General features: G+C 43.2%; 1 long non-coding RNA gene across 1 annotated transcript; it reads left to right on the top strand.

Annotated features, from left to right (window-relative positions):
- The first annotated feature begins 20,812 nt into the window (after positions 1–20,812).
- LOC131280043 (uncharacterized) lies at positions 20,813–27,718 on the top strand. The gene is made up of 2 exons (XR_009187605.1): positions 20,813–23,414; positions 24,097–27,718. It is a non-coding gene; the product is annotated as an uncharacterized lncRNA (long non-coding RNA).
- Positions 27,719–72,089: the final 44,371 nt, after the last annotated feature.

The following is a 72,089-nucleotide window of genomic DNA, read 5'->3' as shown; positions in this document are numbered from 1 at the left end:
ATCAGTCCTTTAGGAGCTCCAAGGATGGTAGCTCTGAGATGTCAGTTAACAAAAATGAACTGTTCTTGGTGTTGGGGATCCAGGGATGAGCAAGAAAGAGTCCGTCTCCTCAAGGAATTCATGTTCTAGTGGAAGGAGGCAGAGCATCAGTGTCCTTAGAATAACATTATTAGAAACATATTTAATAATTCAATATTTATTACTTGTTACTAATATATAATTGAGAAATAAATGAGATATTTTCTGCAGCCGATGAGAGCAATGAAGAAGCCATGATTAGATGAAGTGGTGGAAGTGAGTAGAGCCGAGTGGAGGCAGGGAGGCAGAGGGGTGGTCAGGAAAGGCCTCTCCAAGGAGCAGATGTCGAGTGAGAAATCCTGAGAAAGTGGCAGTGTGTGGAGAGTTGGGAAAAGCATGTGAAGGACCAGCAAGCTTTGAATGGGATGGAGATGGTTTGTTTGAAGGACAGAATACAGAAGGCCAGAGCAGCCAGAGAAAGGTTAGAAGAGGGATGGGAGTGGGCAGAAGGGGGCTGGGGAGAAGTCGGACCCTGTAAACAGGACCGTGAGGCGGGGGGGGGGGGGGGAGACCTATGGCGGCGTGTCTTAGAAGAGGAGGGTCATAATTTCATTTATGTGTTGTTTTTTTTTCAAATCGCTGCGACTGCTGTGTGGTAGTGTACCCCAGGGGACAGGTGTAGAGAACACCCGTGAGGGGCTACTGCGGTGGCCCAAGCTGTGTTCTTCTCTCTGAGGGAGCACGGGCCGGCTGGCCAGGTAGGGCGGAGCATGCGCAGAGCCGGCAGCTGGCAAGGCACGTGGAGAAACTCGAGGCAGCCAGTCTAGCAGCGATGGGCGTGGCGGCGGCGTGGCGGCGGCGTGGCGGCGGCGTGGCGGCGGCGTGGCGGCGGCGTGGCGGCGGCGTGGCGGCGGCGTGGCGGCGGCGTGGCGGCGGCGTGGCGGCGGCGTCCGTTTGCTGATTTGGTAAAGAGCTCTCCTCCCTGGTGTAAGTTTAACACGAGGCTTGTGAAGACCAGGGATTTCCGTGGGAGAGTACACCGAATGGCAGGCGCGAGGGAGCCCCCGAGGGGCTTTCACAGCTGAGGAACCGAGCGGCCTGCCTGAGGGCGTGCGGTGTGAGGGCAGGCAGGGCGGCGCCCGCTCAGGGAGGCGCCCTCTGTGGGCGGGGGGCTGTAGCACGGAGCTCTCCAGGGTAAGGCTCACCAGTCTCCTCACTTGACAGGAGCAAACGGAAGTCTGGGGAGACTTTCGAAGGCAACACAGTGGCCAAACCAAGCTAAACCGAGATCTTTCTGACTCCATCGTTAGTGTTCTTAACCAGTACAACACAGTCTCTGTGCTGGGTCCGCTCTTTTTCTGCCTGTGGGTTTTCTGCCTATACTTTTGTCCCTTTCTGACCCTTCTCCTTCCTCCTCATCAGGTTCACAGCCAATGATGAGTTAAATAATGTTTTTAACCTGTCTGGGATCTTGAATCTTAAATCTGCCCTTAAAATATTACTATGAATTAATATTAAATTATCCTTGGGGTACATCTATCCTCCGGTAGGGAAGATGCCTTGTGTCACACAACCACCATGGATCAGGCCCTCAGTTTTACGCATATGAGCTCATTATCCTCACAAGATTGGGAGGGACCTCCATTTTGGAGGGAGTTTGAGCGACTTGCCTGATGTCACACAGGTAAGGGGTAAGAATTATTCTAAGTTCCATTTCAATTTCTCTCTTTTTTTTTGCCTTTCCTGAGCAATCTATTCTGCTTTGAGTCCTTTCTCAAGATATATCCTTTTCCTTGTTGTCTTACTATTTTAACACTGGCTATGAAACCTAACCCTTCCTGCCTTACTATCATTTGAGTCATGCCTCTGTGACATGTCTCTGGCACTGCTGTCCCTACAGCTGAGGGTGGGAAACTTTGTGGGTTCTGGTACCTTCCTACCTCTCGTATGCTCAGGCCTTAGTGTCTCTGGCAAAGGATAAACCATTGGATTCAACAGTTTTTTCCTTGGCAGTGATGGAGGCTCTATTTTATAATCTGCGAATTGCAGAAAATCTTTTGTTATTGGTGACTGGTTCCTTGAGTCGTTACTTGCTGTGCCTTTAGTTTCTTCAGCTGTGCAGACAAGCATATTGCATTGAAAACAAATAATTACATGGTCAAACAAACTAGTCCAGGTATTTAGTGTTGCATTGCTAACAGTCCCAAAGTGAATTGTCTGAAAAAAAAGCCGTGTTATTAGGCTCATGGATTCTTTGGTCAGGAATTTGGACAAGGCTTAGTAGGGAAGACTTGTCTCTGTTCCATGATTGTCAGGAGCCTTATCTGGGAAGACTTGAATGGTCAAAGGTAACTTGAATGGCTGGGGACTGGGATCATCTAAGAGCTTTCTTCATTTACATGCCTGCTGGGGTGTCTTATGTGTGGCCACTTCATGTGGTTTACATGTGGCTACTCCATGTGGCTTGGTGTTCCTCACAGCATGACTTCAGCGTAGTCAGATATCTTTTTATATGTGGATTCATGGCTCCAAAAGTAAATGTTCTTGTGAAGTAGATGGAAGCTATATGGCCTTTTGTGACATAGGCTTGAAAATCCCACAGCATCACTTCTGACATACTCTGTTGTTGAAAACAAGCACAAATTATTCAAGTAGAAGTGACATAGACTCCACATCTCGGTAGAAGGAGTGTCAAAGAGTTTGTAGATATGTTTTAAACCCAGGATATAAATAAAAAATCTTGGGAGCAGATGTGGCTCAAGTGGTTGGGCACCCATCTCCCACATGGGAGGTCCTGGGTTTGGTTCTCTGTACCTCCTAAAGAAGACAAGGAACAAGTGGACAATGAGCAAAAACAAACAAACAACAAAAAAACAATGAGCAAACAACAAGCAGACAACAAGCAAAAACAAAACGAAGAGGTAGCTGATGTGGCTCAAACAGTTGAGTGCCCACCTACACATGGGAGTACTGGGTTTGGTTCCCAGTGCCTCCTAAACAAAAAACCAACAGACAACTAGAAGAAAACAACAAGAATCAGATAATGAGCACAAACAATGGGCAAAACCAATGAGCAAGCAAACAAGGGAGCCATCTGGCAGGGTGGAGGGGGGGATCTTTTTTAAAAACACAACAAACTCTTTAATATTAACTCTTCAGAAACATTTCCAAACCCTGGAATAGCAGTTCCTAATAGGCTCCCCTACTTAAAAATGAAACAAATCCCTAAAACAAAATTATTTTCATAAAAATAGCACACACTCATTGCAAATAATTAAATGCAGCTAAATACAAAGAATTCTGTATAGTACAAATTATGTGGAATATTCCTGAAATCTTGCCTAGAGATAACTTCTCTTAACTTTTGAGTTCTATCCTTTCAGCTATTTCTCTATGTACATACACATAAAAATATGTGAATAGCTTTACATAAATAGGACCATATATTCAATTTCTTTGAAATGTGTTTTTTCCCCTACTAAATATTATGTTATAGCCATTTGTCCATGTTGCAGCAGGAACTGTTGATTGCTTATCTAGAAGCTATTGGCCCCTTCTTCCTTTCTAACAGAAACCCTGTTTATTCAGGTATCCATACTCCTTTGAGAGGCTACTTGTTTCTGGGAAGGCAGACCCCATCTCCAACCCCAGGCGTCCATTCTCCTCCCAGTGACTGGGGTAGCAATGGGACTGTGATATAATTCTGGCTGTGGTGAAATGAGGGCAAGACTGATGGCAGGTTTAGGGAAAGGGTTTATTTGATAATGAAGAGATACTCTGGAGCAAACACCTTGTCTTTTTCCTATCACATACTGTCATTCCTGCACATGATGGCTAGAATGAGAGCAACTTTGGGTATATGTGAATTTTAAAAAATAATGAATGACTTATTGTTCAATTTAAATGGGTTGAATTGGGGTTTTCTTATGTTACTTATAGCCAGAAATATTCTGTTACATGTCCACAAATAAACTTACACAAAATTACTTTTTAATTAAATAAATAATTTTTTATTTCAAAATTAGTTTTGATGGCTGCCTAGTATTCTGTTGTATGGACATACCACAGTAACTCAGTAACATTTGCTATTGTTTGATATTTAGGCTATTTCCTAAAATTTTTGTCATAATTAATGATTCTGATGAATATCAGTACTTTTATTCATTCAATTTTCAGGCAGTACTTGGTGAGTTCATAGATCCTCCACTCTGATAAGAAGTCTGTAGAACAAAATTCTGTGGAACCCACAGAATTGGCCCCACCAAGGCAGTTTCTTAAATCTGACTCTTTGTGGAAGATGAAAACTTGCAGCCTCCAGCTAGCCCCATTTCCCCACCTCCCCTCCACTGCAAAGAATATGGACTTTGGAATGAGACAGAAATTGCTAGAAACCCTCTGCCACTTCCCAGCTGGAGAACCACATGAGTCTCAGTCTCTATCCTCTGGAGTTTTTTTTTTTAAAGATTTATTTATTTATATTTATTTCTCTCCCCTTTCCCCCCTACGCCCGTTGTCTGCTCTCTGTGTCCATTCGCTTGTTCTTCTGTATCCGCTTGCATTCTTGTCAGTGGCACCACTGTCTCTTTTTGTTGCGGGATCTTACTGCGTCAGCTCTCTGTGTGTGCAGTGCCACTCCCGGGCAGGCTGTGCTTTTTTTTTGCACGTGGCGGCTCTCCTTGCGGGGCACATTCCTTGCACATGGGGCTCCCCTACGCGGGGGACACCCCTGCGTGGCACGGCACTCCTTGTGTGCATCAGTGCTGTGCCTGGGCCAGCTCCACACGGGTCAGGAGGCCCTGGGTTTGAACCCTGGACCTCCTATATGGAAGGCGGATGCTCTATCTGTTGAGTCAAATCTGCTTCCTTCCATTCTCTGTTTAATGAGAATAGAAATACCTGTCTTTCAGAATGGGTTCTTGTCAGGATTAAAAGAGATGATGGATGGTAAGCACCTAGTCTTATACCTCATCCATAGTAAGGGCTATAATGGTAATTATTTTTACTTTTTATTATGTGCCACCTGTGTGGAAGAACAGGAGTAGGGACTATGCTGTTTGCTTTCCTTTCAGAAGCACCAAGACTTTGTAGTACATTAAAAAAAAAGACTTTTAAATTTGAAATAATTCTAGATGTAGGGTAGAATTACAAAGATAGCATAGAGAGTTCCAGTAACCTTTACCCAGCTTCCCCTAAATGTTAACATATATATAACCAAGGCACTCTTTATCAATACTAAGAACAGACTTTATTTGGGTTTAACCAGTTTTCCCACTAATGTCTTCTTTTCTTTTCCAGGATACAATCCAGGATACCATGCTGGATTAGGACCTGCTGGTTGTTTTTTTAGGAGGTGTTGGGGATCGAACCAGGGACCTCATACATGGGAAGCAGGCACTCAACCACTTGAGCTACATCTGCTCTCCCCTGCTGGTCCTTCCCCCCTACCCGAGATGGTTCCCTCATGTTTGCTTGTTTTTTTTTTTTTTACAACCTGGGACCTCCCATGTAGGAGGCAGGCACCCAACCGCCCAAGCCACATCCTCTCCCTCCCCTGCTGTTGTTTTTTTTTTTTAAGATTTATTTTATCCCCCCCGCACCTTCCCCTCTTTCTGCCCTGCTCTTTTTGCTGTCTGTGTTGTCTTCTTTTCTCATTTTCCCTCCTCAAGTACTCACTGGGATTCGATCCTGGAGACCTCTGATGGTGAGAGAGGCTCCCTGTCAATTGTGCCACCTCAGTTCCTAGTTTCTGCTGTGCTTCATCTTGACTCTCCCATGTCTCTCTTTTGCTGTATCACCATCCTGCTGCCTGACTCACTTGCAAGGGGTACTAGCTCACCACGCAGGCACTCACACAGGCACTGGCTTGCCATGCAGGCACGCTTTCTCTTCTTTTTCACCAGGAGGCCCCAGGAATCGAACCCAGGTCCTCCCATGTGGTAAGCAGAAGCACTATCCCTTGAGCCACATCTGCTTCCCTCCCTGCTGGTTTTTAATGGACTCAAAGCCATTTCTTTGGAGGACTGAACTGAACATGCCTGCTGGAAGAAATATCCAGTGCTAACCATTCATTGGATGTCACTGATTTGCCATCCTCACAATCCTTTGGCTGTAAGATTTCTGTCCTTGTTTTACAGATGGGGAAATTGAGCCCCAGAGAGATTGAGAGGCCACCCAGAGGCAGAGCTGGATTCAGAGCCAGGCAGCTTGGTTCATGCTTAGCTGCCTTTCATGGAGGATGCACTCGCCAAGCCCTTGCAGAGAACCAGTCCTCTGCATGTGACCAGGAGGGGAGAGGGGGCCTTGGGGCATAGACTCCTTACCTGTGGGAAGAACAATTTTGGCCTAAATTGGGCACCTTCTGCCTACCTCTTCCCTCCCCGTGCCCCTTTATTCCCACCCCCTCCCTATCAACTCTGCCTCTTAGGGAAGCTGCCTCCTGTCAATCTTCTTGCTGTGCACTTGGCCACAAAGCAAAGGCGCCTCCTGGTGTTTACATTTGAATAGGGACCCAAGTCTGAAATCAAACAATGAATGTGGGCAGGGTCCATTCCTGCAGCCCCTCCTACACCACTGTGAAGGCACTTTGCTTCTTTGCTTGCTTCCCCTCTCCATCTCCTTTCCAGCTCTACTCATTTCCTGGGACTGCCTCTGCTCCTGGGGACAGGAAAGGGACACCCTTTTACCAGGGCTCCATCAGTACAACCTCAGGTCTCCCCACTTTCCCACCCAGAAATGCGTTCACTGCCAAGTAGAGAAGCAGCAGGCAGCCAGATCGTCAGCTTGCTCTTTGAGCTCCCAGCTCTGTCATCACCTCTACCTCCTCTGCGGGGCTCTAATGACAGCTTATCTAGTACCAGGCATGGGGCCCCTGCAGCATCTGAAACCTTACAACAATGCAGCCAGCCAGGAGGTACACAGATTACTTTATTCAATAAGGAAACAGGCACTGAGTGATCAAGCACTTTGCCACTAGCAGGTAAATGGCATAGCATGGACTTGAACTTCGGCCTGCCTGGCTCCTTCCACTACACCAAATGTCGTCATGATGATTGTTTTGGGTCGTTGCCAAAATCAACCTTGGCTTCCTGTGGATGGGAGGGCCTAGAGCTGTCCTGGGCTGCGGGGCATCAGGATCCCAGCTTCTGGGGGACCAGGCTAGTGACAAAGCCCTTTCTAAGGCCCCTCCTGAAGACGGAAATGGGCTCTTTGGCTGGCAAGCATGAGGGCCATGGTGAGGGCCTGCAACCTGTCAGGGCACAGGCATTTCCTCATTCGAGTGGCAGAGCTTAAGGAATGCTGTAGTGAATTGCATCTCTTATTTATCCAGGCAGACTTAGCCTGGCCAGGGTGTAACCTGGGGCCTTAATCCTTTTGTTGACGTAAAGAGTGTTCAGTGAAACTAGCACTACGGTAAGCTGGAACTGCATTTCAGCCGCATGTCTTCTCTCGGCTCTGACAGAAACCACCATTTGGGGGGAATAATAACATTCAGAGCTGCAACCTGGGGTGACTCATCTGAGTCACTGACATGTCATCTTGCACCCTTCTTGCTCATGGGTGGCTTTGGGTCATTGGATCAAAGCTGGGAGTCTTTACTAAATAGCATGAGTGAGAACAGCTAACATGGATTGAGCTCTTCTTACCATGCATTAAGCACTTAACATGTATTAACTTGGTTAATCCTCATTGCAATGTTGAGGTAGGCAAAATTACCATCTCCACTTTACAGATGAAGCAATGGAGGCACAGAGAGGTTAAGGATCTTGCTTAAGGTTACACAGCCAGCAAAGGGCAGAGCTGGGAATTGAAGTAGGGCACCCTGACCCAGGAGTCCATTATTCTGTATGCAAGTAGGCGCCTAAGCAGAGGTTCAGAAGGGTTTGTGCTGACTGTCTACAGCTGATTTTGTTCTTTTTTTCTCTTCATGTTTTGTCTTATTTTCTACAATATATGTTTTGTTGGGAGCAAAACAATGATAGGATTTAGAATAGAAAAAAGAGGCGGTCCTTATGAGTGCATATTGCATGGGGCACTGGACAGAGCTCTGTCTGGAGGGTGTACTCAGAAAGCCGGTTTGGAGAGAGCAAAGTGGCTCTGGTGAACAAATGCAGACAAATCATTGATGCAACATAAGGGAATTGCTTCTTCACTCATTCATGTATTCATTTGATTATTCATTCCTTCAAAAAAGATGGAGTTCCTACTCTAGGCACTGTCGTAGGTGCTGGGGCTACAACTATGCCTAAGAGGAGGTCCCTACCCTCTAGGTGATCACAGTGTAGGGGGAAATTATGCTTTCATTAAAGCCCCCAGGAACACATATTGGCACGTAATGGTTTGCAAGTCTGTCTCCTCTACCAGATTTTGAATCCTTGAGGGCGGGAACTAAATCATGTCCACCTCGGTTTCTCCAGTGCCTGGTACAATTAGCTGACATGCATTTCAACCTTTTAGTCATTCACACACTCATGCGTGCATTTATGTACTTTTGCATTGCTATGTGGTGGTTGAGTACACAGGGTGCGGTGGAGGAACAGCTCGAGTGGTCATTTCCTCATACTGAAAGAGGCAAGGAAGAGGGTGGTTGGAAAAATCTCCACAGAAACTTAAGAATTGAGTTAAGAGTTGAATTCAGAGTTAGGAAAGTTTTCACCAGATGGGAGAAGGTAATTCCAGGGAAAAGGGAAGAGCATATGAAAAATGATGGTGGTGTGACATTGCCTTGTGCATTTGAGGCACTGCTGGTAATTCACTGTGGCTGGGTCATGGGGGCATGTGGGTGGGAAAGAGGTGTGGAGCCAGAGAGGGATGGGGGAAGAAGGATGTGCTGGGGCCACATCCTGGAAACCTTTGTCATGCTAAGGAGCTGGAACTAGAATGTGGTCAAATTATGAGAGAGAATCAAAGGATGGAGTGAAGGTGTTCTGTGTAGATGGGGGCTAGGGCACATGAAAGTCACGTTTTCCACCTCCTTCTTTGTCCCTTCCTCTTCCTCCTTCCCCTTCTCTTCCTTCTTCTTCCCCCGCCCCTCCCCCTTTCTGGCCATACTTTTGAAAAAGCCCTCTCCACACCTCCTCCTTGTTCTTTTTAGTGAACCATCCACTTGCCTCTGGGGAAGAAATGGAAGGGTCAGAAACTTAACATCTTTAAGCACCTACTGCATGCTGAGCCCTGTTGAGAGTGCTTTGCATACATTGCTACCTTTAATCTTTCCTCTGGTGCATATGCCAGCCCCACTTACCAGATGAGGGAACTGAGGCTCGGAGTGGTTAAGTGACTTGCCCAAACAGCCAGAAAGCAGCAGAGCTGACTTCTGGACTGAAGTGCATCCAGTTCCAGAAGCCATCCTATTTTCTCTAGGCCAGACAGAACAATGGAATCATGCTTCTATCCTTGCTAATTGCTTTCATGTCCCTAGGCGCATTCAATTCTTACCATGACACTAAGTGGTAAATTGTGTATCATCACCCCCGTTTTACAGGAGGAAAACTGAGTCACGGGAAGATTTAGTGGCTACGTTGAGAGTGATTGGAGGGTTTCAGGATTATATGCATCCAAAGTACAAAACATACTCAAGTGAAAGCCTCTCGTGGAAACTAAAGTAAACCCCGAGTTAGTTTCTCAGTTGCAAGTGGCGGCCATGGACATTGGCCATATGTGGGTAGGAGGACATTTTCGCATGGAATAGCCGAGGGGCGAATCCAAGTGACTGAGCTAATCCCTTCCTCTGCCTTCTGCCTGCTTCCTTTCCTCGCCTTCAGGCTTGCCCCCTGAGGGGACATCTGCAGATTCTCCACGGAATCCCTCATTTAGCTCCCAAGACCCAGCAAAAGCCTGAGTGCAGAATGTTGGTGCAATTTTGACAAGATGCTCACAGAGGTTCAGTGACTAGTTTTAATTAGGCCATCTTTGTTTACGTTTGATGTTTATCAGCTAATTGGCATGGCAAGGTGTGAGTCACACAGCTTTCCCCTGGCATGGAATCAGTTTGTCAGAGAAAAAACCAGGAGAACAAATGATCCCAATTATGAGAGAACCCACCGGGCTAATTATCATCCCACCAAGGATGGAACCTCACCCCTCCTGCTGCTGCTGCTGTGCTGCTGCTGCTCCAAGTGCCCAGGGACCGCCCCCCACCTTAGCCCCAGAAATCCAGAAGCCCAGGATTGGGTTCCAGCTGGCTCCCTGGAAATTTAGATTCTCAAATTCAAAACTCACAGGTCCCCTCACCTCAGATACTTCCCGTCAACATTTCCCCTGTAGTCCAAGACCATTCTCCCCTTTAACCCCTTCCACTGGCAATCACTCATGTAAATTGTAACTTTCCTGCATGCCAGGACTGCCAGAAGCACTTTACAATAATTTCCCCCCCAATAACAGGTCCCATTATCTCCATTTTACAGATGAAGAAACGGAGATATGCAGAGATTTGATAAGTTGCTCAAGGTCACCTAAAGTACAGATGACAGAACTGGGCTTTGAACCTACAGGATCTGTCTCTGTGACATTGCTCTTGACCCTCAGACAACTCCTAGAGACTCAGAGAGCCCTAAAATCAATCAGGTCTTCTCAGATTTCTGGAAACCACACTCTTTAACTATGGAAGCTCACCTGCCTTCTAGGTCAGGGCTGTCTAGAACTTTTGGAGTGATGGAAATGTTTGCACTGTCCAATGCAGTGGCTGTATGTAGCTACTGAGCACTTGATGAGTGTGGCTAGTGGGAAAGAGGAACTGCATTACTAAATTATTTAATTTTTAATTAAGTTGAAATAGCTGCCTGTGGCTGGTGGCTCTGGTGTTGGACGGCATAGTTCCAGCTTGTCAGCCCTTACTCTTCAAACCACAGCTATTCCCTAATCAGCCTCGTATTTGTGTCTTTTCCTTCCTTTCCTCCAGCCACAGCTTCCTGGCCTCCTGGTGGACTTTCTCTGTGTGGTTCTACATGATAAGGGTCTCTTCATTTTCAGTATTCCCCTCCTTGTTCTCCCAGGCCCCTCTAGGCTGAGGGGCTCCTGCGGAGGAATGTGGTTTGGCTGCCCTTGAGTTGAATGATGATCCTGGACCTTTGGAATGTCCACAAAGCCCCGCTCTCTCCATCTCCCTTGTCTCTCTCCTTCGCCGGGGTAACAGATGGCCCCGGCTTTCACCAGCCGGGCCTGAGCACATTGTCACTCCCAGCTGAAAGTGAAATATTCAGTGGCATTTAAATTAAATAGACTCTAATGCTTCAGTAATATTAATTACGTTTTCATTCATCCCTGGCCTAATAAATCAATGCGTAAAGAGGGGATGCTCGGGAGGCTGGCAGCCGAGTGGGGCCACTGGGCCTTTGTGTGAGCCCGCACACAATGCCCCCATTCTTACTGGCCACGGTTGCCCCTGCAAACATCTGTGCTCAGCCCCACTTGAGGAGGAGCCAAAGTGGTAACATTTACACTCTGCTCGTCCAATTTGTCCCTGTACCAGGGCCTGAGTCAATGGGAAATGGGAAGGCCACACTGAAAACCACATTCAGAGCTGGGGTGTGTTCGTGTGTATGTTTGGAGCTGGGGAGTTTGCAAACTTTCTGGGGCAGAGGGTTGAGGACTGATGGAGAGGGAAGTCTTTTAGTCTGTAAGCACAGGGACCGGGACTAAGTCAGAGCAGCTTTAACCTGTAAGTGGGAGGAAAGAACGGAAAGAAGGAAGGGATGAAGGAAAGAGGGAAAGGGAGGGAGAAAGTATAAGCAGCTATCTTTAAACGATTGCTTCCTCTATGCCGGGCCCAGTGCTAAACATTTCACAGGCAAATTTTTATTTATTTCTTGCACAATCTGTGATATGAAATAGCAACTATTATTGGCCAGTTTTAAAGGTGAGGAACTTATTTATAGTTCAGAGGCATTAAGTAATTTGCCCAGGGTTCCTACCCATATCTGCCTGACTCCTAAGTCCATGTTTTTCATCTCTAAGAGGAAAAAAAAGGAAGGGATCTCTTAAAAGTATGGTCTAAGAGGGGCCCAAGGGGGCAATGTTTGAGAAATTTCCAACATTCCCCTTGGTTTCTGAGGTTTTTGGCTTTTGGGGAGGTCTGAGCAGAGCCTCGCACCTACCCTGCTCTGGAGCTATACATATGTAAAAGACGCCAATAAAGCAGTCCTAGAGAGAGCCTGCCCTCCTAAATCTTCCCAGCACAAAACCTCCCACTTGTGATGCTTCAAAGCTGCCCAGAGCTACCAGTTTACCCCCAGAAGTCCCGACTCAATGCCTCTGATTGGAAAATAAATAGCCTTGCACATAAAAACCACAGGCTGATTGTTAGCCCAGGAATGGGAAAGTGCTGTGTGCACATCACTGTAAGTCCACCCAGAGCTGGACTCCTCCAATGATGTAGCCTCTCCTTAAGGAGATGGCACAGGAGTTGAGGTGTGTGTGTGTGTGAGAAACAGAGAGAGAAAACATAGAAGGAAATGAGGATTTCAAAAATGGTTCCCTAGAAGATTTTTAAAAACCAGATTTAAAAAAAAAAAGTTAAATTCAACAAGAAACTACATGTTAAGCGTAGAAGGTTAAAAATTACAATCAAAGGGAAGGGAAAATATCACCTAGTTCTTCCAGCCAGGTTTAGCACTTGGTATTTTTTCTTCCAGAGATCTCTTTTCCTCTACTAGCAGAAACTGGATCTGGATCATTAGATGCAAACTGTTTTGTAACCTGCTTTTTTCCCACTTAATATGGCTCAAAACCTTTTCCATGGCATTAAATATTTATCTCCAACATTATTTTGTGAATGACTAATTTTGCAGTATGATTTATTTTACCAGTCCCCAATTTTTGGACATTGGATTATTTCTATTTTTACCCTTTCACAACAATTCTCTAATGCAGGAGTTCTTAACCAGGGGTCCATGAGCTTGAATTGAAATTCAAAGAAACATTCTTTTGGGGACATGCTGGTGCAGGTGAGGTGTATTTATTAAATAATACACAATATAGTGTGAACTTAGTAAGGGGTCTGTGGTTTTCACCTGACTGGCAAAGGGGTAGTGGAACAAAAAAGGTTAATAACCCCTGCTATAATGAATTTCCTTGTGGCTAAATTGTGATGCATGCACATTCCTGCTTATTCCCTTTGAATAAGTTGTCAAAGAGAAATTGCTAAGTCAAAGAGAATAAACATGTATTTTTTTTGGCAGAAATCCTGAGTGTCCTTTAGGATTTTTAATAGGCTGTATTTTTAGAGTAGGTTTAGGTTTACAAAAAAAGTTATGCAGAAGGTATAGAGAATTTCCACTATGATTTAAAAAATATGATTTGGAAAGTGAAGTCTCAACCCTTCACCCAATTCCTATCCAATGTAAATGGTCTCACCCTCCTCACCTAAGAACAATACTTGAGCTGCTTTGATTGTGCAAACGCAAGATTTGGGGTTTCTGGTCATCCTGCTGGTTGATTCTGGCTCAGCAGCTGCAGCTACAGGGTGAGGCAACAGCAGGACTCGTAACTCAGGAAAGGGCTGACCCTATTAGTGTCCCACAGGGGCACTCCATAGAGTTCCCAGCCTGTGGTCTAAGTCATTGGATTTCTTTGAAGATTAAATGTGTGTAAGACATTGAGCTGTGTGCCTACTACATGGTAAAGGTTCAGTAAAAATTTGTTTCTCTACTGTTATTACGTTGACCCACTAATGTCTTATTCAGCCAATTTCTTAGCTATTGAAGTTTTTTTTTCCTCAGAGGCAGCAAGACAGACCATGAATTGCATCTTACTCATGAGCCCTACTTTGTGTTCTGCACTGTGGGATGAATGTGCCTCCAGGATCCCATCGTCTAGTGCAGAAGCTGGAAACATGCATCAATAACTCAGGTTCTAAGTTATATGCAATGACAGGTCTGAAAAATGTGTATGGACTGAGGCATCTCCAGAGGCATCCTACCAGAGGATGAATTTGAATTAGAGCTCAGGGGAGTCCAGTAACTTGTCTGAAGTCTTAGAGTTACTAAGATGTGGAACATGATTAAACTCGAGGTCTGTCTGATTAATAAGCAAATACGAGGGTAAAGTCACTTTAGAGTTGACTAGGGCTGCACAGTAGAACTTGCCACAATAAAGGAAATGTTCTATGTCTATACTGTCCAATACAGTGGCCACTAGCCACATGTGAATACTGGATACCTGAAATGTGGTTAATGAGATTGAGGAACAGAATTTTAAATTTTATTTAAATGTGTCTAGTGGCTACCTCGTTGGACTGTGCAGATCTAGAGAGAAGAAACTGACTTAAAGAGTAGAGACCATGTTGAAGATCAGAGCTTTCAATGACTAAGAAAGTAAGGGGCTTTTTAAAAATAAAAAGTCAACAGGAAGGCAGACTCTTAACTTGAGAGCAACTGTTAATAATAATTAAAAAACTGTTTTCATGGAGGCCAAATATTTCTTCACCCTTGGAGCAACACATCCATTTGGTTGATTTGCTCTGACCATGCCATCTTTGTGGCTCTTTGTCAAATAGTTTGGGGCCAAGCCAAAACCCATGGGGAGGGCTCCCTTTGGCAAATGAATCCCCCCTTCTTCTGTTTTGCATTTGGCATTAAACTGAGTAACTGTCTCATGCTGAAATCACCACACATATCTAATTCCCATTTTGTTCTCTGTCAGATTCAGGCAGAGAGCTGATAGAATAGTTGACACTTTAAGGTCAGAGAAAACTTCCTATCTATACTTCTTAATGTTTGGAGCTGTGTGAAGGCACCCTAGGCAACCTCAGGCAGAGGCAAATATTCCATCAGGAGAAGTGTTCAAACACTAGCAGAACAATTAGGGGTATGTTGTGTCAAGATTGTGGTTGTCACATGGGAGATAGTTGGATTAAAAAACTCTCTAACCCCCCAATTAGGGTCTTTTAAAAGCAGGCATCTTTGCTCCATAAAAATCCTTAATGGTCAATGCTGGACCAGGAACTCTCTTAGGGCTGTGTCATCTTCATCCCTGTATTATGGGGTCTTGCACAGCACTTAGCACATGGAAGGCATTCCGAAGTGTTGGCTGGTGTAGTTGAGAGATTGCTCAGATTTTAATGCCTTAACCTAAATATAAAATGGTAGTCTTCATTTGTTTCAATGTGCATGGATACACTGAGTAAATTCAATGCAAATGTGGGTTGATTTCCATAATGATTGATCATCCAAATATATGTATGATGTGTGCCCATCCCTGTGAAATGGAAGGGTGGAGGGGAGTCATGATTGATTACCAAATGTCTACTTGTGCTGTGTGCTCTGATAGGTGCACTCGCATACCTTTTGTAGTATAGTTCCCACCACCATCTTGGAAGTAAAATTAATATCCCAGTGTTATAAACAAGTAAGCTGAGGCTTGATGCTGGAAACAATCTAAAATCACAAAGACAGTAAGTGGCTGAGAAAACAGTCCACAGCTGTTAGTCCTAGCCTTGGACTAGTTTATGGAGCAGATGGATTGAAATTTATATAGGTGTGCTTACTGTTGGTAAGGACAGGAGATTGGGGAATGCCTTGGGCAATTTTATGGACATCTCCATGTTGGAGAGGTGGGAGATGCCTTCTGCCTCTTTCCCAGGGAAACTGCCATGATCTGGTGGGTCAGAATGATTTAGGACCACAGTAGAGAGCATCATTTCCTCATCTCACCTATCCTTCCCAACTCTTAATTTTTTAAGTTCTCTTACTTGTCAGTGGGAACCCATAGATTGGTTTCTTTAAACTTCTAAAGCATTACCTTAAATGCAACACCTTATTTTCAATTCTATCCCACTGGCTAATTTTCAAAGCCCACTGAAAATGTGTGTTTTAGTCTGCTAGAACTGCCAAAAGCAATGTACCAGAAAGGCGGTGGCTTTTACAATGGGGATTTATTCCTTTACCAGCTTACAGTTTTGAGGTTGAGAAAAATATCCAAATCTAGGCATCCTCAGGAGAATACTCCCTCCCTGAAGACCAGCTGCTGGTGATTCCTGGACTCCTTTGTCACATGGCAGAGCCCATGGTGGCTACTGCTGGGTTTTTCCTTCTCTCCCAGGTATTTTTATTTTTTTTTTGCCTTCAGGCTCCTGCTTCCTTAGCTTTCTCTTTTTGTCTGAATTTCATTCTCTTATAAAGGACTCCAGTAAGAGGATTAAGAACCTCCCTGGGCTACACCTTAACTGAAGCAGCCTAATCAAAAGGTCCTACTTACAATGGGCTTACACCCTAGGAATGGATTAGCCTTAAGAACACATTTTTCTGGGGGGCACATACAGTTCCAAACCATCATAATGTGTTCACCAAGATTCTTTCTGTTGCAAGTGGCAGAAACCCAATTTAAGGGCCTTGTGGGGCTGAAAAGACCAGATTTGGGGATGGCTGGATATAGGTACTCAAGGGATGGTATGAGGAATGCCCTTCATGATCTTTTGGCTCTGCTTTCCTCTATTTTGTTCCCATTATCAGGGAAGGCCACCAGCAGCTCCAGGCTTGCTTCTTACAAGCTTAACCTCTTTGGCGGAAGCAATGCACTCTTTTCCCAATAATTCTAGCTTTGAAAGAGATGTAGCACAGTAAATAACGTTGAAACTGTGAGCTACCACAAGCTAGAGGTTCATGCTGGGGCTTACAGATGTCAGGTACTGTGTGTTTCGCTTGAAGATTCAAAATATCCTGAGGCAGCTTTTTTGTACAGTTTGGAGACTATGGTTCTAAGAATTCCATAAATAACAAAAGCTAATGTGTTCCCCATTTGGGACATATTCAATAGGGATCAGGACCTGAAGCTCTAGGGATATGTGGAGAAAGAGGGCTGCTGGGTCACCTCCTTCCCATCTGATGCTTCTCTCTTTCCTGATTCCTAGCTTCAACCTCCTTTTTTTTTTTTTTTTTTTTTTTTGTAGAGTAGTAGCATTTGGAATTCCATCCTCAGCTTTTATTGGTGTATCAACTTTACCATGTTACTTATTCCTTCTAAACCTCAGTTTCATCATCAGCAAAAGGTGTTATGGTATCTACTTTATATGGCTACTGTAAGAATTCTGTATTTTAATGTGCTGTGCACAGTGCTTGGAACATAATTGGGGTTCAAAGTTGTAGCAATTGTTTTATTTATTTTTATTATTAATATTACCATTACTAATCAAGGCAGGTATATTAGTCAGCGTTAGGCTCATCTGGTAGAGATAGAAATACCAAATTAAGTGGTCTAAATAAAAAAGAAGTTTATTTTTCTCTCATGTGGAAACCCAGGAAGGTGGTCCAGAGCTGATGTGATTAATCTAGTGCCAGGATCCAGGCTCTTTCTAGCTTGTTTATCTACTATGCCCCATTTCCAAGGCCCCATCATGGTCCAAGAGGGCTGCTCTAGCACCAGCCATCATGACCCATTCCAGTCAGAAGGAAAAAGGAAAGGTGAGGAGGTAACTGTTTTTTCCTTTCAGGTAGTTACACAACCCACTCCCGTACAAATCTCAATGTCAGCACTTAAGCTACCTGTAGCTGAAGGGGAAATGTGGAAATGTAATGCTATGCAGATGCCTATGGTGCTCAGCTAAAATTTCCGTTACTGTGGAGGAAGTGTAGACTCTGCAAAGAAGGGCATTGGGAAAGGGCCCTGGAAGCTGGGCTCACTCTGGATAGTAGATCTCAGAGAAAACCATGCTCTGCTTAAAGGGAAATAACTGCATCTTCGGCCACACAGAAATTGACTCCAGAATTTTTAAGAAAGCTGGAAAGTAAAACCCGAGTCTGAAGCTCTCATCCCTGAGCCAAGGAACTTCTAGCTCAGTCTTTTTCCCTTGACTACCAGCCTGGGCTGTTGAGAGGCAGAGCCCTGGCCCCAGGCAAACTTGGTTTGGGGCCAAATTCCACGACTCTTGGGGCTGACTGGCAGCCACTCTGTCTGAGCAACCTGGGGGATCCTGAGAAAAGAATGAACATCCGAATCCCAGAACAAAATCAGCAGCGATGATGCTCCGGCTGGGAAGCCACGCAGTGGGGAGGATGAGGTCATGGTGACAAATGAGAGAAGGGGGAGTGCTCTGGAGTGTCGCACGTCTGCCCAGGAGCCCAAGCCGGCGGCCCAGAGGAGAGCCAGGCATCCTGGGCTCAATCCCGTGTTCTGCCACCATGCTGCTGTGTGATCACAGGGAAATCCCAACGTTTTTGGACTCCACTCTATCCAACCATGATATGGGAAACACATCCACTGTTTTCTCTGCTTTAGAAGGCTTCTGCCAGCAACAGCCAGGCTTAGGAATGCCCAGAAAGTGAATAGAGTTCTTCAAAGAACAAGGAGTTGACGACCTCAGAGGTAATCCTGCCAACTCAGGGCTCAATAAAGAGTTACTGAACAGCTATGTAAAAATCAGCCATATATTTATCACAAGGTCCAAAAGGCAACTAAAAGGCTAGAAAGATAAGTCATCAGATACTAGAAAAATAGTGATTATTTATCAAGGTAAATGTAATGAAACAGATTAAGGAGACCCCAAACATCCATGTAACGTAAAGCAGCTCACATCTTGATGTTGGGTGGCCGCTCTCATGGGGAGGGTAGTTTCATCTGGAACTTGGAGGTAGATAAAAATGTGGTTGCCACGTTCTCTTCATCTTACTGGTATGTCTTTAAAAGGTTATTTCACGATGCTTGCCTTTCAGTCTCTAGGTGGTACAGTGACCTTTTGCTGATTCGCAGGGACTCTTGCTCAGCATTTAGTCTTCCATGCGCTGAAGATCAGCATTATAATGTCCTGAATGTACAGTGTCCTGAAGAAAATGCAAGAAGGGCTCCTTGTGCCTGGCGGCCTCCTGGATAAAATGCATGTGGTGAGCCTAGAGTATCTTTGTCCCATGAACTGCCTGTGATAATGAAACTGTTCTCATCTGCACTGCCTAGTAGGTAGCCACTAGCCACATAGGGCCACTGGGCACATGAAGGGTGGCTACTGCAAATTAGGAACTGAAATTCTGTTTTTTTGTTTAGGGACTAATGTTTTGTGGAACACACTTGGGCAAATGCTGATCTTGAGGTGGTTGAAGTAGAGTTAGGGGACACGGCTGTCTCCCCAACTTCGGCCTTCCTCTGCCTCTCATGCTGGGTGTGGAGGGATAGGGTTCTGAGTTCAGCAAAGGGCCGCATGGTGCCTTTTCCACACAGGTGCAGCCCTGCATGGCCCCAGCTCTCCAGGTGCCCCGCACAGCCTGTTTTGTGCTGGGGCCATGGAAATTGCAAATTCCTCCTGCAGCTCAAGTTCATGGACCTGGAACACACTCCCGCTGGGGGGACAATGTGGACTTCAGCAGTGGCACAACCTCTGGGAACTGGCAGCACCTCACAGGGGACAGAGTTTGACTCTGCGCTTGTACAATGGTTGTAAATTCTGCTGAGCTCTATGGATCCATCTGGATGAAAAGGTCTGTATAAATGCGAGATCATTATCATTATCAGCTGTCCCAGTTGGAGCCCAGCGATTTGCAAGCCCACAATCAATGAGGCCTTTCCAACAATCCCATTCTACACGGCTTGAAAAAGGTGTAATTACATGGAGCTGCATGTCCTCTGGAGAGACAGCGCCATTCGAGTCTGCTCCAAGAGTGGTGGAGAGAGGAGTCTCCGGGGCCCTCATTAAGCATATGGAGAGAGGTGCCCTCCAGGCCCTGTACAGGCTAGGGAAAAGTAGGAGAGTGTGTCTTGGGTGGATCCAGGGCTTTAGCCCAGTTGACATGAAGGAACAGCAATGCCTCTGCACCTCTGCAACTCAGACCCTCTAGGGAGGCTGCATGGGTCCTTCCCATTTTTTTTTCTTTTCCTGTTTTCATCTAGAGTTAAGAAAAGAACTCATAGATTCTCCTTTTCTGGAAGCGGACTTGGCCCAGTGGTTAGGGCGTCCGTCTACCACATGGGAGGTCCGAGGTTCAAACCCTGGGCCTCCTTGACCCGTGTGCAGCTGGCCCATGTGCAGTGCTGATGTGCGCAAGGAGTGCCTGCCATGCAGGGGTGTCCCCTGTGTAGGGGAGCCCCACGCGCAAGGAGTACACCCCATAAGGAGAGCCACCCAGCATGAAAGAAAGTGCATCCTGCCCAAGAGTGGTGACACGCACACGGAGAGCTGACACAGCAAGATGACGCAACAAAAAGAAACACAGATTCCCAGCGCTGCTGATAAGGATAGAAGCAGTCACAGAAGAACATGAAGCAAATGGACACAGAGAGCAGACAACTGGGGGGGGGGGGCAGGGAAAGAGGAGAGAAATAAATCTTTAAAAAAAAAAAGATTTTCCTTTTCTGAAGTTGCCTGCACACAGAGAGAGGCTAAGAGAGGCTCCCTACTTGGGCAGCCTGAGCGAGAGAATATAAGCAACTACTCCCATAAATCTCTGGCACTTCTAGCTCTGTGACCTTGGGGAAGTTCCTTAACCTCTCTGTTTTCTGAAACAGGAATGGCAGCTCTTACCTGCCTGAGAAAAGAGAGCCAGGACCAAATGGTATTTTGAAGCCCTTTTCCCATTAGGATTTAAGACCTAATTTATTCTAACTCAAGGACCTTTTGGTGTTATAAGAAAGAAGAGTCAAACTTCTTATTTAAAGTGATTCCTTTGGCTTCTTATATTCAAAACATAAGACAGTAGAAGTCAATCAGGGGGCATGAAGGCCAGCTCATAGTCCTGGTGCCTTAGTAAGAGTCAGGCAAGGCCAACTTTTTCACTTCGTAATACAGGGCAGTAGCCTCCTGTTTGTCTCTGGGGCCTGTGGCCCCACAAGTCGGGGAGGGGAATGGGCAGGGTCCTCGAAGGAGCTTGCCTTGCCCAGAGCTCTGGTGTCCCGGTCTCTAATGAGGCAAGAGGCATCCCCCTGCCTCCTGTCTCCAGGTGTGCCTCAAGCACAATGGATCCTGTCATTACCCTCACCACCCGACCTCCCCAATCCTCTTGAGAAAATGACCAGGCAGCTGCTTGGAGGAGAGCAGATAGAAGGGAAACTAAAGGGGAAAAAAGAGTGCTTACCCTGCCAGTGCGAGAGACTCGGCTCCAGGCCACCCTCACTCCCCAAACAGTCAATTCTTGATCCTCCCCCTGGGGACTGTCCCAGGACAAGTTCATTTTTAACTGTTACAAATGTTTTCCGTCACCCAACAGTGTGACTTTGGCCTTTTGTTATGGGGGAAACAGCCATCTGAGGACAAACATTCTCCTCCGTGACCATGGGCCACCTCTCTGACACATAGACTGATGGGGTGAGGAGTCCAGCTTGCTAACCTTCCAGTGGCCAGAGTCTGGATTGGACCAGGGCTGATGAGACATTCCAGTGCAGCAAGAATCTGTTTGGGACCAAACCTGGGGCCTCCCATGTGGGAAGCAGTTGCTCAACCACTCGAGCCCTATCTGCTCCCCAGGAATTCCCTATATTTTGATGTAAAAAAATCAGTCGAGGGAAACGGACTTTGGCCCAGTGGTTAGGGCGTCCGTCTACCACATGGGAGGTCCGCGGTTCAAGCCCCGGGCCTCCCTGACCCGTGTGGAGCTGGCCTAAGCGCAGTGCTGATGTGCGCAAGGAGTGCCGTGCTACACAGGGGTGTCCCCCGCGTAGGGGAGCCCCACGCGCAAGGAGTGCACCCATAAGGAGAGCCGCCCAGCGCGAAGGAGGGAGCAGCCTGCCCAGGAATGGCGCCGCCCACACTTCCCATGCCGCTGACGACAACAGAAGCGGACAGAGAAACAAGACGCAGCAAAAAGACACAGAAAACAGACAACCGGGGTAGGGGAGGGGAATTAAATAAATAAAAATAAATCTTTAAAAAAAAAAAAATCAGTCGAGGGGAGCAGATGTGGTTAAGTGGTTGAGCGCCTACTTCCCATGTATGAGGTCCTGGGTTCAATCCCTGGTACCACCTTTTAAAAAATTCTGTTTACCATAGAGGTCAGGGCCTACTTCTGAACTTTCAATTCAATTCTATTGATCGATGTGTCTATCTTTGTGTCACTTCCAGGCTGTTTTGAACACTGTAGTCATCCAACTTCCCTCTTCTTTTTCAGGATGTTTCTGGCTATTCATGACATCTTTCCTTTTCAAATGGATTTTGTAATTGCCTTTTATACTTCTGTAAAAAAAGTCACAAAGCAAAACAAAAAAGAACCTGCTTTCCTGTGTCTGGGTGAGCAGAACCCAGGCAAGCTCAAAGAGCGCATCAGAGATCTGGTCTGAACTGTCTACTGTGCTGTGCCGAGGACACCTACTGGCCCCTTGCTCTGCAGCTGCAAGTATTCCCCAAAGCACCTCTCAATTTAGAACAATGAGAACTAATGTGACCTCTTGTTTATGACTAAGACTGAGGGTTCTTACAGCTTCCCTGCAGTAAAAGAACACATCTTGGTGGGAATTGCTAATTTATCAGTGCACAGGGCCAAGTTTATGAAGTACTCATAGTTAGTGCTTTACAAGTCTAATAATAAAAAATTAAGACTCTACTTTCTATCATTCTTAAATACGAGCCTAATTTACCCTGTTCATTAGATCTTTATGTCTCTGTCTGGGACAGGGATGTCACATCTTAAGCCTAAGGAAAATTTCGAGTATGAAGGAGAATGTAAATAATGTCCAAGACTGCACCCCCCAATCATAAATAAATAAAAAGGCTGCCCCAGGTTTATAAGCACACATTTTACAAGACATGCTTAGCAAATACAATTCTCGTGAGCACAGCCTTTTATTTGGCAGTAAACTCTCCTTGATTCTGTTTGTAAACTCAGTTCTTAGACCGTGAAGGATCATGTTAGCTACATTAGCTGAGGAGGGCCCACCTGGGGCGCTGACTTTAATTCACATCCCAGAATTAACCTAATGCACATAGGTTAGAGAAATGTAGAGAAAGGAACTAAAGATGTTTTTAAAGCGTGGTAGGTACTGGGTGAGATGTCTATCTGTTCTTCTGCTGAAGCCTTACAACCAGTCCAGGAAGTAGATTTTATTATACTGGTCTTGCAGAGGAGGAAACCAAGGTTTGGGGGGATTAGGTGAAGTATCTATGGTTCCATAGCCTTGGAACTGGGATTAACTTGAGGTGTTGGGGTTAATGCCAGGACATTTAGCTCTTCATTCTCTGTTCTTCTGATTATACCACACTATTTCTCTTTCCCTTATTGGCTATTCCTGGTGCTACCAATGGCTAACCTTGTCACCTGGATTAGAGTTATTTACTTTCTGCAAACCCTGGTATTCTGACCTGTGTGAATAGTGTGATGACTGATTTCATCTGTCAGCTTGGCTAGGTTATGGTGTCCAGGTGTTTGGCTAAGCAAACGCTTTTTCATTTATTATTCCCATCCCCTCATTGTTTATACTCTCTTTGTCCCTTCTTTTTTGTTTCTTTAGGAGGCACCAGGAACTGAACCCCAGATCTCCAATGTTGGAGGGAGGTACTTAATCGCCTGAGCCACCTCCATTCCCTGCTCTGTTGTGTCTTTCATTATGCTCTTTCTTATTGTGTCTCTTGTTGCATTATCTTGTTGTATCAGCTTGCCACGCTTGCCCATTGTGCCAACTCACTGTCTTCTTTAGGAGGCACTGGGAACGGAACCACAGACCTCCCATGAGGTAGGTGAGAGCCCAATTGGTTGGGCCACCATCCTCTTCCCTGTAAGGGTATTTTGTAGATGGAGTTGCATCCATAATCAGCTGATTCCATTTATAGCTGTTTGCATCTACAACCAACAAAAGGATTGCCCTCAGCAATGAGGGGAGTCTCCTTATCCAATCTAAAAAGCCAGAACTGAGGGTTTCAGAATCAGAAAGAGGAATTTCTGCCTCAATAACAATCAGCCAGCTCAATAAAAATCTTGTGGAATTTGGACTCACTTTTATCAGAGTTCCCAGCTTGCAGCCTGCCCTACAGAATTCATACTTGCCAGCCTCCATGGTCATGTGAGCCAATTCTTTATAATAAATCTCTTCGCATCTTTCTATCTGTCTGTATCCTGTTGATTCTGTTTCTCTGTGGAACCCTGAATTATACAAATAGAAATAATATTTGTCCCATTGCACTTCCTGGGTTACTGTGTGGACAAAATGTGATCGAATTTTCTCCATCTTCCCTTTAAGGTTTCTGGCCAGCCCAATCCAGTCAAGGAAATGAGAATTGCTCTAGGAGTGTGCAGAGAATAATATGGATGAGACTTGATTCTAGAGTAATAAACTGTCTTTTTATACTCTACTCAAGCACATCTCTTGGTAAAGGAGTTAAAGAAAAAAAAAACCCACAACAAACTCACACCTTAAGATGAAATTCTGTTCCATTGAGACCCTGCAGAGAAGAAAATAATAGGTATCAACCACCTTTCCTCAAAGCTTCCTGAGTCTGGTGCATAAAAGTGACATGGCTAAAGGGAGACCGGAGACATACAATGAAGGGTTAGAGGGTGTTACACAGAAACACCCCAATCTGCAGCAGCCACAGGCACTGCTAAATTGTGACATATAAGATAAGTTATTGGGTTGAATTTTGTTCCTCCAGAAGACATATTCAAGCCCTAATCCTTAGTCCTGTGAGCATGACCTAATTTGGTTATAGGGTCTTTGAAGATGTGATTTAGTTAAGGTGAAGCAAATGGACTAGGGGTGGCCTTAATCCAATATGACTGGTGTCCTTATAAGAAGGTGACAAGACACAGCTGGACACTGGGGAGAAGGCCACATGAAGGTGGAAGAGGCAGAGGTTGGAGTGATGCAGCTACAAGCCCAGGAATGCCAAAGATTGGCAGCAAATACCAGAAGTGAGAAAGGGTAAGGAAGGATTCTCTCCTGTGTGTTTCAGACAGAGCACGGACCAGCTGACCCCTTAATCGTGGACTTCCAGCCTCCAGAACCGTGAGAGAATGCATTTCTGTTGTTGCCAGCCACCCAGGTTGTGGCACTTTGTTATGGCAGCCCTAGGAAACTAACGCAAGATTTTTGAGAGTCCATATGGAACTGAACCTCAGTTAGGAAGAAGCTCAACTAGCCAAGAAGAGGGAGATAACAAGGGACAGAGTCACAGTCCAACCTAAGACGGGAATAGCATGCCAAGGCACACCATGTACAGATTAGAGGGAAACAGAAAGGCACAGCGCCAAGTCAGTGCGAGAGAAGCCATTTGCAGGAGGACTGAGGGACAGATAGTGGGCATTTACAAAGGATAGTGAAGAGAGAGGATCTCCTTAGCATTAGTTTTGGCAAAGCCCATGTAATAGTTTAAAAATTTTTTGTTTTGGGACAATTTTAAATACAACCAAAAAGTTGCAAATGTATACAAAAAATGACCATATACCCTTTATCCCGATTCACCAATTGTTAACATTTTGCCACATTTGCTTTGTCGTCCTCTCTCTCTATATGCACATTGTTTTTTCCTGAACTGTTTGACAGCAAGTTGCAGGCATGATTCCCTTTGACTTCTAAATACTTTAGTGTGGATTTCCCAAGAACAAGGTCATTTGCTTATAAAACCTCAGTACAATTATTAACTTTAGGAAATTTAACAATACTTTCCATCTAAATCTAGGGACAAACTTTTTTCTGTAAAAGACATTTTCAGCTTAGGGGCCATATAGTCTCTGTCCCACCTATTTAACTGTGCTATTGTAGTGCAAAAGCAGCTGTAGACCACACTTAAACGAATGGCTGTGGCCGTGTTTCAGTAGCACTTTATTTACAAAGTGATTGGCAGGGCGGGTTGCTGACCCCTGATCTAATCTACAATCCCTATTCACATTTTACGAATTTCCCCAATAATGTCCTTTTTAAAAATATATATATTTTTAATTTATTTTTAAAAGATACTTAGATTACATAAAATGTTACATAAAAAATTAAGGGATTCCCATATGCCCCACTCCCCACCCCTCCCACTTTTCCCCACATTAACAACTTCTTTCATTAGTGTGGTACATTCAGTGCAATTAATGAACACATTTGGAGCATTGCCACTAAGTGTGGATTATAGTTTACATTGTAGTTTACACTTTCTTCCATTCAATTCTGTAGGTTATGGTGGGACATATGATGGGTTGTATCTGTCCTTACATTGTCATTGAGGTCAATTCCAAGTCCTGAAAAGGCCCCATATTCCACTTATTTTTCCCTCTCTCTGATATCAGCACCTCCAGTGGCCACTGTCTCCACATCAGTGATATGATTACTTGCATTGCTATAATACCAATAAGTCTATAGTAGAATACCAGTAATTCCACTGTAGTCCATCCCAGTAATGTCCTTTTCAGTAATTTCTTTTTCCTGGTTCAGGATTATATGTTGCATGTTAACTGTCATGTCCTTTTAATATTCTTTATGTGGAACTGTACCTCAGCCTTTCTTTGTCTTTCAAAATTGGCATTTCTGAAGAGTAAAGGCCTGTTGTTTTGTAGAGTGTCCTTCCGTTTGGGTGTCTCTGATGTTTCTTCACAATCAGATTTGGGTTGTGTGAGTTTGGCAGGAATACCGCAGAAGTGATGCCGTGCCCTTCTTAGTGTGTCCCATCAGGAGGCACACGGTGCTGGTTTGTCCCATTCTTGCCACTGAAGCACGTGCTATTTAAAATGGGAGACATGAGCAGTTTCAAACAGCATAAGAAATACTTCAGCAGACAGTGGCAAGGGCCTTGGCACCAGAAATGACACCAGGGTAGCCTTGCCTGGGCAAGGAAAAAGGGCATGAAGACCTGACCAGAGCACAGACTGTGTAGCAATAAAATAGTTATTAGTTGGACCAATGAGATATTATTTATTGAACATTTATGTGCTAGGCCCTGTGAAAAGTACGTTAACATACATTTTAGGGAAGCAGACTTGGCCCAGTGGTTAGGGCATCCGTCTACCACATGGGAGGTCCTCAGTTCAAACCCCGGGCCTCCTTGACCCATGTGGAGCTGGCCCATGCGCAGTGCTGATGCGCACAAGGAGTGCCGTGCCATGCAGGAGTGTCCCTGTGTAGGGGAGCCCCATGTGCAAGGAGTGCACCCCGTAAGGAGAGCCGCCCAACATGAAAGAAAGTGCAGCCTGCCCAGGAATGGCACTGCACACACGGAGAGCTGACACAACAAGATGACGCCACAAAAAAACACAGAATCCTGTGCCGCTGACAACAACAGAAGTGGGAAAAAACAAGAACATGCAGCAAATGGACACAAAGAACAGACAACCAGGGCAGGAGTGGGGAAGGGGAGAGAAAGAAATAAAATAAATCTTAAAAAAAACCCATACATTTTAATCTCTTTTGATCTTCCAATGATGCTATGAGGCACAATCTATTATTACTACATTTTTCAGATGGGAGAATAGAGGTGTAGAGGGTGTGAAAAATTGCAACCATGGCCCCAATTCTTCTCTCCTCCCTATGTCTACTACCTTTACCATGTGACTTTGTAGTTCTTTCCACAAAAGGGGCAGGGTATATTTCCTTACCCTGTGATACTGAGTTTGCCATGTGCTATTTTTTTGCCAATAGAATGAGTAAAAAATGACAGTGTGCCTGTTTGGAGCTTAGACCTAAGAGACTTTGTGTGTTTCTATTTGCTCTCTGCATCTTTGTCATCATCAAGAGAAGAACATGGGTGGGCTAGCCCTCTGGTTGCAAGAAGAGGATGAGAGACGTGTGACATGAAGCCATCAGCTGGCAAACCCAGTCTAGATCAGCCAATTCCTAGTGGACCTACAGAATTGTGAGAAATAAAAATTGTTTATTGCTTTAAGTAACTGAGTTTTGGGATTTTGTTTTGCAGCAATAGCTAGCTGGTACAAAGAGTTTAACTAACTTGTCCATGGTCACCCAACTACTAAGTTGAGCAGCCAGATTTTGAAGTGAGACTAAGGATTCCAGAAACTTCCCTTTTAACCATCATGTGCTACTTATGTATTGTTCCTATGCAATTTATGCTTAAGCTCACAATATGGTAATGTGATTTATTTCATAATGTGGATCTATTTCAAAAATATTTTTGATTGACTTTATAAAGTCAATAAAGTGTGTTCTTAGGGAATCTAAGATCCTTAAAATGTTGGGGGTCACAGATACCTTAGAGAATCTGGTAATAGCTATTAACCCCCTTATATTTTCCTTCCCCCCCATCAAAAGACCATGCAAACAAAACACACAACATTTTGTATACAATTTTCACTGGCTCTTGGTCTTTGAAGCTTTTTCATGGACTCCCAGAAATTTATGGATCCTGGGTAAAGAACCCTGATTTTATGTAAGAATCTGATCTGGGTAAACTCTCCTGAGTGGTCACAATTGAATATGAAAAATCAGTTGGACATAGTTACTTATCAGATTCTTTCCTTTCATTTGTTTAGCATTTTCTTTACTTGCTGTCATGTTGTTTTTTCAGCCTGGTGTTTTCCTTGGCTTCCCATGCCAAAGTCCCTTGTCTATGCTCTCAAAACAGTAAACATCTTCATGGTGACTGGAGACAAGGGAATTTTGTTAGAATTGCTCTCCTGCCCGTTTTCTTTGCCTTTGCCATAGACACTACCATCCCCTGCTTTGCTAAGTTTCCAGATTAAACTAGACCAGGGAAAGCAATATTATACTATCCCAGCTAGTGCCTCCCCTCCCCCCATCCTCACTTTCTTGTAGGGCTTGGTGTTAGTTTCTCTCCAAGACCTGGGATCCATTTAGTCATTTATCCAATCATGAAATGTTTACTTAGCACATACTGTGTGCATAGTACAATGCTATGAAAAATGCAACAGCTAGCATTGATTGAATGCTTTCTATGTGCTAAGCCCACTGATAAGTGCTTTTTATCTGTCATCTCATTGAAACTTTACAACTCAGGATGTAAGTTGTATTATCATCCACTTTTTATAACTGTGGAGGAAGCTGTGGCTCTGGCCTAATAGTTCATCAGAGACCTGAACCCAGGCACCATAGCCCATGTTCTCAACTACTGGCCTTCTCTAGCACTATTACTGTCTCTTATTTCTTGTATTATTCTTTGGGTCATCATTTATGCTAACCGGAGTCAGGATCTGTGTCCTGTGATGATCTCTTGGCTCTAGTTTTTCCCATGTGTTACAGTTCTCCCCATCCCTATGGGCTTCTAGTCCCACTATTCTGTTTGTGCATGCCATCTTAGTTCTCAGAAATTGGGCCTTTTCTCTGAGCCCCCATATGACAGACTGGCCTGGATAAACATTCTGTTTGATACTTGACTCCTACTTGCCTCCCACATTACCCTGACCCTGGATTCATTACTAATGAGTTCTTGAGCCTGGTGGGCCCCTGTGGAAGCCCCTGTGTTGGTAGCTGTCCAGTCTCCATGAGCTACCTATGTCTTTTCTCTGTGGGCTTGAAGAGCCAGAACACATTTCCTGGGGGAGATGGAACATGGGCTGGGCCTTCAAAGCTGGTAATCTAAAGGCATGGGGAAAAAAATCACTCATGAGTATAGGGATATATTCAAAAGAGTCTGTTTCCACAAACATAAATCAGCTTGAATTCAATCACACAAAGATGCTTTGTGTCCACCATTTTGGTGGACTTTTTTTGAAGCAGTTGGCTCTGTACCACAGCCTAAGGAAAGGGCCCAATTTATTAGACACATACAGACAATAGAAGACTGTCCTTTGGATAAACAAAACACAAGGAGCTGATAAAGAAACACGTCATGCCTTTATTAGAGGCAGAGGAGAAGTTGGTAACTAAGAGATCATCAAAAAACGTTAAGGCTCCTAAGGTTTTGTTTTGTTGTTTTAATCTCTTTCTGGTCAAACAAGGACAATTATTATCTAAATGCCTGAGAGGCAGCAAGTAGAATGGAAATCAGTGGTTAGTTCACAGGAAAAGACCCAAAGTGTTCCTGAGGATCTTCAGTTTTACAAGTGGCCAAAGGTGGCAAAGAAGGAGTTGGCTATATATTGGCAGGCCTTGAGAAACTGATGGACTTGTTAAATCTTTAAGAAAAGTAAACAGTGACCTTCCTCATCTGAGCCAGGAAGCTCAGCAGGTCACCTCAGACAATGTGGACTGGGGCTTTCAGACCAGTATGATGAACATTTGAGCAACTTAATTTTCAGTATATGGAATGTGGATTCCGATTGGATTATGAGCGAGCTGGGAGGGTGTCAATCAATCTATTATTTCTTCAAGGTCTCCGACTTTTGTCAATTGCCTTGGAGTGGGGGTGGAGCCAGAGAGAAGTAGTTGATGCAAAGTTTGCTAAGACTCCAGTATCCTCCATCCCCTATCTCCTTAGGGAACCCACCCCTGATGATAATAGGATCTCTTTGGAGGGAGTAGAGGGCAAGGCAGGTGGGGGTGGGTGACATTTGTTAAACAACTTTTCCTTTCCATTAATATCACCTTCCTGTTGGGAGGCAGAAACTGTCTTTTATTGCCTCATTTTCCTCAGGTTGAAAGTTAAAAAATTTGTCCAGTTTCTGAGGAAAATGCTTCAATCCATTCTCAAAGTCCAGAATTTCCACTGTTTTCCCACCAGGCTTTCTTTGAAAGCTAAGAATAGTAAGCAAGTTTCTTAAAAGCAAAGTTAGGGAGAACAGCACTAATTTCCCGGCTCTGGAGAGGGCCTGTGGGCAGGAAGATGCAAATGAATGTTAGACTGACCGTCAGTATGCTGGAAAACCCTCAGCCTCAGGCTTTCTTGGTAGTTTTCTCTGACCTCCTAGGTCCTTCATTTCCGTCTACTGCCAAATTAATGATTGTCACATCTTTTACCCTATCGTATTGTGTGTGTGTGTATATGTATGTACGTGTATGTGTATATATTTCTGTTTTAGAATTTATCACACTGTATTGTAATCAGTTATGACTTCCATGAGAAGAGACTATATCTTTATTTTTGCATGCCTGGAATGCAGCAGGTGCTCAATAATAACTTGGTTGACTTGAGCTACATTTTCATAGAAATGCCAGAATCAAAATTCTTTAGAAGGGAATAGATGAAACACATATTTTCATAGAGATGCTCTCTGCATTTTTTTGGTCAAGCTTTCCTTTAAATCACCCCATCTTGCCCTCCAACAGAGAACTTTGCTTTTCCCCAGGAGTCTGGACAAACCTCCTCTGCTTTCTCTCGAAGATGATGATTTCCCTCCTATTACATTCTTAGAAATACAGCACAGTAATTTCTAAATTATTTTTAAAATGCAGCAACTGCCTATAACATGTCTGACATCTCTGTTCTCATCACCAGATTCAAGATATATAAATAACATGATATTAACCAGAGATGCTTTTTATAGCAGGATTCAATTAATTGAAGCAGCCCTTTACAGTGGGGGATCCCCCCACCACCAGTGGAGTTTCTCTAATACTTTTTTCAGAGGGCTTTATTATTTAATGTGAGAACAAATTTTCTGTCTTAGAGTTACTCTGAACTCTAGAGTCTTCCCTTTTTTTTTTGTTTTTTTTTTAAACATACATGGGCATTACAGTGCCTTGTGCCTTTGCTTGGGGCCTGAGGGGTCAATATGTAGGGAAGTTGTGTCCACTCACTAAGAACAGAGACATCTCGTCTAAGGATTAAGTCTATGCACAGATTAAGGAAGTTTATCCGTTTAAGCATGAAAACTTCTCTATTATTTTAGTGATTTTAGGTGGAAATCTCTTTCAGATACATTACACGCCTACCCATCTTCCTTTTTTGCTTTCCTCTGTTGACTTCTTACATTCTCTGTACTGCACATAGTTTAGCCTTTCCCTAGTGGCTCAGGGCAATGTTGCAATAGACGTTGGCTGTTCTACAGAGAAGTCCTGATGCTCTTCATTTCTAAGTAACCCATCCTGGATGCCTGGGCATCCCTCACCTTCCCTCTCATCCCCCAAATGGAAATATTTTTTTCCTGCCAATTATAGGGCTAATAGTTGTTGAAAATTTCAAATAGTAAGAGATACATAAAGTGGAAAGATAATTTGAAACACGTCCTTTCAGAATTTTTAAGTGCATAAAAACAAGTCACTTATTAGCTGTATGACCTTGGACAAGCTTGTCAACTTTTTTGAGCCTCTATTTCCTAGTCTCTAAAATGGGGTAATGGCTATCACAGGTTTATTGTAAGGATTAACTGAGTATTTAGCAGAGGGTCTGGCATGCAGCAGATGCTCAACAAACGTTCTCTCTCCTTACTTTCTTTTGGCCTGCCAACCCCTGCCCCCCCCCAGTCCACCCCCATAACACAACTGCACAATCACAATGCTCCCTATTGCCTATGGCGTCAAAGCCAGGCTGGGCTCAGCTGCTCTTTTATACCCAACCAACTTTCCATTGCTCACCATTTGAAACATCTGCTCCAGAACTTGTCTTTCACATAGCCATTCCTTGCGCTTGCTTATACCTGCCTCCAAGACATTTCTTATGTTTTCTTCTTCTGCATGGGCTGCCACTTCCAGTGTGTCCCCCACTTCATCCCACTCCTTCTGCATTAGAGAAAGATTCACAATTTCTCTAGATTCATAGAAGTTCTGATTTTTATTACTAAAAGAATTTTTGGAAACCACTTATTCAAATTTTGCAAAAACATGCCCCACAGATTCTGAGTCTTATTTAAGACTCAACTCAAGAGGCACTTCCACCATGCTGCCAACTCTGGCTTCCTTTGAGAACGTGATGTCCTTCAGAGGTTTGGGTAACCTTAGTTCTGTTTGCTCAGCTGGGCTGTCAGAGTGCTGAGGGTAAGGACCAGGTGTTCTTATTTCACATTCCCCACAGTGCCCAGCCCTGGGTCATGTGCACAGAAGTTGCTCAATAGATAGTTATTAATTGAGGAATCAGTGAGGCAGACAATTATATAAATTAAGAGGGTCCCCTAGAGATTGCAGTAATTAGGAAAGACTTCATGAAAAATTAAGATTTGTGGTGGGCCTTGGAGGAGGAGCATTCTTCTTATTTTATTTATTTTGGCCAGAAACAATGTGATCTGAAGAAGGATTTTTGTGTTGCTTCAGTGTGAAGGGGCAGTCTGGGAGACCTGGAGAGTCACAGCCTTCCTGGGCTTTATACGGCTTTCACATGCCCCTGGCTCCCAGATGTGTATCTCCCACCTGTTCTTCTGCCCTGAACTCCAGACTTATGTATCCAACTGCCTGCTTGACATTCCTGTCTAACAGACACCTCAAAATGCTCAAGTCCTATTCTAATCGTCATTGTTTTTCTCCCATTCACCTGCTCTGCTCAATCTTTCCTAGCTCAGTAAATGGTACCCCCATACTTCTAGTTGGCTTAGGGTTGAATAGTGTCCCCCCAAAATGCACCCCTGCCCTGAACCTGTGACCTTATTTGGAAACAAGGTTTTTGTAGATGTAATCAAGTTAAGATGAGGTCATTCTTGATACTGGTGAGCTCTGAATCCAATAGGTCTTATAGGTGCCCTTAAAAGAAAAGGGAAATTTAGGCACAGAGACACAAGAGAGAGGGCACTGTGAGGACAGAGGGAGGGAGGGGAGTGGTGTAGTTTGTTGGGTATAAAAGAGCAGCTGAGCCCAGCCTGGCTTTGATGCCAAAGAAGACTCAGGATTGGCCAACCAGGAGCCAGGAAGAGGCAAAGACAGTTTCTTCCCTAGACTCTTCAGAGAGAGCACGGCCATGCCGAGATCCTGATTTCAGACATCTAGTGCCCAGAACTGTGAGAGAATAAATTTCTGGCCACCCAGTTTGTGGTACTTTGTTATGACAGGCTTAGCAAACTAATATGGACCCCAAACCCTGGAGTTGTCCTTGGCTTCTCTCTCACACCCTTCAAATTCAATGCAATGAAAATTCTGATGAGGTACACCTTCTAAATATATCCAGACTCTAATTTTTTAAAAATTTACCATTTCCAACACTACCACCTTGCTCAAGTTGTCCTAACTGGCCTCTCTTGGCCATCTATACTTGCTCTTCTTGACACAGCAGAGGAAGTGAATCCTAGCAAATATATTGCAGAGCATTTTACTCCATGGCTCAAGACCCAGCCATGGCTCCCCATTTATCTCAGAGAAAAGCAAAAGCCCTTTCAATAGTCTATGCAATCTGCAGTCCCCAGGACCTTTATGACTTCATCTCTTACCAGTCTCACCTTCACTTGCTTCCCTCCAGCCACACTGGATGCCTTGCCATTCCTCTACCTTGCTAGGCATGCTCTGGCCTCAGAGCATGGAACTTGCAGTTCCCTCTGCCTGAACCACGTTTCCACCAGATATTGGCTGGGTTGATTACCTCACCTCCTTCAAGTTTTCTTTCAAATACAGGATGACCATATATTCCTTCTTGCCCAGGACAGTTCCAGTTTGTCCCAGATGTCCTAGAATGATTATTAATTGCTCCCCCCTTGCAGTCTTTTTTCCTTCTCCCTCCCCCCACCCTACTATTTTTGCTGTCTGTGTCCATTCACTGTGTAATCTTCTGTGTCTATTTCTTTCTCTTTTTTGACTTCTCTTCTTGTTTTATCTCCTCTAGGATTCACCGGGATTTGATCCTGGGGGATTCTGATGTGGAGAGACGTTCCCTGTCACTTGCATCACCTCAGTTCCTGGTTTATGCTGTGTCTTGCCTTGACTCTCCCCTTCGTGTCTCCATTTTTGTTACATCATCATCTTGTTGTGTGGCTCGTATCTGGGCACTGGCTCACCGTGCAGACACTTGGCCTGCCGCGTGGGCATGCTTTTACCAGGAGACCCCAGGGATCGAACTTGGGTCCTCCCATATGATAGATGGAAGCCCAATAACTTAAGCCACATCCACTTCCCCCTTGCACTCTGAAAACTGTCCTGGTTTAGATGGTAAATTACACGATCATCCTACTCAAATGTCACCTTCATAATAGAGTCCACCCTCACCCCCCTAACCACTGGCATTCCCACTTCCCTTTACTCTGTTCTATTTTTACAATTGCACTTTATAAACTTCTAACCTAATTTGCCTATTTATTGTAAACAGTTTACCTGTCATTTATTTTTCATCTTCCCAAGGTCATAAGTGCCACAAAAGTAGGGATTTTTGTCTGTTTCCAGAAGTTTGAAAAGTATTTTCTTAATGAAATAACTTATTTTGAAGGCAAAATAATGGAATTTTTTGGAAGTTTACACAGTTTATGGGGAAAGTGAGGCAGAATATGTGACATCAGGCTGTCTCTGAAAATCCAGGATGTGCACTTGCTATTCTGACCTACTCACAAAGGATTTTGAGGTATTTTGCTAAAATGAAGGTCAGCATTCCATCTGGAGCTGAATTAAGAGCACACGTTCAAGGAGTGCATGTCCTGGAGTTTGCCTGATCTGCTATGACAAATATCACATCAGGGGTTGGCTTAAACAACTTCATGGTTTTAGAGGTCAGAAGTCACTCATCAAGACATGGACAAGGCCAAGCTTTCTCTCAAAGCCTGAAGTGTTCTGGTGAGACTTGTTGCAATCCTTGGTGCTCCTTGAATTGTCTCTCTGCCTCTGTCATGTGGTGATGTCCTTGTTCCCCTCCTGTGACTTTTTTTTACTGCCTCCAAATTTCTTTTTGTTATTGGGCCTCCAGCAATGCAGATTAAGACCCACCTTAATTCAATTTGCCCACATCTTAATTAATATCTTTAAAAGTCCTATTAACAAATGGGTTCACACCCACAGGAAACGGATTAAGATTACATTTTGTGAGGCACATGATTCAATCCTCAACAGAGGCAAAGGAATGGGGCTAGGGAAAGGGCTGAGAAGATAATTGTCTTGCGGGTTTGAGTCTGTGGATGATTGTTGCAATTGACATAACACTTAATTTTGAACTTCCTAGCAGCCCAGGCAAAAGGCAAAAGATCAGATTGCATAACCCAACCCCCACACCATTGCCTAATAAAAAAATAAACACATCAATTCAAAAGAAGTCATACACTTCTAAATTGTACATTTCAAGAGGAAATGACCCTGTTGATCTTTCTAAGTGTGGTAACCTCACATTCTGGTGTGCCCAGGACAGTCTCAGTGTTGGCCCAGGGAAATTGTTAATAGTGACCCCTTTCACTCTTAAAAATGTCTTGATTAATATAATGCATTATAAAGTCACACTGTTTGTAAGGGACATCGAATAACACAACAGATAATGGCTTTGATGTCTGTCTTTACAGAGGGAATACAGAGAGTTTCCTCATACAATCTCTGGAAAAACCAAGGTCTTAAGGAAGAATCGGGTTCTTCTCAGAATCAACTAGAATTTGGAGAAGTTCTTATTGTCAAGAAGCTCCTGCAGCCATTTGGATCTTGATGTCCTTGTCCTGGTTTACCAAAATATCCATTAACATTGGGCCCCTTCTTGGCTCATTTGCTCATTCTGAACTTTTGCCAGCAGCTGGTGGGTTGTCAGGGAGTTTTCACTGGATCTTTATGGGGTGCTGGGAGAGCTCCTGTGTCTGCTGCTTCCCATCCAGATTTGTTATGTCTTTAATGTGGACTGAGCACATGTCCCTTTCTACCCTCTAAAAAGATTACCTTTTTCAGGGAATAATAAAGTTCAGGCCACTATGTACAATATTTATAAAGTATAGATTTTCCATGACAAATTAAACCTTTTATTTCACAATGTTTAATAGAATAGTATGCTAAAAACAACAATAAAAAGGTACTTGGCTAAATTCAAGGTATTTTCTAAAATTCTAGTCTAAGAATATTGTCTGCATTTATAGCGCGTCATGCAACTCTGAACTGGGGATGGAAAGAATTGTTTTTTTCGTGGCTCTGGGTAAGTCCTTTTACTTCTCTGAGCCTACATTTTCTCATGTGTGAAGTGAGGGGTGGACTCTATTGTTAGAGTCCCTTGTAACTTCATTGCCATGATTCTTTTGTAGAGCTGAGGCATTTGTTGATAAGTTATAATTTGAGCAGACGTGGGCAGGTACTTCTCTTTCTTGAAAACCTGGCCTTCTGGGCTGTCAGTCCCAAGAACTCCTCACGGCTCAAGGAATCAGGCCAGCCTGACTTCAACAGCCTTTAACTGCTGAGTTACTCGGCCTGAGGCCCAAGCATAAATTTGATACTGTATGCCCTGCTATCACCAAGCAGAACATTTTCATCTGCTTTGGGGCACAGAAAATGGGACCTGACAAATAGAAGGCCGTTGATGTTTGACTACCTCCTTGGTCCCTTTTCTTCTTTGCTCCTTGCCACTTCTTGTTTTTCTTGGTTCAGGAGGGTCCTTCAACAACATGTCCAGAATTACAGTCCTTATGGCAGCACCCAAACCTAGGAGTTCCCATGGTCACCTCTATCCCCCCATTTATTTATTTAAATATTTATTGATTTATTTCCCCCTTCTTCTTCCCCTCCCTCTCCCCCCACCCTGCTGTTTTTGCTGTCTGTGTCCATTTGCTGTGTGTTCTTCTGTATCTATTTCTCTTTTTGTCTTCTCTTCTCATTTTTTCTCTCTAGGATTCACTGGGATTCAATCCTGGGGACCTCTGATGTGGAGAGAATTTCCTGTCAGCTGTGCCACCTCAGTTCCTGGTTTCTGCTGTGCTTCACTTTGACTCTCCCTTTCATGTCTCTTTTGTTGTGTCATCATCTTGCTGTGTCTCACTTGTGCGGGCACTGGCTCACCGCGTGGACACTAGGCTCGCTGCACAGGCACTGGCTCGCCATATGGGCACTTGTGCAGGCACTGGCTCGCCATGCAGGCATGCTTTCTCTTCTTTTCACCAGGAGGCCCTGGGGATCAAACCTGGGTGCTCCCATATGGTAGGCGGAAGCCCTATCCCTTGAGCCACATCCACTTCCCTCTCTGCATTTATTAATATTAATTCATTACATTTTTTGAAGCACTGGTCATTTGCCCACATTCAATTCTCACAAAAAACCCACAAGGCAGATATGATAATTATTCCCATTTTATAAGCAAAGGCCTGAGTTTCAGGGAGGTGAAAAGACACATCAAAGGTCACATAGCAAAGGAGCATTCCAAACCAGGTCGGTGTGACCCTAAAGCTCGTGGACTTAAACGATGCTAAGCTGCTCCATTAGACCACTGTCAGTCCTCAAGATGGCAGCCATTAATCCGATCCATTAAGCATGGGCGAGTGGGAGAGGAGACCATTAATCTGACATTCCCTCCAACCTAACATGGCTAAAGAGGTAATTTTAGGCCAGGTAAAAGGGGAGAGAGAGGAGAGCTGTCCTTCAGAGCTGTACTGCTCAGAGGGTGCCAAGGCCATACCAACTTAAGCTTGGACACTTGGGCCATTGGGGAGCAGGATCCCACCCCTTTGCCCCTCAGAGTGGGCTTGAGCTGAGTGGTGAAGATGGGTCTGACACCCTCTCACCTCAGCTGCAGGGTTGCTTCCTGTTTCTAAGCCACTGAAGTGGAAGCAAAAGGCAAAAAGAGCCTGAGGCCTTGGCACCTTCTGCCCATCCTGCAAAGGTCAGCACAGTCTTATCTAGAACGGCACTGAGGAAGCAGTTTCCCCAAACACTCTGGGCTGAGTGATGACTTGCTCTCTCCTCCATTTTACATTTCTTCCCCACCCCTCAGGGCTCTAGCGTCCTGTGCCAGTGAAGTCTTTGGAGAAAGAGGTGGTCCTAGCAGGAGAGGGAGGCAAGGAGGAAGGAGGGCTATTTCTGGTCTGGTCTTTCTCCTCAACCCATGGAGAACTCCTTCCCTGGAAGCCTCTTAACCTGAAGTACAAATGAGACCCCCTGGGATCCCAAAATAGCTCCCTTCACAGCTGCACAGCATCCATTTATAGCAGTTTTCTCTGCAGCATCAGGCTGCTTCTGAGACGGCACTTCTGAGGTCAGTGCTTGCGAACACCAGGTTCAATGTCGTTGGAGTACAGAAATGCTCATAAAGGACCTATTATGGTCTGTCACTGTTTTTCAGGACTTGCCCTAACCCTCAGAGACTTAGAAGGGCCAAATTTGTTTTGACACAGAGCCAGCCTGCTTTAGGTCCAACAATAACCCAGAAGCTTGTCAGGTCTCATCCTGTGTGCCCCAAAGCAGGTGACAACGTTCTCCTTGGTGGCAGCAGGACATACAGTACCAAATTTATGCTTGGAGCTTAGGCTGACACCCCCAGGGAAGATCCACCATAGAACTTTTTGTAAGTAACGCTCATTCATTAGCAATTTTAAAAATGGGGCTGTTAATTTTTATCCACTCCTTTTATTCACACCAATTCTGAATGTCAAATTAGAGAGCAAAGGCTCCCAACCCCACCCCAATGAGACAGATTCTGTATTTCCTCTTCGTACCTGATCTAAAACAAATTAACTTTGGCCCACTTTCTCACACTTGGCTTATTTAGAGAAGGACTGAAATAGCCCATTGATATACAAGTGTATTTTGCTTTCTCACTCCTAATTGAGCAGAGCCTCTTCAATTTTAGTTAGCCTTCCTCTTCTTTCTGCAAAAGCCAGCAGCACTTGTCTTCAAGAAACAAACATTTTCTTCTGTTAAAGCAAACTCAGGCCTCATCTGAGCTTGTTCAGGGAAGTTTTCTGGAACCAGACTTTCTTTTCTAAAGTTGTTGAGGGGGAGGAAGTCTTGGCTGACCTGCTCTTTCTGAGTGGAGGCCTGGAGTGAGCTTCCTGAAGCTGGGAGAGTGATGTGGCACGTCCACCTTGTTAAGGCGGCAGAGCACCTAGAGCAGCGGCGCCGGAGCCCAGGTCCCCTCGCCACACTGCACAGGCTGCTACCGGGATCCTACTGACTGCCAGGTGAGGGCTCTCAAGTCAGCTATTTCCATTCCAGTTTGTGAGGAACCTTCTCATTATTTTTCTTTTTAAGATTTATTTATTTATTTTTCCCCCTTCCCCTCCTCCTGCCTTGCTGTTTTTGCTGTCTATGTTGTCTTCTCTTCTCATTTTCTCTCTTCTAGGATTCACTGGGATTTGATCCTGGAAACCTCTGGTGGGGTGAGAGGTTCCCTGTCAATTGTGCCACCTCAGTTCCTGGTTTCTGCTGTGCTTCACCTTGACTCTCCTCTTTTGATGCGTCATCATCTTGCTGCGTGACGCACTTGTGTGGGTACTGGCTCACCACGTGGGCACACTTTCTTTTTTTTTTTTACCAGGAGGCTCAATGGACCTAACCTGGGTCCTCCCATATGGTAGGCAGAAGCTCTATCACTGGAGCCACATCCACTTCCTCTAATATTTGTTTGACACAAACTCAGATGTCTGTGGAAGAGAACTTGATTTTTCTGTAAGTGAATTCAATTTTGTTTTTTCACTTTGAGCTCCCATACTGGTGAATGGCCGAATCGTAATCTCAGTCAATTCAGAGCCTCTTGCTTCAAACCTGGGATTGTGCTTTTATTCTGGGGAGTGGGTAGACAAAGTAAGACAGACTTGGAGGCTGGGGCCTCTGGTCTTCAGCCATCATCATGTAGCCCCTCTAGCTTCTGCTGTGAGGCCTTTGTTTCCTCTGGACTTTGAATGTTGGTCTTCAAGGGTGGCTTCTGCAAACTTCTCATCTGACCTCAAGGTCTGTCTTGATTTGCCTCTTTCCCAGTCGCCTTCATCACGTACTGGAACTGTGGGAAATTTGTGGAGCTGTTTGAGGTCCTGACTTAGTCTCCACGCCAGTATTGGGCTCTCAGAAAAACACTTCCCTTCCCCAACTCCATAGCATTCTGAGACATATGGCAACTCTATGGGAAGGCAGTCTCAGACTGGCTTGTCTAGATATAACCTGTAGCTATCCCATTCTTACCACACTTGTGGCATGGTTTGGCATCAGAGAATGCAGAAGCATGGTACTTTCCTGGGCTTTACTCAAGAAAAGGCATAGGCCCTGCCTTACCACCTGTCTTGAAATTGGCCCCAGGTGCAGAGTACTTCCTCAGAGAGCTGTCGGTACCTACACTTGCCCCTCCTTCTTCTCTAATTTTCTCTCCTCTACCTCATGGCATCTTTTGCCTAGGAATAAGAAAAACTGATCCATCATGTGTTTTTTTAAAAATCTACTCTTTGTACCATAAATTTTATGTGCTTAGTCCTTCCAGATCTACATTTTTTTTTTCTTTTTCTAATGGAAAACATGTTCAAAAGAGGAGGGAACAGTTTATGGAACCTTGTGTACCCATCATTCAGCTTCAACAATTAGCAATGCATGGTCAATCTTATTTCATTTATATCCTACCCACTTCTCTGTTCTACTACCTGATTAATTTGAATGAAATTCTAGATATAATACCATAATAGCCATGGATATTTCAGGTTGTATTTCTAAAACATAAAGATTCTTTTTGAAAAACATAGCCACAACACCAAATCACAAACTGGCATTTATTTAACAGCATTAAATATCTAGGCAATATTTAAGTTTCCTCAGTAGTCTTAAAATTTTTAAATTTTTGTTCAAGTCAAGTTCAAAACAAGGTCCATATCCTGCAGTTGTTTGATATGAATGTTTTTAAGTGTCTTTTATTCTTTAGGCTCCCTGTCCCTTCCCCACTAATTAATTTGCTGAAGAAACTGGGTCATTTTCTGTTAGAGTTTCCCAGTCTGGATTTTGCTGTTTAGAGCCTTGTGGTGTTCCTCTGTCCCCTGCCCTATAAATTGGGTTAGATGTAGAAGCAAGATCAGATTAGCAAAGGTACTTCATAGGTGGTAGGGTGGCTTTCTATAAGGAGGCACTGATCTCCAGTTATCCTGCTTCCATGATGTTAGCAGTCATTGATGATCTTTGCCTAGAGGCCCTAAATCCATCACTCCCTTAAATGTTGCAAAATTTCAATAAAATTTTGAGTTCTATTATTCCTTGTTAATTTATTAGCTAAAGTAATTTACTAAAAATATACTTTCTTTCATCAATTATGTGGTTACCTGAGGTATAGTTAAGGGTCATAGTCTGTTGAGATCCTCAAATCAAACTTCTGCAAATCAAAAGCTTTGGCTTTTAAAATACCAAAGCCAAGGATTAGATTCTTGAACAACCCTGCCTTGAGACAATAGATGCCACACATGATCTAGCTACTTACATGGGGGAGGCTTAGAGCAGAACAGGAAATACCTGGAAAAAATGAATCAGTTGATTTTGCAAAATATCATTTCATCACTTTTATTGCTCATAAACACACCTTATTTTTTGGTGTAGATATATTGTGTATCTGTTTGCACGTCGGTATGTGAACCTATTGTTTCCTTCAAAGTATTATATTAACATGAGAATATATATTTATTTGCATATATTTGTGTCAAAGTTTGTCTGAAGAAAGATCCTAGTATAAGCCACCAGCAGATTCTATTGCTAACATTACCTGAGTCATTTTACAAGGGAGAAATGAATTTCTTCCCAAAACTTATTACTGTATTGAATAATGGCACAAATCAAAAGATTTATGTCTTAGAATTTTTTTTTTTTTTTTGCCGTTGTTGATGGCTCTCTTGTTCTTTCCTGCCCTGTGCCATCTAAACTGAACTAACTTTGAACCATACATGTAAAGGGAATCCTAACTGCTGAGCTAAAAGTGAATGCCAAGAGGTAAAAGTAAATATGTGGGGTTGGTGCTTGAATTTTAAGTGATAGAGGTTGAGGACAAAATTATCCCTCTACTTCTCCTTTATAAATCCTTGACCATCTAAGTTCATTACTGGGTCTATAATAGCCATTTGATAAATACATACATGCTTTAGACTGGATCAGAAATGGCTTGAGTCTGGGCATTTAAATCAAATAGTCAATTGCTGCAGAGAGTAATACCAGAGCAGATATTTCTCTGGATTCTGGCTGCTTTGAGCTTTCAGGTGGATTCCTCCCTTCCAGGGGAAGTTAATTTACTTCCTTCCAAGGTGAAAAGATGAGCTACTATCTCAGCCAAGGTCTGCCTCCATAGCCTGTGTGCTCAACACCATGTGCTACTGCCTAATTTCTATGTGTTAAGCTGTGTGCTTCCTGTAACAGCAAAGTTGGCTTTATAAATCTATAAACTGATGCTCTCGTCTTGGGGCCGCCTGTGGGCAGGAAAATCGATGTTGCTACACAATTTGGTGTACATTTAAACCCTTCTGTTTGGGCTATGAGTTCATTTGATCTTTCTTTGTCCTTGCTTTTTGATTGGGTTTCACTCCTCTCTCAGGAGTGATTATAGTCTACTGTTCCAAATTCCTGAAATCCTGACTCAACCCAAAAGCCTTCTGCTGGAACAATTTGGTTGCACTGTAACTTGTACCATAAAGCGCTCCTCTCAACATCCCTTCCTTGAAGGAAAGGGAGAGGGTTATTTCCCAGGAGCTTCTTGACATTGAGAAGAAGAAAGAGGAAAATGAATGCAAGCTTCAAGACTCTCAAGCCAATTGTTGAGGTCCCTTCTCTCCAGCCTCAGTTTCAAATGGCCTGGGGAGCGCTGCCTGCGTGCTGCCTCAGAAAGAACAATCCGATGGTAAATATTATCTGAGCTCCTAAGAACATTTGAATGGCAATACTCAAGCAATTACTTTCCTTTCAAGATCATTAAACACAAATCAGACTTGTATTTTAATAGGGCTGCCAATGTCGTTAATGGTGTGTGTGTGGGGCGCATAAAGGGTAAGTTTTTTCCCCTCTAATAGGTGAATGTTTACATTATTGCCTTGTCTAGCCATCTTGGCTGCGAAGAGTTGCTCCGGGCTTCAAGAGATATTTCTTTGCTTTCTTGCACCCCAGAATTCCACCCCACTTTTCCAAATGCACCTACAGAGCATTTAGGAGAGTGACAATGGTTAACAGAAACCATGACAGCTGTCCCTGTGCTCCCCCCGTGTCCACACTTTTCCTCACTCAACTCCTCCCACGTGCACAGCAGGGGTCCAGCTAAGAAAATGGACACTGGAAGGAATGAATGGTGTTTTTATGCAGGAGGCTCCAATCTCAGGACTTGGACCCCAGCTCCCCTCTATCATCCTTTTGTTTTAGGGATGCTAAGACAAGTGCCAGAGCAGGCTCTCCAGAAGACTCCAGTCCTGCATTCACCTCCAGGGCAGAATGGAGCAATTGGGTGCGAGGCAGGCCAGTGGAGCTTGTTCTCTTCTGCCCCAACTCTCTAGTCTCCAGCACCTCTGGGGCCACAGAGAGACCAGCTGCTCGTAGGATAGAAACTGGGACTGATGTCTGCAAAGGATCTCCTGGAAGCACGCCTGTCGGAGGTGCTGACCCCGGGAGGGGGGTGGTCCGCTCCTCGTCGGGCCCCCCATGCACCTGCCCATCCCTTCACTGGTGGGTCACACTGCAGGCCTTATTGTCCCACCCTAGCTCCCTGTGAAAGTGGCCTGATGGCTGTGTATGGAGTCAAATTTCAGGTTCACCCAGAAGCTACCCTGTACCCCAACTCGTCTGTCCAGCAGCTGGGGTCTCGTAGTCCCAGGACCTGACACCTTTCACAGCTTTGAGAAGTTGGACTGAAAATAGAAGTTCTGAATGTTGGGTGGACCAGAGGGTGCTATGGGGCAGGTTCATATGCTGTGTTTTCTATTTAACTCATGGTTTAGTTCTGAACCGTATTTCTAGAGCACAGGAAATAGAGTATGCTTGAGTTACGCAGGGCCGGTGGGGGGGTGGGGAGGGACGGGGGACACAGACACGGACTTTGGAATCAGAATGATACGAGTTTTAATTCTGTGTCATTCATTTCTGCCTGTGTGACCTCAGGCGCTTTGCTTTAGGCCTTGATTCATTCTTCTGTAAAATGGAGGGATGGGTGGCTAATGATACTTATTTTACAGGGTTGTTACAATGTCTACATGCGTAGGGAGTCCTTTGTGTAGGCTGCTTTATGGTAAGTGCTTAATGATTCTGTTCGGGAATTAGCTGCCTTTGCCAGCTACAGACACTTCAAACACTAAATCGACAGAGAAAACCAAGTGAAAAAGTCATATTAAGGTTGATGTAACTGCTATCACAGTCATTCTTAAGATCAGCTCTTTTTTTCCTTTAAACTTTCTATTTGGAAATAATTTCAAACTTATAGGACAGCTGCAAATATAATGCAATACCCATATAGAGAATTCAATATCCCCAGATACCCAGTTCCACCAATTTTAACATTTTGCCACATTTCACTTCTGCTGTATCATTCTATCTATCCATCTATCTATTAATAAGATCAGATTTTGATAGAAGGGGAGAAAAAATTTTTTTCCAGAAGAGTCACTGAGCCTCAGAGACAAGCACTGCTGAGTTCACAGTTTGGTGGAGAAGCTCTCCTTCCCTATTTTGGTCAGATAGGTGCAAGAGTATAGAGTCACCAGTTTTTGTGAGCAAAGGAGGCAGGCCTGATTTATGCCTGATGTGGCTGACTTCTGTCAGGGAGGTGGTAGAAGAAGTTATTTAAAAAGTTTAATAACATCTTTCCTCTATAAAATAATACATGTTAGTTACAGAAAATTTAGACATCACAAATTAGTAGAAAGAAGAGAAAAATCATAAACTAAAGATAATCAATGTTAGCATTTGGGGAGATTACTTTCCAATTTTTTCTCTCTATTCATATATTTTTTAATTACACAGTGTGATCACACAATACATAGTTTTCCCTGTTCTTTTCCAGTTAGTGAGCGTTATGGTTCTAAGCTTGCCAATAATTCCCATATTATTGGACACTAGGCTGCTTCAATTTTGTTATAATAAATACACTTTGATAAACTTCTGCGAATATAAGCTTTTAAAAAAATTGAGGTTCTTTAGACCAGAATCTCAGAATTGGAATTACTGAGTAATAAAATTTCATAGTTCTTCATCTATAATGACAAAATAGAAGTTCTTATGTTGGTAGAGGGAGTGGATTTGATTGCTTCCAAGGCCCCTTCTGATCTTTCTAATGCGTTTCCCTTCCCCATACTGATGTACCTATCAAACACTACAAGAATAGATGCTTTTCAGACATTGATCTTTTAATATTCAACGTTTGAGATAGTGCCATGAAATATTCTATACCATCAAAAAGGATTATTTGGGTGCTATTTGTAAATAATATTAGAACCCTAAACTAAATAAGCTTAAGCAAAAAAAAAAAAAAAAAAAAAAGGTCATTTCGGGGGGCTTGCCTAATTAAATTCCAGAGGTAAGATGCGTGCAGGCATGGCTGGATCCAGGGACTTGAAAGATATTACAGGCCTTGGTTTTCTTCTTCCTATCCTGTGACTTTGTTTTGTTCTCTGCTGGTTTAATTCTCAGGCAGGTTTTCCACTTTCACTCATAAAATTATGTCAAAAGTACCACCTTTATCCCATTATTCTTGCAAACCCTCTCCCTGTTAGTTCTAGCAGAATCCATGATTGAGACTTATTGGATATGGTGGGCCCAGCTTGAGTCATGTTCCTATCTGTGAACCAATTTCTGTGGCCAGGGGAATATTACACTCTGGTCAGGCCTGAGTTATATATTTTCCCCTAGAGCTGGGCAAGGAGTCCTCTCTACCCAAAACTCAAGTGACTGGGAATGAAAGAGAGGCAGGCTCTGAGAGAAAACGAGGAAGGTATTCCTTGAAGAGAAAATGAGGAAGGTATTCCTTGAAAAAGGGGGATGAATACCAGCCAAGCAAGAACAACAAGTGTCTGTTAATACGCGCTCCTCATTTAGGGTACTTCCAAGGGCTCTTTCTCTAGGGGATGAACCTCAAACAAGGTTTTAAAATCTTGAGTAAAGAAAAGAGCTGAGTCCTCATGACCCTCTCCAGAAATTATGCGATTATTTGCATCAGAAAAACAGACCATCATGGAAGCCATTTATAGGAAACCAAACGCATCTCTTCATTGATTCATTTTGCAAATATTTATTTAGCACCTACTGCATATCGAAATCAGCATTTATTTAGCTTCTGATGTTCTAGTACAATGATTCCCATCCAATTCTGCCTTCTGGCTTAACCTTTGGAAGACTCTAATGAATTTGCCTGAAATGTCTCCGATGCACCCTGGCTGTCCATGGGCCGTGCATGTGTTTATTTACAATTGGAATGGGTCATTGCTGCTCTGGCTGGCTGGACTATAATTTGCTCAGGCACTTAAGCTTCACTATAAAAGGACACTGCTTCTTTACTAGCCTGACTTTGGCTGTTATGTTCGTACTGAGGATTGTCTCAATAGAGCATTCAACTTAAATGCAGCAGAAATGTAAAATAGGGCATGTGAGAGAAAATAAGTAAGAATCACTAATAAATCCCCTCAAATGAAGAGAGCCTCTCACAGAGCCTTTGGAGGTATTTGCAGAACCTAATTCCTGCACCAGGATCTTTGTTGTTACCCATGCCTGTGTTAAAACCTCTCTAAGAAAGAGTAGTAGTCACTTGTACTTTGACTTGAATATCTCAACAAATTTTATTCAGATAACATTTCTCTATGGCATTATACCTCGGAACACCGTGATCGAAAGATACATTGAAATTAGTGAGTGAATATTTATTCACTAAGATTAATTGAGCCATGAGCCAGGCCTCTTCTGAGAGTGTTCTCAAACCAAGCAAAGATACTGAAGTAGGCACATCATTCAAGATACTATGCCTCCAAATTTTAGCAAGAGTCAGCAAAGCAAAGAGGGTAACGCATCCTGGATGTGGAGCCTGTGACCCTGGGCAAGTTCTTTCCTCTGGCTGGCTTCTTTTTGCTGATGTGTAATTTGAGAGGCAGACAGAAGGAAGGCCAAGAAGAGCGCGAGGAGGTGAGGGGCCCAGGTGGCTTTCTCAGAGGCCTGTGTTCAATTCCCAGCTCCCCTCTCGCTAGCTGTGGGACCCTGGGTGAATTTCTTATGTCTAACCTTTGGCTTTTTCATCTGTAAAATAGGGCTGGTAGGATCTATCAGCAGGGGTTGTTGTGAGAAACAACTGAGGTGTGACATTCAAAGGGCTTCGCCCAGCACCTGGCATGTAATGAGGCCTCATTAAATGTGAGCTGACACTTCTGTTATTACTACTATTACTGCTGCTGTTGTTGTTGTTGTTGCTATCATGGTTGACAACTTTAATTGATTAGAAAGGGTGCTGAATTAATTCATTCATTTCGTACATAATTCAGGAGGACTACCATGCTTCAGTTATACTCTAGGTATTGGGCATAAAGCTGTGAACATGACAAAGTAGCTTAAATCCTAGTGTGATTTAAGAGAAACAGATATAAATTAGTAAACAAATACAGGAATTATATAAGTTTAGATAATGATATATAATATGAAGGAAATAAAATGGAAAGTTGTAATACAAAGTGGTTGGAAGTGGGGGATTTTAGATATGGAGACATTTTACCTAAGATATGAATGCTGAGATGACAGCAGTTATGTCAAAGGTCTTAAGAAGAGCTTTCAAGGTAGGGGACACAGCACAAAGATCTAAGGGCAGAAATAATGTTGGCTGCAGGGTAGCTAACAAACACCATGACATAAAATGAAAACTGGGGATAATGAGCTCTGTGATCCATTAGCAATGTCTGTTCCTGGCAAGGAATATGCAAAGTCAGCAAGCACATTACATATTTGCCATCTCTGAGTAACTGTAAAGTCCCTTTCAATTACTGGTATAAAAAACTCTCAGGAATCCCTAGCTTTACCATGTAATCCAATTGAATTAGCAGCACACAGATATTTAATGATCATATTTCTGATTTTAAGAATTTTAAGGAAAACGGACTTGGCCCAGTGGTTAGGGTGTCCGTCTACCACATGGGAGGTCCACGGTTCAAACCCCGGGCCTCCTTGACCCGTGTGGAGCTGGCCCATGTGCAGTGCTGATGTGCGCAAGGAGTGCCCTGCCATACAGGGGTGTCCCCCACGTAGGGGAGCCCCATGCCCAAGGAGTGCGCCCCGTAAGGAGAGCTGCCCAGCACGAAAGAAAGTGTAGCCTGCCCAGGAATGGTGCCACCCACACTTCCCGTGCCGCTGAAGACAACAGAAGCGGACAAAGAAACAAGACGCAGCAAATAGACACAGAGAACAGACAACCGGGGGAGGGGGGGAGTTAAATAAATAAATAAATCTTTTAAAAAAAAAAAAAGAAAAGAATTTTAAGATCCAAAATCTCTTGGGGTTATTTACTTCTTTCTGGGTTGTTGGATTGATTGAAAAATAATCAATCAGTCAATCACTTTGGTTAAGATAAACTCTGTCCTAGGTACCAATTCTGTGTGATGATCATTCTCTTTCCTACTGCTGGACAACAGCCAAGATAGGACTGGGAGGACTGTTTCTTCAGAAGCTTGGCTTCATTGTTGGTTTCATTTTGAGCTAACAAGCAACTTGATGGGGGAAAATGGTCAAAAAACAGGAAGGTTTGTGATGACCATTTGGCTGAACCAATGCTTTGGTTGAAAAGAAATAGTCTCCATAGTCCCTAGATTTACTACCTTTTATTTTTTTAAATACAGACAATTTTCATGCATTATGAGAAACTTTTGCAATCTTTGATGCAAATTTATGTATTTTTGCCAGCTTTACATTTTTCCACTTTTAAATTTATTTTCACTTATGTACTTCCTATTTTTTAATCTTTTCTTTTCTTTTCTTTTCTTTTCTAATTTCTTACTCTTCCTTCTTTGTGAAGCTTCCCTGTTTCTGGTTTCCTCATTCTGTACCTTTTCCAGCCCCTCCAAGCTGGGTTCTGATCTTGTACGTGTTCACATTATCCTTCTGAGTTGTAGCTATTAACTGATGATGGGCTCCTGGAGGGCAGGTTCTGCATGCTATTTATACCCGTGCTTCTGCCATCCCACAGGGTACTGTCCAAAAGAATTTTCTGTGATAATGGAAATGTTCTATAGCTGTACCCGCCAGCACAGTAGCCACGGGCCACAAGTGGCTATTGAGCACTTGAAACGTGACCAGTGCAGCTGGGGAACTGGCTTTTAATTTTTATTTAGGTTTGATTAACTGAAATAGAAATAGCCACTTTATGTAACAGTTAGTATGTGCTAAATAAATGATTCTTAAAGAGGCATTGTAGTTGCAGAGCACTATATTTTTAATATGATGATGAGCTCCTGGAAAGATTTGCTTGTGCCTTTTATTTTAGTTGCTTCAATCCTGCGAATCCATTAAAACTCTCCTCTCAACTCATTAACTGGACCAAAAGAGCAAATTTACCAATTAATCTATTATTCGATTGTGGCTAAGCATTTAGGCTTTGGGCTTAAACAATACTGGTGACTGATATAGCTTTACCATATATCAGCATCACTAGCCATATACCCAGGGGCTCGTTATTTAACCCCTTTCAGGCTCGGTTTCCTTATCTGTGAAATCAGCCTTTTAATAATATTCAGATCAAGGCTATTTGTGATGATTAAACGGGATAATGCAGATAGAATATTTAGCACATTGTTTTATACACAGAAAGCACCCAATAAACATTAAGCAATTCTGATTTACTATTTTATTTATCAGACACATTTATTGAGCATCTACTATGTTCCAGATGCTATGCTAAGGGATAGAAATAAAAAGTTTCAAGCCAATGAGAAAGAAAAAGGGAATATAAGGGACAATGGTGGCTCAGAAAAGATACATTATCACAAATATGAGCAAGAGCATCCCATTTTTTTCAAACCCCAAATCATATTAACATATTTTCTTTGCAAAGGGATATATTTATTACAAATCATTATTTCACTTTTGACTGTATTTCTAATGGGAGGGCTCAGATTTATTTTTAACCCAGAGGCCCAGAATTTGCACTCATATCATTTGACCCTTAATATGTGTTTGTTAATTTATGATCAGTCTAGAGCAAAGCTTTTTTTCATCATTAAGTAATGAATTTGTGTGTGGTTTTAAGCTTTTCTGTGGTGAACTCCAGCTCAAAAAGAAAGATTTTTCTGTTCCTCGGAGGACTGAGTTTTTTGACTTTGATGTATCATTTATGCATCTCATCCATTTTTGATGTGTTACAGCTTTTACACAAGGCACCAACCTTTCAAAATAAAAATAAAACCACACAGTCTTGATCTGTTTCTTTGCCGATACTGATTTTAAAGTACAAGAAATTCTTGTGTTCTGCAGAATTCACTTAGAAGCTTCCTGTCTTTGAAAATGAAACAGCAGGAAGAACCCAAACAAACTGGGTTTTCCTATTTTGCAGAAGAGCTGCGTGCATGTGTCCAATTTTAAATTCTGAAGTGCAAATGTCATGTAATGAAAGTATCAGCAGTTACTTAAACGTAGTTAAATATGGAAACTCGGCATAAAGTCGATGTTTACTTGCAGCCTGTGACAGTGATAAGGGCAGGAGCCCTCTGGATAAGTGGCTTTCAGCCACCGTTGATCGGCTGATGGATGGATTGGTGTGAGGCTGGTCACGAAGGAGGCAGGCTCACCCTCTGTAATGGAACGCGCTCATCTGTCTAGCTGAGGGCGAGAGACGACCACAAGCTGTTGATTCCATTATTCTGCTCCGAGCAACCTCTGTTGCTTGTGAGACAGGGCAACCAGAGGCAAAAATCAAGAGGCTTTGATCTGCATCCTAATGAAACTCACAGACTCACAGCATGCCACCCTGGAAGCGCTCTTTGGGATCATCAAACCCAACCTCTGTATTTTTAGATGAGGAAATTTCCATGCGTAAAAACATACCAGCATTCATTATTCAATGTACATGTCTTCACTCCCCTGCTTAAAACCCACAGTGGGTTGTGCACTACCCTTAAGGCGACTTCTTATAAGTCTTGGTGATCTGGATTCTGCTTCTTTCTCACTCTCTTCTTGCCATGTCAAACCACAATCAGGGAGCTCCAGCCAGATTGAGATTCTTGCTTGGGTAACTCCTGTTCAAGCTTGAGGCTTCCAGCTTGATGTGACTTGGATGCCATCTTCATGACGGTTTCTCAGACTCCTCATTACCGAGCTTCTTCCTCTTGTCCTTTCCTGTTTTTCTCTCTCTTACCAGCTGCCTTGCTATTATAATTGCCTGTTTACTCATCTGTCTCTCCTACTTGACCAGGAGCTTCTTGAGGACCAGCATCCTGCCTTATTCATTCTTGCAATCCCAGGGCCTGGCAAGGCACCTGGTGCATAGTAGGTGCTCATTAAATCACTGTTGAGGAGAGCAGTGTAGCTCAGTGGTTGAGCACCTGCTTCCCATGTATGAGGTCTGGTTCAATCCCCGGTACCTTGTGAAAAAAACAACGGTTGACAAAATGGCCTGGGTCGTTATATGGGGGAAACTGTGGTGGAGGCTGGGAGTACAAAACTAAGACAGTCTCTGCTCTGTAGGAAAACAGGTTAAGTCATTCAATTCATTCATAGCTTTTCCTACATATGACACTTTTACCCAGTTTACCAAGTTTGAATAAGTCACATTCTCAGAAGTTTCAGGTAAATCTTAGAAAGACTCTTGAAATTCCCAAATTTTCAAACAATGCTATAAGAATACTACCACCATTAGAAATCTGAGAAAAGGAGTCTAAAATGATTTGACCCCAATTAAGCAGCCTATTTGCATCCTGATTTTTAAGAGAGGCAAGCAACAAGAAACAAGCTCATATTTGTTGTTCAAAAGAACCACTTTTGAGTAGGTCCTGTGGTTAGCAGTTATTCTTTCTTATGCCTGCTCAGATGACAGGAATGAGAAGTGGGAGACCTGTAGAATGTTAGGACTTGGAGACGTCTTTGGAACCATTTAGCCAGCCCCCTCCTCTTACTGAGGAGAAAAACAGTAGTCCAAAGAGAAGAAATGATAGGTTCAAGGTCATGTAGCAAGCAAGGGGCTGCCCAGGGCCTCGGAGCTCCACTGGGCTATGTTCCCTCCCTGATGAGTTACACTTCATGGCCATGACCCCAAATCTCCCCACCCCAAATTACTCAAGGTAGCGAGCATTAGCTCCTTTGGGCTGCGTAGCACCCCTTCCACTTGGTAACAGTACCCTAATTTTCATTTCGGAGCCTTACGCCTCCCACCCAAGGGGAAGCTGACTCCACCAGCTTCAGGGCTGAGGCCTGACAGACTTAACTCAAGCCGCACACTCCACCCACGTCTGGGTTGAGTTGAAAGTAAAGGCGGTTCTGCTTTGATCCAGACTTAACAAGGAAGGCCCTTTTCAGCCGAGTTTTCATTCTAGTTACCCATATGCAGAGCTTGGAGTCAATGAATAAGCCCTCCAAAATCTTGGCTCATTCAGGGATTTTTGATATTGGGGAGGACAAGTTGTCTAATGAGCAGAGGCTGCTCTTGAAATTTGCAAATGATTTATGAGTGTCAAGGAGGCTTCTCAGTGGAGGCTGAAAGAGAACTTCCCTCAAGGACAAAAATAGCAAAATCAGGTAGACTCCTGGTTTTGGACTTCAGCCCCACGACCCTCACCCCGTTGCAGCCGTGTTTCAGCCAGCACAGTGCCTTGTTTGATTTCTGTTTGCAAGTATTCCACAGTTCCCAGCCCACATATGAATCGATTATTTAATCAACAGTTAATTACTTACCAATGCAATTAACTCCTGGTGCCAGGTACCATACAAAGATGTGAAAAGTTGCTGCCGACCCTCAAGTGGCTGTTTGGATGTACCTACGGACACTGGTCTTCAAGAGTTCTTCTCAAATCATATTGAGCAGGTGCTGTTTGCAAAGCCTGCACCAAAGGATACAGAGATGCGTAAGATAAAGTTCTGGTCGTGAGGGACTCACAGTCTAGTTGGGGAATCAGACAGGTGAAAGAAAAAAAGAGGTACTGCTTCTTATCATGACCTTCCTGTGTTCTGGGGTCAAATCCAACCAAGGACCTTCCCTTTTCACGGTGGCTCTGGACTCAGCTCAGGCTGTATTTACTTAATTGTCAAGAGCCCAGGGAATTTTTAAAAATCTGTTTTGAAAAACTAAAGTCCCCCTGAATGTTAAGTGCTGAGACTCATTACTGTTATTTCTTGCTAATGAGAGACAATTCCAGGCGCTCAGTGTGTATTTTTAAAAACAAGACTAAATAATAGGTTGGGGCTGCTTTCAGCAGAGCTGCACTGATGCTAATGAAACAGAAACCCTTCCGGTGCTCCTGGGAAGCAGGACCTGGCAGGGGCCATGGAGCTGGAAATAAGGCTGAGCACGGCCCCAGATAAAAATACCGTGGACAGAGAGCGCTCTCCAGGATGCGGGTTGGTTGGTATCAATATAACTAAGAGAACATTTTAAAGTGCATTTAAAAATTTCTAGTGACTCTGTTAGGAGTGCCACTTTTTAAAAAGCTACCATATATTGAGAGTTCACCATTGGTTAGTTGTTTTATGTATCAGTTCCTTCATTTAATGCTCATTGACTGTCCTGTAAACTAGTCATTGTTGTCTATTTCACAGCTCAGAAAAATGAAAAGACTTGCTGGAAGGCTATAATAGGACGGGTTCATCTAGATAACATTTATTATCACATATTATCCTATATTATATCTTATATATATTCTGTATAATATTACATGTAATTTTCAATGTATTTATCCATTATCCTATATATAATAAGAATGGCCACATGTGAAAATGAGATAAACTTATACTCATAAGTTAAATACTCAAAATATTTTATATATTTGTAGATTTTTAAAATTCTGCAACATATCATACATGCAAAAATGTATATTATGTGTATTCATTTTTTAAAAAAAACTATAAGACAAGCTCTCAAAAACTGACCACTGAGCTTACGAAACAGAATGTTGACACCAGTTTGCTAGAGGTCCCCTTGTTCCTCTTCCTGATTTACCTCTCTCCTTCCATCTTGAACTTTGTCTTAATATTTTATTTTCTTTATAGTTTCATCATCTACATATGTATATATCATTTAGTTTTGCCCTTTTTATACCTTATATAATGGAATGATGAATTATTAATATATACTCTCTAGGACATAATTTTTTAGGCTTATGTATTTTTGGATTCATCCAAGATGATTCATGTAGCTGTGGTTTATTCAATTTTGCAGCTGTACATTTTCCAGCATATGAATAAGTCACAATTTACTTCTGCCTTCTATTCTGATGGGAATTTGGGCTGTTTCTGGCTTTACTGGTGCATATCTGTTGGTGTGTGTGCATAAGAGTTTTTCTGGAATGAATACCTACTGTGGAAGTGCTGGTTCTAAGGTCCGCATGTATTCAGCTTTGTAATGCCAGAGTATTTATCACAGGGACTATACCAGCTTTAACTTCCATAACTGTGAATGAGTGTTTCCATCGACTTCCAACCACTCCATCTTGATATTGACGAATTTGTAAATTTTTGACACTCTGGTGTGTGTAAATTGTTTTTTATTGTGATTTTATTGGCATCTTTGTATGTATTTATGGGCCATTTATGTTTCCTCTTCTGGGAACTGTCCAATTCTTTTGCCTACTTTTCTTTTGGGTTGTCTTTTCATTATTGATTTGTAAGAGTTCTTTTTATTTTCTGGATACTAATTCTTTGTCAGTTATATGTGTTATAAATATAATATATATATATAAATTTATTGAGGTATATAATTCAAATATAAACATACATAAACAATAAGTGTATAGTAGTAGTTGTGAACTTACAAAACAAATATCCGTGACATATACAGGGCTCTCATACCTCACCCTACCACCAGTACCTTGTACTGTCATAAATATTTTTAACTAATGATTGAAGTGCATCCTCAAAATATTACTACTAACCAAAGTATCTTACATTTGGTTTATTTTTCCCCAACCCAGTCTATTATTATTATTATTATAATTACTATATCATTTATACATGAACATACATAAACAATAAGTGTATAGTAAAATTTGTGAACTAACAAAGCAAAATGTATAACATCATACAGGAATCTCATACATCCACCCACCACCAACACCTTGAATTGTTGTGAGACATTTGTTACAAATTATGAAAGCATATTGTCAAAATCTTACTACTAACAATAGTCCTTATCTTACATTTGGTGTATGTATTAGTCAGGATTCTCTGGGGAAACAGAATCAACAAGAGATATCTGTCAGTAATATGCGATTTTGTAAGAGTCTCTCATGTGACTGTGGGGATGCGCAAGTCCAGGTTCCGCAGGCAGGCTGCAACCAGGGGCTCCGATGAAAGTCCAGTGAAGGTTCTTGACGAGTTCTGGGAGACACTGGCTGTCCAAAGATGAGCTTGGAAATTCTCACTCAATGCTGGAATCACTTCCCCTTTTAAGGCATTCAACTGATTAGATAGTCACTCATTGCTGATAGCAATCTCCCTGATTGATGTAACTATAATCAGCTATCTATAATTTACCTCTGCAGTAAAGTCAATGGTGACTAAAGTCCATAAATGCCCTTATATTACAGTTAGCCCAGTGCTTGCCTGACCAAACAACTGGGCACAATTACCTGGCCAAGTTGCCACATTAGCTTAACTATCACAGTGCATTTTCCCCCAACCCATCTTATTATTATTTTTAAAATCTATTTTTATGACAGAAGTTGTAAACGTACAAAACAATTATGCACAATTGCAGAATTCCCACACAATACTCTTCTATCAACATACCACACCATGATAGAACATTTGTTACAGATTATGAGATATCATCAGACTATTACCAGGTCCATAGCATACATTTCGGCACACTTTTACCATACTCTCTCACAATCAACACAGTACTTTGGCATAGCTGCATGAATATTACATTATTACTGTTAACCACAGTCCATAGGTCACTCTAGTTGTATTTTTGCCATGCTTCTCCACATTCCCACCACCCTGCAATAGTGATGTCCACCTGCTCTAGCTCACAAAGGACTCAATTCTTATCCACCTCTGGGTTTACTGTGTTAGTCAGTCCCTAGATTATTCTCAAGCTTCTTTCAATTGGCATTTACAGCCCTAGACTACCCTTTCAGCTACATTCCCATTTAAAACTAGTTGTTACTTGCTATAATGTGTTACCATCAACTCTATACATTTCCACACTTTTACAATAAAGCTAATTAAAACTTCTACATACATTAAACATCAGTAGTCCATCTCAGTCCTCCTCTTATCTCCTTGTAGAATCTACCTACCACCAGGTCTTGAAGATATTTTCCTACATTTTATTCTAGAAACTTTATGGTTCTTGCTATTATATTTAGCTTTTTGATCCATTTTGCGTTAATTTTTGTATAAGGTGTGAGATAAGGGTCCTTTTTCCTTCTTTTGGCTGTGGATATCCAGTTCTCTCAGCACCATTTGTTGAATAGACAGTTCTGCCCAAACAGGGTGGGTTTGACAGGCTGGTAAAAATCACTTGACCATAGATGGGTCTGTTTCTGAACCATCGATTTGTTTCCATTGGTCTTTGTGTCTGTCTTTATGCCAGTTCCATGCTGTTTTTACTACTGTAGCTAGGTAATATGATTTCAAGTTCAGAAGTAAGAGTCCTCCAACTATTCCTTTTTTTTTTTTCCCTCTTCTTTTTTTTAATGTTACATTAAAAAAATATGAGGTCCCCATATACCCCCCAACCCCTCACCCCGCTCCTCCCACATGCTTTTCCTTTTTAAGATGTTTCTGGCTATTCATCTGTCTCTTCCTCCCCTGTTTTGGGGAAATGGGGCTTCCAATTCCAGTCACGGAATAGCTTCCAAGACAGCTTGTGCCTCCAGTGGAGGAGGGGCACTGACCTGCAGGGTATGGAGCGCTCTACTTATGAATCTTCTCTGTAGATGGGCAGTCTCCCCCTTCCATTCCTTCAAGGATGTTGCAAGATGCTCTTCTGGTCTCCTGGAGCCCCCAAACAGATGCTTTAGATAGCTCCAGATAGTTCTGGGTGTTTACTAACTGCCTTGTAGCACAAGCTGACTCTAGGAGCTCCTTACTCTGCTGTCATCTTGCTGGTTGTCCATTGTAAATATATTTTAATTTGAAGCTTGTCTTACTCTCTTCAGGACATATTTTGGTGAACAGTAGTTCTTATTTTTTTAATATGTTTTATTTCAGACTTAGAGAAAAGTTGCAAAAGTAGTATAAAGAATTCCCTTCGTCGGATTTCCCAAAGGTTAACATTTTACCACATTTGCTTTCATCAGCCTATCATCTATCTCTCTATCTATCTATCTAATATTTTTTCCATGCTGTTATAATTACATCTTTAAAAATAACACATTCTAACTTTTGTTGGTATTTAGAGATACCATTGACTTTTTTCTTTTTAAAGATTTATTTTTTATTTATCTCCCCTTACCCCCCACCCCCCGCCCCAGTTGTCTGCTCTCTGTGTCCATTCGCTGTGTGTTCTTCTGTGACTGCTTCTATCCTTATCGGTGGCACCGGGAATCTGCATTTCTTTTTTTGTGTCATCTTCTTGTGTCAGCTGTCTGTGTGTGTGGCACCATTCTTGGGTAGGCTGTACTTTCTTTCCTGCTGGGCGGCTCTCCTTATGGGGTACACTCCTTGTGTGTGGGGCTCCCCTACACGGGGACACCCCTGTGTGGCAGACACTCCTTGCATGCATCAGCACTGTGCATGGGCCAGCTCCACATGGGTCAAGGAGACCCAGGGTTTGAACCGCAGATCTCCCATGTGGTAGGCAGATGCCCTATCCACTGGGCCAAGTCTGCTTCCCACCGTTGACTTTTGTGTATTGTCTTTGTATCCAGCAGTCTTGCTAAGCTCTCAAATTCTAAAGTTTCTTTAGATTGTTTGGTGTGTTTTCGAGGTAGACAATAATGCAATAATGACAGTTTTATTTTGTTTCATTTTCACTCTTTGTTATGCTGTACTGCTTTGGCTGACAGTGAGCATTCTTGTCTTCTTCCTCGCCTTAAAGGGAATGTTTCAAAAATTCACCATTAAGAATGATGTTTGTGGTAGTATTTCCTTTTAAAAAATACTTATTATCATATTATAGAATTTTCCTTGGTTCCTAATTTAAGGAGATATTTTAGAAATCATGAATAGGATTTAAATTTTATTGAATGCTTTTTCCTGCCCTTAGTGCAATGATCATGTGGGTTTTCTCCTAATCTACTAATAGGGTAAACTTCATGAATCAATTTTCTAAAAAGCTGCATCCTGGGATAAACCCAACTTGGGCATAACGTATTATGTTTATTTATACATGGGTGCATTCAATTTGACAATATTTTATTTAGGACTTTTGCCTCTATCATGAGTGTGATTAGACTGTCATTTCCTTTTCTCTTTTGTCTTTGATTTTGGTGCCAAGGTTATTGTTTTAGTTATCTCTTGTTGCATAAAAATCTGTTGGACTATCTATTGCTGCAAAAAAAAAAAAAAACTACCCCTGGATAAACAAAATAAGGTATATTCATATAATGGAATATTACTTAACGGTAAGAAGGAATACAGTACTAACCCACAGTATAACATGGATGAACCTTGAGGACCTTATGGTGAGTGAAGCAAGCCACGCATTGAAGGACAAATATTACATGACCTCACTGATATAAATTAAGTGAACTGAGCGGACTCATAGAGCTAGAGTCTGGAAGATAGATTTATAGGAAACAGAAAGGAAGAAGAGGGTTGTGAGCCAAAGCCTTTATGGGCAAAAACTGTGACAAGGTGGAAGCATGTGGTTGTGCAGTGAAGGGACCTGACAGCGGTATAGTGATAATATTGGGTTGGGTGGTGCATGTTTGACAGGGGGCTAGGGTGAGGAGGGTGGGTTGTATGGTCCATAGAACTGGAGGAAGAGTTGGGGGAGGGAGCAAGGGAACACTGGGGATTGGCGGGTACTTGGTTGAAATTACAGTGTTGGGAATGCTCATTTGGCAATATGATGAGGAAGGCTTATTGGTTTAGGGTGTTTGATGAGGTGCATTTAAGCCAGGGCACACCTGGGGCAGGCTCCTAGAGAGTGTGTGAGTGATTATTTTGGTATAGTGTGTTGCATCAGTGGGTGGAGACCCACCTAATGAGCGGAAGGTTTCGTATTCCCATCCTAGGGAGGTCCATTATGATCTCAGAGGAATGGGAGTCACTTGAGAGCATCGGCAGTGCCTAGTAGGGGAGGACAGACCAGTGTGTCAAGCCCTCAGTGATGATGTAAGTAGCTATGAATCTTGTCCTTCAAGGAGTGAAGTCTGGTGGTTGCCCCTGAAGGAGAGGGGGAGGGAGAAATAAAATGGATGGAACAGGGGGCATTTTGGGGGTGATGGAGGTATTCTGCATGTTCTTGAATGATGGATACAGGCCACATTAAATTTTATCAGATTTTATAAAAGTATATGGTCCAAAATGTAAACCATAATGTGAACCAATGATAGTGATTAGTAGCTATGTTTCAATATTTGTGTCTCAATTGTAACAAACGTACCATCCACACATAAAATGTTAATGATGGAGAAGTGGACTTGGCGCAGTGGATAGGGTGTCCGCCTACCACATGGGAGGTCCGCGGTTCAGGCCCTGGGCCTCCTTGACCCGTGTGGAGCTGACCCATGCGCAGTGCTGATGCACGCAAGGAGTGCCCTGCTATGCAGGGGTGTCCCCAGCGCAGGTGAGCCCCACGCGCAAGGAGTGCGCCCCATAAGGAGAGCCGCCCAGTGTGAAAGTGCAACCTGCCCAGGAATGGTGCCACACACATGGAGACCTGACACAACAAGATGAACAACAAAAAGAAACAGATTCCTGTGTTGTTGACAACAGAAGTGGACAGAGAAGAACACGCAGCCAATGGACACAGAGAACAGACAACTGGGGTGGGGTGGGGGGAAGGAAAGAGAAATTTTTAAAAAATGTTAATGAGGGGGGAAAAGGTAAACAAGAGGATGTTGGGTATATGGGAATCCCCTGTATTCTGTATGTGACTCTACTGTGGCCTAAAACTTCTTTGAAGAAAAAAATGAAAAAAAAAAAAAAGTGAGACACTGGGGGAATAAATGGAAAATATTACTATATATACAGGACAACAGTCTTACAGTGATGCAAGGCAAAATGTTAATAAATATTTTTTCTTTAAATATTCTTTCATTATTTTAAGAGCCTAATTAAAAATATTATTTTGTTTACTTTTTATTAATTTTTTCTGTATTTTACTTTTTTAAAGATTTACTTTTATTTCTCTCCTCTTCCCCTCACCCCTGCCATATCCATTTGCTGTGTGTTCTTCTGTGTCCACTTGCATTCTCGTCAGGTGGCACTGGGAATCAGTGTCTCTTCTTGTTGCATCATCTTGCTGCATCAGCTCTCCATGTGTGCATGTGACTCCTGGGTGGGCTGTGCTTTTATTGCGCAGGGTGGCTCTCCTTGTGGGGCACACTCCTTGTGCATGGGGCACCCCTACACAGGGACACCCCTGCATAGCATGGCATTCCTTGCATGTGGCAGCACTGAGCATGGGCCAGCTCACCACATGGGTCAGAAGACTCTGGGTACCGAACCCTGGACCTCCTATATGGTAGGCGGATACTCTATCAGATAGTTTAGCCACATCTGCTTTCCTTCCTTTTCTTATTAATTATATGTGACTATTTTATTAGCTTCATTTTTAAAAGAAGTTTTAGATCACAGAAGGGTTACAACTGTGGTAGGGGAGGATCATTGGTGTGGAATGTCAGTGAGGGGAATACATGGGAGGAAGATTACTCAGGTATACATAGAAGGTATACATATAAATGTGTTCAAAGTTTAATGGGGCATTGTCATGGTAGGTGGAGATTCACACAATAACCAAAAGAATATCAAATTCCTATCTTGGGGAGCACTGCCACATTCTCTAATGGAAAAACAAGAATGCCCCAAGTATAGGGACAATGACTTGTGAAGAAGGATGGTCCATTGAAGAGCCCTTGATATTGATGACTATGCTTATGAGTCATTACTCTAGAAATTGAAACTTAGCCTCGTAATGTAGGGTGCCAAAGAGTTACCTACTGGGAGCCTCCTTATTGCTCAAAGTGGCCTCTCTCTAAGCCGAACTAAGCATATAAAAGCAATAACTTCCCCCCAGCATGGGACATGACTGCTGAGAATGAGCCTCCCTGGCACCAAGGGATTGCCAGCAAGTACCAAAAAGCAATGAATCTGGAAAAACAAAGAAACAAACAACAACAAAAAAAACCCCACCTTGACCAAAAGGGGGAAAAGCTAAAGACAAATAAGTTTGTAGGGCTAAGAGACTTCAAAGTGAGTCGGGAGGCCATCCCAGCGGTAGCACTTATGCATGTCTCAACAGGGTCACATTGACAGCCAAAGTAGATACTACCCCAAATAGCAAAGTTCCTTGAGGGTATGGAGACATCCAGATACTATAGTCAGAGCAGATAGCTCAGGAGTTTGGCCCCTTGCCAGTAGGCCCTAATCTGGTATTTATGCTTCCCACTGTGACAGAGCTAGACTCAGCAGTGGTTTCCTTATACATGACTCTTCTGTCCTTCCATTTGAACCTATAATTAGTACTAGAGTTTGTAGGTGTACATCCAAGAGACTTAAATCTTTGGACGGTCCCTTTGCCAGTTGGGCCCTGAATCTCAACAGAGATGTAACAACTACTCTCCAGTTCAATGAACTCAGCCAGGACAACTAATGGGGAGGAGATGATGGACAAACAACATACCAAGGAACCAAGAGTGGCTACAACTGCAAGCAAGATAGTCCTATCCATTGGATGTATGGGATCAAAGCCCCCCTCAATTAATGATGGCGTGGACATCACCATCCCAGAGCCCTCAGGATTGGGAAAAGAATTATGGACTAAAATAAACTCATTCGTGTTCTATTATAGGCTTACTGTGATTCTAGCAATGGAAGAAATACCAATGTTGTGGAGGATGTTCTGGGGTTAGAGAGAGAGAAAAACAGATGTAATAGGGGGATATTTTTGGGACTTGGGAATCATCCTGAATGACATTATAATGACAAATACAGACCATTATATATCCGGCCATAACCTACAGAGTCGAATGGAAGAGGGTGTAAACTACAATGTAAACTATAATCCATGCTTAGTGGCAATGCTCCAAAATGTGTTTATCAATTGCAATGAATGTACCACACTGATGAAAGATGTTGCTAATGTAGGAAAATGTGGGAAGTGTGGGAAACAGGGTATATGGGAATCCCCTATATACTCTCTGTAACATTTATGTGATCAAAGTATCTTAAAAAAATTTTTTTAAATAAAAAAAAAAAGAAAAGAAAAACTACCCCATACTTAGTGGTGTAAAAGAAGAGCAAATCATTTATTATTATTAGCTCTCATGGCTCTGAGGTTTGACTGGGCTCCACTAGGAGGTTCTCACTTTGGGTTTCTTGTGGTTACAGTCAGGTGGTGGCTTGGGGTGGTATCAAAGGCTTTCTCACTTATATGTCTGATGCTTGAGCTGGGGAGACTCAAAGTGGTAGAGTTGAAAACCTGGTGTTCTGAGGTATCCTGTTCTACCTCTGTGTGGTTTCTGCATGTGGTCTCTCCAGCACGACAATTTTGTGTAGTTGGACTTCCAGCTTAACCGATAGCTAAAGGCTTCCAGAGTGAATGTTGGAAGAGAAACTAGGAAAAACTGCATGACCTTTAATAACAAGGCTTTGGAAGTCTCATAGCCCCTTTTCTTCTACTTCTTGCTTGTTGAGGAAGTCACAGCAGGCTCCAGGGGAGGGAACATTGACTCTGTCTTTTGATGAGAGGAGTATCAAAGAACTTACAAGGTGTTTTAAACCACCACATTAAATTAGCCATACAAAATTATTTGGAGAGTGTTTCCTCTATTTTCTATCCTCCAGAGGTATTTACATAAGAGTAGAATTAATGTGTTCTTGGAATATTTGATAGCACTAACCTGTAACACCATTTGGACCAATATTTTCTTTGTGGGGGCAAGTGCATGTTAAAGTTCTTTAATTATCTTTTCTATTTCATCTTGAGTCAGTTTTTTTTTTTTTTTAAGATTTATTTTATTTATTTAATTCCCCCCCTCCCCCGGTTGTCTGTTCTCTGTGTCTATTTGCTGCGTCTTGTTTCTTTGTCCGCTTCTGTTGTCTTCAGCGGCACGGGAAGTGTGGGCGGCGCCATTCCTGGGCAGGCTGCACATTCTTTCGCGCTGGGCGGCTCTCCTTACGGGTGCACTCCTTGCGCGTGGGGCTCCCCTACGCGGGGGACACCCCTGCATGGTGCGTGACTCCTTGCGCGCATCAGCACTGCGCATGGGCTAGCTCCACACGGGTCAAGGAGGCCTGGGGTTTGAACCACGGACCTCCCATGTGGTAGACGGACGCCCTAACCACTGGGCCAAGTCCGTTTCCCTTGAGTCAGTTTTAATAAATAATATTTTTTCTAGGAATTTATCTGTGTCATCTGATTTTCAAATTTTATAATTTAGAGTTGTATAGTAAGTAGAATAATGCCCCCTTCAAAGATGTCCATGTCCTAATCCCCAGAACCTGTGAATTTCCTGTGAATATGGTATGTCATATGACAAAAGGGACTTTGCAGATTGATTAAGAATATGGACTTCAAGATGGGGGGACTATCCTGGATTACCCTGGTGGGCCCATTCTAATCACATGAGACCTTAAAACAGCATGAGCAAAAGCACAGAGATGGAAAACAGCACAGGGTACTTGGATTGGCACAGGTCAGTATTTCCAGAGCCTAGGAGAGTGCTCGGCTCACAGAGGGCAGTCAATAAATGTTTGTGGATGAATGAATGAATAAATGGATGAACATGCTGATATTTTTTACTTCCTTTACGTAGGAGTATTTCTATCTAATGGACTAGGTCTTCTATTTGAGAATCAGAGCATCTTCTTTCCTGAGTCATTTGGAGATAGGGCTGTGCCCATTGGGGACTTTCATGACCTGTCTTATGATACCACCCTTTTTCATGCCAACTCTTTTTGGCCATGTTTTCTTTTTGCTCATGCACTTAATAAACACTTACTGAGCATCTACTATGAGCCAGGTCCTGTGCCAGGCTCTGGCCTTGTCAGCTTGGCCAGAGACATAGACTGGTAACCAAGTAAAGCCTCCGCCTGCATGGCTAGTACTCTAACAAAGACCTAAACACTATTCTGTTTAGAGACTCCTTCCCGCCTCCCCGTCCTGGACCCCAGATCGGTAGGAAAGCACTTGATGTCAGGGGTAGTGACATCTTCTGAGGCAGCTTCATTTCTCATAATGGAGGTTTTGCTTGTAATCAAAGAAAGGGCCTCTCCTTAGTCTGAGAGCTTTGTCTTTTTCATGACTTTCAAGGGTAACTCGCAGATAGGCAGTTTAATAACAGGGCTAGGTACGAGGCTCTCAGAGACCAGGCTGTGACTTTAAATAGTGTGAAACCCCAATGCTGGACTCATGGGGCAATCTGAATATTTATCATGAATTTTCAAATGGCCTTGGAAAGTGCAGCGTGATTTTAGCAGATATTTCCAATTAACTTGGGCTGCTCAAAACAGCTCGATGCCTGGGAAAGAAAATGCATTAGAAATTTTCAAAGGTTTTATCTCTTGAAACAGAAAACATAAATGGTAGTGGGGGAAAAAAATCAAAGTTACTGAATATGGAAATCACCACTTCGGGGTTTGCGAGAATCACATCCTGCTAACTCCCTGCTAGGCAGTGGAGCTTTCAGAGGTAATGAGGCAAGTTCTGGAGTGTCAAATGTCTGCCTTGCTTTATACTTATGTGTACTCTTGTCCAGGTTCTCCTGCTGGTAGGGTACATGCTCCACCAGGGCAGATGCAGTGTCTGACTCCTCCCTCTAGACCCCTGGGGGAAAACTTGCAGGCAGCAGGCACTTCAGGCACTTACTGTGTGAATTGAAGAGAAAAACTCCCCAGGAAGGCAGAGGGACACACAGGCCTTCCCAGTTATCTGTTACTCTCCTCTGAAGTCGGAGGCCTTGCAGCCCCTCTGAGGCTACAGAGCCATGCCTCTCCTCTCTGAATGAAAGAAAGAAACCAACTCTTTCTGAGCCTTACCACGTGCCTGGCACTGCAATAGGAACCTCAGGAAAGCACCATCTCATCCATCATCCCAATAGCCTCTTGTGGTTGATATTATCACCTCCCCTGTACAGGTGGGGAAGTGGAGGCATTCAAGAACAAGCTCTCCTGAGTGACTTTCATTTGCAAGGTCACCAACATCCCATCTGTTCACTCTACCAGCCTAAGACAGCCACCTGTAGTATGGTATCAGGCCGTCAATCGTAGGCATTGTATTAGAAGAATTTTGTTCAGCAGACTAAGAAGGGAGACAGGTATTCCAGCCCTTTGACTCAGGGGCCCATTTATCAGATGAGCTTATTCCTTGGAGCGTATAGAGCAAGCCTGAGGGTTGTTTAAGTGGGACAGACCATATGTGGGGAGCCATTTTCTTCCCCTTCCTTTCCCACTGACAGAGGCCACACCCACCATAAGGACTGAAAATGCCAACAGCCACCTGCCCAGCCTCCTTGGCATCTAGAGATGGCCATGTGATCCAGTTCTGGCTGCTGAGATGTAAGACTGCTCAAATACCGTGCAACAGTTCAGCTTAAACCATGGGGATTTATTTGCTCATAGTTTTGAGGCTAAAAGAACATCCAAATTAAGTCATCATCAAAGAAATGCTTTCTCACTGAAGACTGGCATTTTGGGGCTGGCTGCCAGAGATCCTTGGTCCTTAGTTTGTCACATAACTAGGCACACGGCAGTGAATCTTGATCTCTCCCTTCTCTTCCAGTTTCCATTGATGCTCAGCTTCTGGCTGCTTCCTCTGGCTTTCTCTCTCTGTCTGAATTTCATTCTGATTATAAAGGACTCCAGTAATAGGATTAAGACCCATCCTAATTAAGATGGGCTATACCCTAACTGAAGTACCTCATCAAAATGCCCTCCTTACAATGAGTTCACACACACAGTAATGGATTAAATTTAAGAATATGTTTTTCTGGGATACATACACCTTCAAACCACCACAGAGAGATCTCCTAAGGGGCTTCTGAAGATTTCACTCTCTATTAAAAAGAAAGTGACCCTTACTTTCGTTCCTTCCTGCTTTGGACAATATTAAGTAAAACTGTGGCAACCATCTTGTGATTGTGAGAAACTAAATATGTACATTAAGGATGGCAGAGTGGATGGATGGATGGATGGAGGATGGGTACTTCTGAAAAAATTATTTTATTGATTTTTTTAACAAATCAAGTGTACTGATACATATTAATAAAGCATAAATCCAGCAAAGGGTACAATCAGTGTTATCTGATATAATCGCATATTTGTGCACTTATCACTTCAATCATTATTAGAGCATTTTCATTATTCCAATAATAATAATAAAAAACAATAAAAAACAGATACACAAACAAAATCTCTCAATCATTCTATGCTTCCCCTGCCATACATAGATACTATTCTGTTTTATCTCTCTAGTTTATTGGTGTTTATATTTTTTAAAAACTGTCCTATAAATTCAGTATTACCCATATTCATATTTCACCTGAGGTTTCACTATTATACAGTCCCATATTACATTTTTTAGCTTTCCTTCTCATAATATACATGTCCTTAATAGCCCTGCTGGTTATAAACACTATGATGGGAGCATGGGTTCTTGATGGCATCATTAGAGATAGAAACAATTATCTCCAGACTTCCTTTTTTGGTGAGATGATTAAATGTCTTCTCCACAGTGTAATGGTGAGCACTCTGGACTCTGATTAAATGTCTTCATTGTTTAAGGCATAGTTTGTTGACTATTCTGTTACTTACAGCCAAAAGCATTCTAATTTTGGAAATATGAACAGTTACAAGACCTGAGTAATAATATTGTGTGTATGTGTGCGGGGCGGTGGTGTGGTGGTGGGGAGGGTTTGGGGAAGCCATCCAGATGCTGGCTTCAGGTTCAAGGTTAAGATCAGATGGCTCAGGGCACTGAAGCAGAGAGTGATGTGGATGTCAAATAAAAACAAACCTGGACTTGGGTTACTTTATTAAAAAAGACTATTGGAATAAGGAGAGGGGGACAACTGCAATAGGGAGGATGCTTTGACCATGAGGTCTGCAAGTATCTCAAAGGTCAGTCAAAAAGGAATTTGCTTTTATAGGGAGTAGTAAGCAAGGCTAGAAAGAACCAGGTGCAGGAAGTAGGATGAGTAAGTTGTGCTATCAGAAAATTGCCAAGGGACAGTTATTCCCTACGGTGCATTCATTCTTATGAGAGGCTGTTTGGGAGGGGTTTTTCCATGGTCCAAAAATCTAGGCTGGACCAAAATTCCAGGGTTTGGGGAAAAGGAAGAAGCTTCACTAAAGTTTGGCCCAGTCATATTAGTGGACATTTTGTCTGGATTGGTTAGTGGGGACAAAATTTCAGGTAATCATTTATAGGACAAAGAATGGGAACATGGAGGGCCTGTGTCTGGTCTTGTCATAGGTGAACGAGGAAGTCATTTGCAAATCTTACTTAAGTTACATGGGAAGGGGAGGTTCTTTGCAACACATTATTTTCTGGAACAAAAAAGGGTGTTGGTGGAGGAGGGTGTGTGTGTCACTGTTTTCCAGGAGCACAGGGCTCAAGTAAAGTTCAACATTGTTAAAGAAACTCAAAAGGTCAAGTTAGACCTCAGGTAGGAGATAAAGCTGTCATTGATCCATCCAAAAGTATGTCCCCTCCTTTATACCAGGTACGATGTTAGGGAAGATAGGGGACCCAGATGGCTCAAACTTATTTACTCAAGGAGCATAGCAGGGGAAAGGAGACAACACAAATACCTGTGGAAGGTATCTTGACATCTGTGATCTACCCACATGTGGCTTTCCTATCACTCAGATTCTATTTTCTTTGGGGACCACCCGAATTTTCCAAACTGCCTGCCCTGCAGCCGACCCATATGCTTTGGGCAAATTTTCAAAACCCAAGAGAATCAAAAGCAGGAAAGGGGCAGGTTTTCTGAAACTCAAATCTTGGGTCTCAAGAGTGGTGGAAAGGATTAAGCAATTCAAAACTTACATCCAAAGAACTCTCAGCGACGCTGAATTTTAACCTGGTTTTTTCCCTGAAGAGCATCTGGAAACTCTCACCTGAGTCCTTACTCTTTATCCTGGATGGGGGCAGGTATAGAGTGTCATCATTCAAGCAGGAAACTGGAAGCCCCAAGAGGTGCAGTCACTTTAATTAAATACATCATTTCTAAGCCTAGAGAAAGTCATGCTTACTCTTATCCAGGATAAGAGGATATCCCTTTTTGCCAGGCCCTTTACAAATTCCCTAGCATAGCCTTGCTGAAAGTGGCTAGAAGGAGGGGTGGGGATGGAGAGGGGCACAAAACACACAGGCAAATGGCTGCTCCCTAGAAGAGATGGCAGTAGTATAAAATTTTTATTTATACCTCAACTTAGTCCACAACGCTGAAGTTAAAGCACCGAGGCCCCTGCCAGGGCTCCTTCACTACCGGCACTATCATTTACCAGCCTCAACAATGCAACGTAAGAAGATGATACCACATACAGGTATCTGTAAAGACAGGAGAAAAACCTCTGACTACTTCATCCAAAGTAATTTTTAAAAAACTTCCTAAATAATGCAGACATCCTAGAGTGGTATAAATCTTTGATTCTGAAGAGGACATGGGTTGATTGAAATTCTTCTCATGACACTAGATGCTCCTGTTGATTGTGTGGCTGCTTCATAGTCTTCATCCTCCTCCTTTCTTTCTTCTTATCCTCACCCCTTCCTCTAGCTTCAGCATCTCAGGCATCATAGAAGAGGTTTCTAATTATTTCTCAATATGCATTCTCCTCTTCGTCCTTCAGGACTACCCTCGAACTTTTGCTGAGCATATAGCTGTGTAGCTAGAAACTTTATTTCTGGGAAGCGGACTTGGCCCAGTGGTTAGGGTGTCCGCCTACCACACGAGAGGTCCTCAGTTCAAACCCTGGGCCTCCTTGACCCATATGGAGCTGGCCCATGCGCAGTGCTGATGCACACAAGGAGTGCCCTGCCATGCAGGGGTGCGCCCCACGCAGGGGAGCCCCACATGCAAGGAGTGTGCCCCATGGGGAGAGCTGCCCAGCACGAAAGAAAGTGCAGCCTGCCCAGGAATGGCGCTGCACACACGGAGAGCTGACGCAACAAAAAGAAACACAAATTTCCGTGCCGCTGACAACAGAAGTGGACAAAGAACACGTAACAGATAGACACAGACAACTGGGGAGGGAAGGGAGAGAAATAAAATAATAAGTAAATCTAAAAAAAAAACTCTAGGAAAAAAATAATAATAAAAAAAAAAAAGAAACTTTATTTCCCAGTCTCCCTTGCAGCATGTGTGGTCATGTGACTCTTTTCTTACCAATGGGACGTGAGCAAAAGTGATGTATGCAACTTCTGGGTAGTGCAATTAAAAAGAAGCATGATCTATCCTTCCACCACTTCCTCCTTTTCTCTGCTTCGACTATGGATGTGATAGCAGGAGTTGGAGAAGCCACAGGCCTTGAGATGGAAGCCTTATATTGAACCTTATGTTGAGTAGAGCAACAAGGTAGAAGGAACCTGAGTTCCTAATATTACTGAGCCAACTAAAGATCTAGATTCTCTACCTGGACTTTAAGTAAGAGAGAAACAAACTTCAATATTGTTTAGCTGCTAAATTTGGGGGATGTTGGGGATTGACTCATTCCCCCTCAAAAGGCATGTTCAGGTCCCAAGCCCTGGTCCTGTGGATACGAACCCATTTGTAAATAGGACCTTTAATGATGTCACTAGTTAAGGTGTGTCCAAACTGAGTGAGGCTGGGCCTTAACCCAGTATGGCTGAGGTCCTTATAAGCAAAGGAAATTGGGTAGAGAGAGGAAAGGAAGCCATGGGGAGCATCCAGATGCTGGAAATCAACACAGTCTGGAAGAGAAAGGAGAAGGTGCTGCCACATGCATTGCCATGTGACAGAAAAGCCAAGAAACAAGGACTAACAGCAGCTATCTGTCCCAAACTACCACAGTCCATGAGGAGAAGGCTGATGTCTCTATTTTGGACTTCTTCTAGCCTCAAATCTGTGATCCAATAAATCCCATTATTTAACCCATTTTATAAGCATTTTTTATTAGTTAGGAAGCTAAACCAGGGGTGTCTTTATTACAGCAGCCCAGCATTTTTCTAACTTAAGTCATGGATACATCTTCAAAGCCAGCTATAGGCAATGCTCAGGATGGAGAATTACTATGCAACAGGCTAGAAATCAACAAGAAATGCATCTGTTTGTGACTTTTGCTGGCCAAGAAACTTTTGGAGCTGAAAAAACCAGAGAAGGGCAACTCTTATTGGTGGGTCTGTTAGCCAGAAGAAATATGGACTGGAGAGGTTTCAAATGGATTGGAAAGATCTGGAAGTCAGACGGACCTGGCTACACTTATTAGCTCTGTGGCCTCGGGTAATTCTTAACCCCTTTACCAGTTTCCTTTTCTATTAAATGGATGCAATAATTCTTGCCTGGATGTTTTGAGAGTCAAATAATACCATATGTGTAAAGAGGAGCATAGTATGGATGAAAGAGCCAGAAGGTCTGTGTTTGAGTCCCATCTGCCCTTAACTTTCTGAGTTACTTTGGGCAAGTCACTGCACTTCTCTGAGCATGTTGTCTCATTTGTCAAATGAGCACGTTTAGACTAGATTATCTCCGAGGTCCTCTCCTGCCTAGAATTTCTATGATTCAAAAAATCATGTGATCATATTATGAAGAGAGGAGCAGGCTTTAAAGCAAGAACATGATGGAGCCAGCTTGGCTTGCACGGCTTCCTGATAACCAGCTGTGTGCCTCTCTTCCCACCTTTGTAGTCAGAGACCTAACCACTCAGCTTAAAAAAGGCATGGTGGGAGTATTTACAGCAGAGAAAGTGGCAGACTACAAAATAGGGCTTTCCCTTCCCAAGAGCAGGTTGTTAAACACTTGCCAGAATATCACTAAATACAAGGAAAGAAAAATGAAGTTTTTCTATGTCTTGACACTCAAAATAGCAAATATAACTGTTACAGCTGCAGGTGTGAATGTACAAATCTCTGTTTATATTGCAGAGAAGACTGAGGTGGAAGAATTAGAAGTTTACCAACTCCTGGGTCCCAGGTGGCCTGGTGCAGGCCCAGGTGGTGGTAAACGGGCCCCTTGTGGTCGGAAGGAGTTAATACCACTCCCGCAGTGACCAACTTACCTGGCCTTGTTGTGCTGTTGTTACCTCGGATGCGGCATTTTGTAATTTAATTAAAACCGGAGGCTTGAAATAATGGGCTGGCGGTGCTGGCCGCCTCTCCCTGGGTGAAAGTTGGGCCCCAGGGAGCAGAAAAGGAGGTCTTCCAAGACACCTTGTGCCCAGGA

The sequence above is a fragment of the Dasypus novemcinctus genome, chromosome 10 (assembly GCF_030445035.2).
Source record: "Dasypus novemcinctus isolate mDasNov1 chromosome 10, mDasNov1.1.hap2, whole genome shotgun sequence".
Taxonomy (NCBI): domain Eukaryota; kingdom Metazoa; phylum Chordata; class Mammalia; order Cingulata; family Dasypodidae; genus Dasypus; species Dasypus novemcinctus.
This window is presented reverse-complemented; position numbering and strand designations above follow the sequence as displayed.